Raw genomic sequence first — 72,089 nt, 5'->3', positions numbered from 1 at the left:
TCCTCCTTGGAAAGAAGTTGATTCTGCGGAGCTCTGATACCCAAACTGTCGAGCATGAAGTAGCTTTTTACGGTTTCGTGTAGAAAATCGTCGGATTCGTGAGAGTGGAAGCATGTATGGTAGCTGTACAGGGCAGTGTTTGACGCCGGACCATTCTCCGACGAGCAGGTTCCGTAGATCGTCCATCCAAGGCGTGTCTTGACAGCAACTGGTTCATTTGGCTTCCCTTCACGGCTGTCCAGGGAGTGGACCACTCGTACGTTATTCATCCCGATCAATATCTTGGGTTGAACGTTGCAGTACGATTCTATTGGCAACCCTTCAAGATGAGGGTACTCCTCCGAAAGCTTGCGAACGGAGAGAGATTGCGACGGAAGTTTCAACTCTTTAACCGTGTAGACATCTGTCAGGTTGTTTTGAGGACATCCGTTGTACGTGCCGGAAATGTTGAGAGAGACTCGCATGGCATCGTCTTCGTAACGGCAGGTATCGGCCGTCCAGCGGAGGCAGAGTGGATGGCTTTCGCCACGCAAATTCAACTCCTTCGCCAAACTTTCCTCCATCAGTGTCAAGGAAGATCCACTGTCCAGGAACGCATAGGTTTGTACCTTGATCCCATCATTGTACAGCGTGACCGGAACGTACTGGAATAGTACAGCTCTGCTTTCTCCTCGGTGCGTGTTGCATGATCTGGTTTCTCTGGAACTGCTCGCGCTGACCTGCTGTGAAGTAGAAGTAGTCGGTGCCGAACTGGACGAAGACGACGCTATCGATTTATCTTTCGCGTCGTTGTGCATCATCCGATGGTGTTTGTATTGGCAGCCGTTTTTACCACACGACTTCCCGGACTTGCAGGGACCTCGATGACTCTCCAGGCAGCTACGGCATAATTTGTGTTCCCGCAGTGCAGCCCACCGAGCAGAAAGATCCATTGCAACGAATTGTTTGCACTTCTCCACTGCTAAGCAGTTGCCATTGCAGATGACACATCCACTATCAACGTTGCTTTGGTTGACCTTCGGAACCGTCTCGGTGTGTGCGTTCAGAAATCCATCGTTCTTCCGTTCCCGGCGTGTCTTGTTGTCGAAGGAGCCCGAGAACTGAGGCATCGTCACCGTGCTCGCTGCTTCTGCTAGTTTGTACAGCCACTCGCTGAACTCCAACAAAGTTACCGATCGAAGAGACTGACGATGGGTCGCCCAATTCAGCCGAATCATCGGTGGGAGACGATCTACCAGGTTGTGCAGCAGTGTCAAATTACACAGATGCTCCTCTAACTCACAGGCCTTCACTGTTGCTACCATGTTGCGAACGGCCAGCGCGAAATCGACGAGCGTACCCAGACGTTCTGCTTTGGGAGCGGGAAGAGTGTTTATCTTTTGCAGCAGCGAATGCACGATGATTTCCGGACGCCCAAACAGCATTCGCAACGTCGAAAGAACTTGATTCAGGTTGGCTGGGTGCAACAGCTGGCATTTAACCGCTTCCAATGCCTTCCCACGTAGACACTTCTGTAGACGAGCCATGTTCTCCTCCGCCGATAATCCGCAAAGGTTCGTTGTGTTCTCGTAGGTTGAGAAAAACAAGGGCCATTCATCCGGTTCCCCGCTGAAGATTGGTAGTTCCTTAGAGACTGCATGACGTGCGGCGATTTGGCTTTTATTGAGCAACGCCGTCCCCCCGGTGGCGGAAGGATAGTCGTGTAAGTCGTACGGATAATACTCTTGAGCGGCAGGACGCGGAAGACCAGCATATGGGGCAAATGCCGAAGCATTCGGGCGCTGAGTATGATTCGCTTGAGAGAACGTCGGAATATGCTGATGTTGATCGGTCGGGAGAGAAGCAAACGTCGAAGCGATAGGACGGTGGATAGGTGGAGGTGGATTGAACGCTGGTATGTTCGAATGATGATTGATACGAGGAGGGTAACGAGCAGGGAAATCGGGACGATGGTTGATTTCAGCTGGAATATCAACTGGAACGTACAACTGTTGCTGTTCCCGATGTGGAGCGAAAGTTGGTCCGTCGCGATCTTGGTGGACTGGGGGTGGTGCAAAGGGAGGCATATTTCTACGGTGAGTATTCACAGGCGAAGAATGAAAGACAGGATGGTTTCTTGTGTTGTTCGATTCGAAAGCGTTCCCTTCTAGACTACTTTGTCGTGCAGGAATGGCATTCCCCGTCGACTCGAGCAGAAGCTGAAATCTACGCAACAGAAACTTGCGTTCGATGGCTTGCTCTTCCTCTAGAAGTTGGATCCTGAGTTCGGCAGGCAGTTTGTTCACAAGGTCTGGATCGACAGCAACTTGTCTGGAAACTACTGGCGCATCAGGATCCACTATAGGTGTTCGAGGAGTACGCGGGCGTGGGGTTGGCGGTGGCGGATTTGGCGATTGTGGTGTTCGTGGACGTGGGGTAGGTGGCTGCGGATTTGGCAACGGACTACGTGGGGGTACGATTGGCGTTCGCGGAGTTTGCGGTCGTGGTGTAGGAACCGGTGGGATTGGTGTTTCCGGTGTGGGAAGACGTGGAACTGGTAGTGGTATTGGTGACTGCGGGTGTGGTAATGGCTCACCTGTAGGAGTTCTTGGATGTGGCGATTGTGGAGCAGGAACTCTGGCAACGATGCACTCCTGGCAGCTCCAATCGTGGTTGGCCACATCTTCGTTTACTCCGGCGCAGTCAAAGTGGAACCAACGCTCACAGTCATCGCAGCTGACCATGTCGTTGCTATCTGGCAGACGGCAGAGCGGGCAGGATTGCTGCAAGCTGTCATCCGGCACTGGATCCCGAGTTCGGTCCCTTCGTGGCATCTCCGATTGATCCGGAAAACGAAAATTTTAGAATGTTGCTTCGGCAACAGAAGGAAAACGCAATCCGATTTTTAACTCGTTTATTCTTGGAGGAACGGTTAAAATTTTCCTGCAGACGTAACAAATCGTGATTAACAAATTATTAATGCTCATATAAATAATCTTACGTTTTGTGCTGGTTTCCGGTTCGCTATCCGGATCGTCGTAGCGGGATGCGCCAGAGCTTACAATTTCTGTGTATATGTTTAGTTAAATTAGGAAAATTAAGTTTAACTATAACAAACCAATTAATTTTACCTCGACTACTTTGAAGATTATCGAACTTCCAGAGAGAATTCAGTAAATATAACCTCGTATATAACCTTCAACCCGACCTACATCAAAATTTCGTTAATATTTTAGTGTTATTCATTATTTTCTATCGATTAACTTTCTACCTTACGCTAAGTCACTAGTTGAAGTAATGCACTAGTATTTTAAGTATTTATTTAAGAGAAAACTTTGCACGATGTAATCCTCGATGTAATCTTAATGACGTTTTGGCACGTTTTTATATCTTTTTCTTACATTTCTCCATCCTCACCCGGTGCCGGCGGCCTGACAGCTATGCTTGTCGGTTGGATATCGCAGGCAGCTTCACACTCCTGCGATGCAGCGCCGCTGCACCAGTGAGGTAAATGAGTAGGTGCGGTGTCGCACGAAGGGCGTACGCAACAGCATTTAATTTGGCGCGATCAGAAGACTCGATAATATTAGCTGCTAACACTACAACCGAGTCATCAGTATCCAATGGCACAGAATGCTCCGGATGGAGTAGAAAAGGCATGGAAATTTCGTCTTTGAACGCGGTGGAGGAACTCATTGGTGAAGTAAAGTCCACTGGCTCACTGATAGACGTAACCACTTGTTTAGTATCACAAGCACTTTCTTCAAGGGATGACAGACAAGAATTATCAGTAGAGTTTAACCGTTTCCTTTTAGCAGGACGGGATACGCGATTACGTTTAAGGAAGTCTGAAAGGGAAATCAAATACTGCCTCTCATCGACATCGTATGAACTGTGTCTTGGAACATCTATATACTGTGACAGGCTTATTGTTCTCAAATGTTGTTTCATTTGTAGTGTTGTTGGTCTTTTTTGCTTGATCCTGACGACTGAGAAAACGTTTTCGAGGCAATCTTGAGTTATCCGTGACGTATAAAAAATACTATATCCCTCAGCGAATTAGTGTGCTTGCAAACGATGTATTGCCTAGGTTGTCATTACTGCCGCGGACTGCCATGGTTTCCAATGGCCTTTATCTCCAACGCTAAGCTCACCAAACAATTTACACATCATTGACATATGGTCTAATGCTAAAGTGTAGTTCTTCGAGTCTGCAGGATGGAACGCGTCACAGTCGTCTCGAGAGTTCACTATATCAAACCATTTGGCCAAATCACAAATGTAAGCTGCCGTCGTTTTTAGTTGCATTTTACCAGTTTTCTCAGCAACTATTTCCAAAGCAGCCGCAAGGGTTTTATTGCAAAACTTTGTTGCATTCGATACTTTCATTTTGTCAACATTTGAAAGTGGGCTTCCTTCGAAATCAACATCAGTTGAGGTCAATCGATTGACAAGTTTATAGGAAACAGCTCGATTTGATTCATCGTCTACTTACATTTTCAGATGATCTCGGTCTACTATGTTCGAAGAAAGGCTATGGTTTTCAACATACCACTTAGGTAGCACGGTTTTCTTGTTAGATATCCAACCATGAACTGAACTTTTGAAAACATGCACCGGGTCAGCGATAAATTCAAGCCTACGAGCTGGATCTACTGGGTGTTGGATAGATAGATCATCGCTCAACGTGTTTTTCCGAACATGCACACCGAACTCATTCCACATAGCTTTATTAGCACTGCCACAATCGGAAGTTACAAAATACACACGCAAATTAAGACCCTCTGCTTGTTCAATAATTTTCAACACAACTGACTTAAGACAACCATCTGGTACGGAATTACCGGTGAACTCATATGCGACTATTTGCTTCCACCTTTGACCGATTCCACCGAGCATAAATACAAGGCCCTTGGATGCGAGCATTTACGAAGATGGGAGTGTTGTATTCCCATACCACTTTTTCAAATTAGGACACAGCTCCTTCGCCTCATCAATACTCATTTCATATAGGAATAGGCCACAATCCCTTGCATTGTTATCCATCATAGATAGTTTATCACTCAATAAAATGATCATATCCTCAAGCACACCTGCGTATAGGAAACAAAAAACTTGATAAATATGTTTCGGATCGTAAAATCCTTTTGGCCACATATTCTACACACTTGTAGCTTTCATTTTATGCAAAAAAAAAATCATTTTTTTGAAAAAATCCAAGTAAACCTCCCCTTAAGATTAAGTTTTCATTATCACAAAACTTCAGCCACTGCAAACGTATAAATGTATTTGCTGGAAATCGATAGAAGCTTACTTGATCCGTCCGGCTATTCCTCTGGCAGCCTCCAACCGAGCACAGCATTTTACAACCGAAAAGGTACTAGCTACACTACTTAGGTAGCAATCGCTAGCAGCAGCCGGTTGCAGCAGCAACAACAATAACGCAAACGAAATTAAAGAACGATTATTTGTGTACAGGATTTTGTAACAATGCAACGGATCGAAGTGTGCCTTGGCCGCGATTAAACGTGTTTGTTTTCTATTGTCGGGATTTTTTGCGATAATCTTCTGTCAGCGTTATGGCTGGTGGCGCTACGCCATTTTCGTTTGAATTATTTCCAAATGTATAGTCCAGTTCAGTTTTTACGTATTCAGTAACGGTGTTGTGCCAGTGTTAGTGATTTAGACCGTGAAATCAGCATGGAAAGAAAAGATTCCCATTGGTTAAACCCTGTTTAGCCGTGCCGTTCTTTTCTGGATACTAATTTAGTGAGCTCGTTCCTTAATTTTTGTGGTAATTCTATCGTAAATATTTTTTTTTAAATCATTAAATACGCGTCAATCAAATTTTGCGCTACTGTTTTATAGAAAGTTTCAGTACATTATCAGCATCGATACTATACCGGAGCGGGGCTTATTGTAAGCAAAATCTTCGGAAGCATGCGATCTTGAAATGGGCTAATGGGTATACGGTAAAGCTATCACCTTCGAACTCCAGAGTTCAAACTTTTTGCAGTCATAAAAAAAATGGTTACAGGTAGATTTTATACATAATACCACTGCCAGACCACTGCCAGACAGGAGTGTGATTGTAGATACATACAGTACATACAATAAATGAACGAATGAAAAATTGCATCAGTCAAATGTGTCAAAATTAGTCTGTTTTTTTTTTATAAAATCTTTATTCTGTCTTCCTAACATACAAACATGTCTTACAAGCTAAGCTATTCTAAACTAATTACAGGCATTTATTTCTAAGAAGAATTTGAAGCTAGGCAAGGAGATCATATGTCGTTCTGTTTCCAAAATATATTGACTAAACTGAACAAATTTTCTTAGAATCATAATTTTGTCATCCCTGCTAAACTCTTCTAAGGTTGGAGCTATCAAACTGGAAAAGGTTAAGAAGCGCATTAAACGAGGATCAAATCTGTTTAGTAAATGTCTAATAAAATAGTTCCATGACTGATTGACCGAAAAACGTTTACAAAATATATGCTCAAGATCTTCGAGGAATCCGCATGATAAGCAATTAGGGTTGTCAGCAATACCTATGCGATACAAATGAGCTCTGTGATCAATTTTCCTATTATAAAGTAAATAAAGAATAGATTTTTCATTTGAGTTCAGGTTCTTTAAGTTAATATTATTCCAGACACGTGGCCAATTGTTTTGTTCTTTAGTTTCAATAGTTGGTCTAGGCAATGATCCAATTTTATCAGAATATAGTTTTGTCATAGAAAAAGTTTGTATTAGATCATGTTCGTAAAACAAATTCATGAAAGAAGGATACATATGTGGTAATATAGTAACAGGTTTCCTAATGACTACTGACTACTGATATTAGGCAGAATATAATTTTTCAACAAACACGTGTCGGTCGAATTAGGATTTATCCCAGGCTACTATTGTAAAAAAAACGTAATTGATAGATATTGGGCGAAACGCGTCGGAATGTTTAGAAAAATAGGGCGCACGCTTGATCCGGTTTAAGATACATTGTTGACTGCTTTCGGGAACGTGATTTCATTTTAATAACTTGTTTACTTGTTTAACCATTGAACGTCGCGTGAAAGTGGAACTTAATGAAGGCATCAGTGCTTTTTCGTAACTTTTAGTTTTCGGATTAGAAAAATCATCGGTTGCAGGACAGTGTTACCGATTAATATTGGATAATCCAAAGCTATGTTGATCATTATAACATTAAATTTTGAATAACAAATGATAAGACAAACTTATTCAAATGTCGTAATAATACCTCTGACCAAGGAAAAATGATTTATATAGTTTTCATAAAAGTTGACGATACAAATACTAATGAGGAAAGGAATTCCGCATTTCCTTTTCCCAAGTCCTTTTCCTCTCCTTCCCTTCCCTTCTTCTCTTTTCAGAAAGCGAGTAATGGCGCTCTAACCATATGCCATATAGGGCTAGGACAAGAGTTAGTGCTCAGGTCCCAACCGCTAGAAGAAAATGGTAGCGAGCAAGGGTGCTATAACCTAGGCGAATACAGCATTCCCTCCGTATAGGTTACGTCCGCACACCGCTCTCTGTTGTCCTTCGACTGAGGTCAGCTGGATCGATTGAGGGATGGCAGTGGGTTGGCGGTGCCGTCCACGCTTGTACGGAGGGAGGACTGTACGCTCGGACACAAGGGGTAAATACCTGTGTTCCATCCCAGGAGATCGGACAACCAAGGAGTGTAGGGGAGAAGTATACAACGCACCCCCTGGGCATAACGCACCAGCTGACTTTCATTTGTGTTTTTCATGGCTTTTACGTAACTTTTTTGTAGTCTTATCAAGCAGCACTTCTAGCATAGCATCTGAACTCAAAATCCTGCATGATCAATCCTAGAATTGTATTAAAAATTCCAAGAAAAACTAAAAATAAAATGAAAAAGTGCGTCTTACCCCGGGGGTGCGTTATGTACTGTTCTCCCCTACATTAACTTTCTTAGCTCTGTCACTCCCAACGATTTATATAGCCTATTTTCAAATCCTGCATACGGAGCGGTTGGTACGTTGACAAGAAAAATGATAGATGTATCATTTTCCAGGATTTTTTCAAGTACTGGCTGTGTATGTGTAGACTAGACTAGACTAGACTAGACAGGATTTTGTAACAATGCAACGAAATTATTAACTTTACACGATTTCACCCGGTTTCACGCATAAACCGCGACGAATCACATCTGATTGAAGAAATCTGATCAGTAAAAACGGGTAGAAACTAAAATGTAAGCAAACTTTGGAAGAGTCATGGGGGTTTGAACATTCGTGACGGTCGGCGCCTGAGCCGGTGACATACGGTTATCACGGAGCTGCTGACGTTTGTCATCAACTTTCAGCAACATAATCTAACACAATGGAAATATTTCAAGATATCTCTATGGTTGCTTGAAAAGAAGAGGTGGTTGAGATCGCAGTACTCAGTTGTTAACATAGTATTTTGAAATAAAACGAAAAATTAAAGTCTGGAACGCGCAAAAATTGGTCAACTTCAAATTGGTGTATTTCTGTTAAAAATGCATAAAAAACCTGAAATGCTGCATTTGGAATTTGAGTGTATATACAATGGTTGCTATGATGAATATTCACCGTTTGATCTCCAGTTTTCAAAATGACGTCCTAGCAAGAGGAGCAGCGTGTCAAAATTTTGCTCGCGCAGCAAGAGAATCCGACGTTCTCACACGCCAAGTTGGCAAAATTGCTGGATGTGACCAAATCGACCGTGACAATCGTTTCAAAAGTGTTCAGGAGCGTCTGTCGACCGCCAGAAAGCCTGGAAGCGCCGGCAATCGTAATCCGGACGAGGCAGCGACGACGAAGAAGGTGGCGGTAAAATATAAGCGGAATCCTAACCTCTCCATCCGGGACGTCGCTGGCAAGCTCAATGTCTCCCATACTACTGTGCAGTGGGCCAAGAAACGAGTCGGGTTGTCGACGTTTAATAAGGTGAAGGTGGCGCAGCGGTCCCGAAAGCTGTATACGAATCTGCTCATAAAGTACGACGAAACTTATGTGAAGGCGGATTTCAAGCAGCTTCCGGGACAGGAGTTTTATACCGCATCAGGAAAAGGGAAGGTGGCTGAAATTTTCAAAACCATCAAACAATCGAAGTTCCCGAAAAAATATCTCGTCTGGCAGGCCATATGCACGTGTGGTCTTAAAAGCGGCATTTTCATTACTACGGGAACCATCAATCAAGAGATCTACGTCCTGGAGTGCCTGGAAAAGCGGCTGCTACACCGTTCGAAAAATTTATGATAATTTCTGCGAGATATAGCACACATAAAATTAACGCTACATTTGGCATAATGTTACGCGATATTTCGTGTAAATTTATGCGCAATATCGCATAAGTTTGCAATATTGTATGCAAGTTTGTAAACGATTTCACTGTTTATGCCAAGTATAGCTCAAAATTAAACGAAGGGAGATTATACGCGATAGTTAAAATTCAGAATTTTATCTGTGTACAATTCCTCAAGCAACATAATAGACCTGTGCACTGAGGCAAATAGACCTAAGAATTTCATAAGGCTCGACTTATGAACAACATATATGAATTTCATAACCGTGACTTATGAATGATTTTCGAGTAACATGAGGTAGCTTTTATACGCCTTTAACCATTTCATTTTCCCAAGCGTTGAAAGACGAGTGGTCTACACGCAGGCAAAAGAACGTAAGAATTCCATAATAAACACTTATGAATTTTAGCCATAAGAAATAAGTATGAATTTCATTGATTCGCCTTATGAAAAATTAATGTTGACAAAAAAATAATAAATCGGAGCTGACTGAAACCGAAAAATGGACGGTGAGGTTAGGGGGCCCGTGCGTAGACCACTCGTCTTTCAACGCTTGGGAAAATGAAATGGTTAAAGGCGTATAAAAACTACCTCATGTTACTCGAAAATCATTCATAAGTCACGGTTATGAAATTCATATATGTTGTTCATAAGTCGAGCCTTATGAAATTCTTAGGTCTATTTGCCTCAGTGTACGCACGGGCCCCCTAACCTCACCGTCCATTTTTCGGTTTCAGTCTGCTCCGATGTATTATTTTTTTGTCAACATTATTTTTCATAAGGCGAATCAATGAAATTCATACTTATTTCTTATGGCTAAAATTCATAAGTGTTTCTTATGGAATTCTTACGTTCTTTTGCCTGCGTGTGCTGTTCTGGCCGGACTTGGCGAGCTGCCACTATGGGAAAAAAGCATTAGAGTGGTACGATGCGAACAACGTGGCTGTTGTACCCAAAGACCACAACCCTCCCAACAGCCCAGAACTTCGTCCTATCGAACGGTATTGGGCCTTGCTCAAACGAAATCTCAAAAAAAAACTATTAAATCCATGGAAAACGAGCAGCAGTGTAAATCTTACTGGCGTTCGGCGTTGAATCATGTCGATGAGACCACTGTGCAAAATTTAATGGAAGGGGTTAAGCGGAAGGCACGGAAGTTCGGATTTGGCAAACCAAAAGAATAAACGAACATTTTTTCCTTTAAATAGGGGAATTTACGTATTCTCGGCAACCTAAGCAGCGACCATCTTTCTATAGCCTTTTTCTCTAAGGAACGCACACATATGCAGTATTGGTTTGTTTACAATCTTTTGCTGCCAGCTGCTCTAACAATTTCAGTCGAAAGAATTGTCAAAAACTGTTTTGAAACGCTTTTACAAAGCTCCAATCTTCTCTAGTGAGAGCGAGTATTGTCGGCAACCAGTTTTTCTTCGGCAACCGTTCCATTTGAACTGCATGTAAATCTGCTGTTCTATTATCGGCAACTCGAAATCAGCTACAATTTGTAGTGCGTGTGTTGCATTTCAAGAAAACCTTGCTAGATTGCTTTTTCTCAGTGGTAAAAATATAGTCAAATTGAAGCTGAAAGCATAAAGAATCGTTTGCATGCATTCAGCGAAGTGTTTTCGTAAGAAAATCCAGTGAAAATAGTGTTTCAATTTAGGTTGCCGAAAATAGTCTGTCATGCCAAAGCCGTCATTTCCCCTATATGAATTGAACTATCAAAAGAAAAATAAGAAGATTTTTGTGACATGAAGTTTGACTGAAAGAAACGTTTTTTTTTGTCGAAAGGTTGGGAACCACTGCTCTAGTGTTTCAATTATAGGCTCTAAATTAATCTTTCCTACTTAATTCCCATTTTGGGCACCTTTGCACTGACACAAAAGGGATGGTCAATTAATTATGTCACGCAAATTTGGCCCATTTCCAATTCACATTTTTTGTATGGACCCTAATTTTTTTTTGTATGGCTCGTCACAGTTTTCAAAAACCCGCCCCCCTCCCCCCAAAAAATGTGTGACATAATTAATGGACGACCTAAAATGTGTTAAATATTTCGATTTTTGAAGTCCCACACAGAAAAAACTTCTGAGTTTTAACTGTCGCGTAAAATCTCCATTCGTTTAATTTTGAGCTATACTTGGCATAAACAGCGATATCGTTTACAAGCTTGCATACAATGTTGCCAATTTATGTCATATTGTGCTTAAATTTACACGAAATATCGCGTAAATTTATGCCAAATCTAGCGTTAATTTTATGTGCGCTATATCTCGCAGAAATTTACATGAATTTTTCGAACGGTGCAGTTCTTTAAATTTACCCCACCTAAAGGATGGCTTGGCAGTAGAGGCTTTACTAATAATGGTTTAAGGGGGTAGTACACTTTGAACGTCCAAAAAGTAAGGCATTTTCGTTAATTTTGCTAAGCAATAAAACACTCAGAGAGGGCAAATATGTTATAACCATTTTATTAGTCATCCTTCGAACTACAATTTGTATTTTTTTTTTTTGAACTCGATTGGCGTCTTCCCGTGGCGCGGGCGTCCTCACGCGGAAGTCGGAAAACGGCGTGGGAAAATACTCCTCTCCATATGCTCCTGGTACATATATCGAACAAAAATCCTGATTTGTAATGAAATTCGGGTTAGAAATACGTATTCCGATTTTTTTAAATTAATTTTTTCAAAAGTTGTGGCTTTAGGAAAAAAAAGTCCATTTTTTCACCCTAAAAATGCTTACAAAATCGTGGATTAAAAATCCATTTTTGACAAAATCGAAAATGTGGATGCGTATTTCTAAGTAGAATTTAATTCTGAACAAGAAAACCTAGGCGATACCCAAATTTGATGATAACTGGTTAGAGTTATTTCCCACGCCAGTTTGAAAAACCCCGTTTTGAGATAAACACGCTTAAAGATAAAATTGCTCTCTCAGCGCGCCGGTACATGTTTTAGGAAATCGCTTCGTAAAGCGGTAAGGAATATTCTGTCGGACTTGGAGTCTTTTCTAAATTAAAGTATACATCCCAAGGAACATTTTAAGCCAAAAAAATGCATTTTTTGAAAAATCAAAGTGTACTCCCCCCTTATGATAAAATCAAACGTGCCAAACATTACCGAGCAACGCCGGGAACCTTAGCTAGGAATGTATACAAACGACTATCTGCTATCAAACTTGTTAGTAATTTTTCCTGCACGTGCCTATTTTGTTTAAAATTGAATAGATTATACTGTGTAACAATAATTTCTTTAAAGGCAAGGTAAAATAAAAAAAAAAAACTTCTACTGACTCGCCTTACGCCGATCTGATAAAAAAAAATCTAAATTATTATCCGTACTCATCTTAGCTATAAACCGAGTCAAGCTGGCACAGATGTGTGTGGTCCCAAAGCCTCAAGGTCCGACAAAATCAACCCCACAACCATAAGCAATTATAATCGCAAATAAACATATCCATTTACCTACCACGAAATGTGACTTAAAGCATGTCCTAATGATAATGATTATGCCATATTAGGCAAGAATCGCATCTCACATCTCCTCCATTTACTATACTTCTCACGAAAGGGTCAAGATAATAACAGTTTGCATACGGCGTGTCGGTCGGCGTTGCCGCATGATCACAAAATTGTTATCATCAACGATATCATCATGGCCGGTGATCAAGTTGCTGTTGCTGGAACTGAGTGTGATCATCATGATCATAAGGTGCGTGTGTTGCATACTTATACACTCACACACGCACATACGTTTGGGGCCGGGAAAATTGTTTTAAATTACATAATGAATAGGAAATGAGCCACAATTCGAAGTCAGCAGCAGCAGCCGAGCCGTGTATGTTTACTGGGCTTGAGCTTGGGGTGTGATTGGGGATCAACCTGTTTCTCGCGTTAATCTGGACTTGGGTTGGGCTTGGTGGCAAATGCTTATTTCTCTATAAACACAGTTTGCGGTTTTTGCGGTTTCTCGGGGCTGCAACTCGGGGATGTCAGGTTGTCTTTCTGTATTCTCTGTTTGAAGCAGACGAGAGGCAGATCGTGGTTGATTTCTGATGGATAAATCTGCACTGACGCCACCGCCGCTGGCCTTTTCGGTTAATGCTATAGAATTAAACCGTTAAGTGAAATCGAAAGCTTCCCTGGTCTGTGAAGAGGAGAAGGGTTTGCCTCAGGTGCGCAATCACGGATAGAGTCATAGAGGAAAATGGTCTCGGTGCTTAATAGCATATGATTTGCATTATGTCTATTATTACAGGCTTAAATTGTTCCCTGATGAGATGAAATTCATAGACTGATTATTGTTAATTATTTTTATAAAACTGTTGCTGGAAATCACATCAAGGCGGTTTATTTTTATGAATGAACTCACTCTTCACGATGAGCAAGTTTGATCGGCTTCCTAGCAAATAAAAATTAGAACACCAAATCCTATGACTAAATAGATTTCGAGATTTGCATACATTTCCATTCATAGTCGATGGAGCTAAAATGACATCATGGCTTCTCGGATATAACCAAGCACAGTGCTTTCAAGTACAGTGTTGCTCCCATTTGTGCGCGGAAACAGATCCTGCACAAATTGAGTTCACGTAGTATGTGGAAACTAGCGTAAATCGTTTCAAATTTAAGAACTCGGCGGGTTCAAATGCTACTGTTATATATCTGCATGGATGCGACTTTTCGAGACCGGCACAAAAGGAAACCGCATAATCATTCACCGCACAAAGCGGGGCACTACATCCAGCATCAAGCCTGACCGTAGACACACTCTGTCACCGCTCTTGGGACCTGTTTCAGGCTGAACCGAACCACACTTTGTTTTTCTACGCGACTCTCGTCGTTGTAAGTTGGCTCAATTTGGCCTCTGGTCTTTAGACAAACGGCACCTAGCCTCGGCCCGGGTTCGGAAAGTAATCAGCCACAACAACACGTCTCCGCCCACACACCTACGATCGCCCGAGTGGTGAAACATGGCAAGCGAAGGGATCAACCACGGTGAGAGAAAGAGTAGGCGCAACTAACTCCCCGAACGAACCACCGGCAGCAGCCAGAGACACGCGTCTCGAGCAACAAATTTATGAATGAAATCTCGGCAGCTTGCCCGTGTTGGTTTACAGCAAAGCACAGTGAATGGTGGCCGTAGGTACAAACAACGCAATGGTTAATAGCAATCAAGCGCGACGAAGCGACGAAAAATGCCTACTATGGAAATCTTATGCAAACACTAAGCCGGTCCAAGTGAGTCGCGTTTTCACGTTTCCAGAAGTTGAGCGGTCAGATTTCAGGGATGTACCGTAGTGAATAGTTAGCGTGAATGAAGAAGCATTCGTTTAGTAGGATAATTAATGCGTTTCAATTATCCAATGGTCGTAAGGCAATGAAGTCTAGGATTAATACCCTGAACTACTTTAAGAGTTTTTAAGAACCAGTAATGCTGGTAGATCACCTTTTCGTGTTGCGTTACTGGTATAAGATCTGCCTTCGAACCATAGGCCAGGCAACTTCAAACTAGGGGAACAGGATTTTTCAATAATCAAAGGAACACATTTTACCCAACAAACAATTCAAAGTCACAAATAAGCATATACCTACATTGAATAAATGCTGTATAACAGTGTACAATGCAGAATAAAACAGGATGTCGAATTATATGCTGAAAAAAGCTCATTGAGATCGATAGATGCGCCTTTATTCCACCGTTTGCTCTGTTATGATTAATTTACTTATTAAAAGCTTTATAAACGTTGACTGTCTTGCTTATTCAGAACCAGAAGTTTGATCTAATAACAAACTGAATAAGTGTAATTTGCACATACATTGTCGCTTTAATTCGACTGTTTTCAATTGATTTAATACAATACTTTATTAGGCGGCTTATAAATGTTTTTTCGAGCTCCATTATTAGATTTCATTGCATTGCTTTACAATATTGCTGTATAAAGGTGAATACAGTCAGCATAATAGCTCTTATACAACTATCCGCCCATGCTTTAATTTCATGCTTTGTAAATGATTTACAAATGGCGTATTCATTCACTATTCCACAACACTGCTTCAGGCTAACAACAAAACCAAATTGGTAGCAAAGTGGTTACCGTTTCCGCTTTCCAAGTAGAAGGTCGAGATCTCAATCTCAACATCAACCCTTTTTTATTTATTTTCTACGCCTAATTAATTTAAATCGTAATCATAGATCGTATCACTCACGACAACCAATTCATAGATCTATCGAAAAGAATAGCATCCTTTCCATAGAAATTAGAGAGATGGAGAGGTAACGTTGGTCTCATGTTAAACAACTATGAATGAATTAATCCTTCTCACATCTCCTTGAATTAGCAAGAGTTCTTACTCATTTAGCTGCCCATATGATGTATTCTAGGATAGCTCAGATGGCAAGGCAAGCGACTGGTGATCGGAAGGTCATGGTTCGAATCCCTTCTAAAGACATGTGTGTATGTATGTATGTAATAAATTTTCTATGACCTTATGTGGTTGATACACGTGCTTCGACAGAAATAATGACACAACAATCACTAACGAGAACAACCCTGCTCTGTCCCGTTCTTATTTTCGGATTAATTATCCCGTAGTTGAAAAATCGTTTGATAAATGTATAATAGTGTCAAATGAAACATTATTTCACATGAGCATCAAGCGTCTAAAATACACCTTTATACCATCGCTGTTTAAGGAAGTAATGATGTCTAATAAACACTGAATAATCAAAAAATTTATCGAATAAGCTCTGTTACAACTTTTGTAAGTCTAATAAAAGTTTCTCGACAAACTTTATTTTACACCATATATCTGGGACACCGCGACTTTTCCGGCCGACTGGATGCAGGGCATCTTAGTGAAGGTCCCAAAGAAGGGGGATCTGACTGTGTGCGACAATTGGCGAGGCATGTGTATTGTTCTCAAAGTTCTGTACAAACTTATCCTGAATCGGATACAGGAGAAGATCGACGCGACTCTCCGATGGCAGCAGGCAGGATTCCGTGCCGGAAGATCTTGTGTGGACCATATTGTCACGCTCCGCATCATCCTGGAGCAGGTCAATAAATTCCAAGAGTCCCTTTATTTGGTATTCATTGACTACGAAAAAGCTTGCGACCGTCTCAATCCCGAGAATCTGTGGGGCACCCTGAGACGCAAGGGAGTCCCGGATAAAATCGTCAACCTCATCGAAGCGCAGTATGAGGCTTTCACGTGCAGAGTTCTGCATAACGAAGCCTTGTCCGACCCTATACAGGTAGTCGCTGGTGTGAGACAAGGATGTATACTATCACCGCTACTGTTTCTCATCGTAATCGACGAGATCATGGTAGGTGCAATTGACCTGTACCGAACCGTGGGCTGCTTTGGCAGCCTATCACCATGGAGCATCTCAACGACTTCGATTTGGCTGTTGGATATCAACACGGGCAACCCTTCCAACTTTACAGTAGCAGGGCAAGCAGTGGAGAAGGTCGAAAGTTTCCAATATCTTGGCAGCCAAATAGCGTCGGACGACGGGACTAAGAGCGACATAGGTGCACGAATCAAGAAAGCTAGGGCTGCCTTTGCGAGTTTACGAAACGTATGGAGATCCAACCAGATAAGTCAACGCACCAAAATCCGAATTTTCAACTCGAACGTGAAATCTGTGTTGTTATACGCCAGCGAGACGTGGTGTGTATCAGCGGAGAACACTCAAAAGCTGCAGGTCTTCATCAACCGATGCCTGCGGTATATAATTCGTGCCTGGTGGCCTCACAACTGGATCTCGAATGCCGAGCTCCATCGTCGATGTCATCCGAAGCCGATAGCAACAGAAATTCGAGAGCGAAAGTGGAGGTGAGTCGGCCACACACTTCGACGGGGCGGAAACGAAATCTGCAAGCAAGCGCTGGATTGAAATCCGGCAGGACATTGCAGCAGAGGCAGACCCAGGGCTCATGGCGGCGGAGCCTCAATAAGGAAATTAAGCAAGTCGATAGGAATCTGACCTGGGCCCAGGTCAAGGCAAAAGCGAACAGCCGCCCAGGATGGAAGTCTTTCACGTTGGCCCTTTGCACCGCTGGTGGTGCACAGGACCCTTAAGTATGTAAGTAAGTAAATGCTTCGATGTTGTGGTTGAATTAATTCTCCAGATTTGTGTGAACAAAGCCTAAACAGAAGTTATTATTAAAAATAGTACAAGTATTATTAAGCATGAAGTGGAATAAAATCGTCAAGAAGTCGTTTCTTCAATAGGCAATTGTTTGTTGGGCAGTCCTTGTTATTTTGTATGCCTTTTTAATAGGCCTTTTTAATAGAAACTAAACGATCGATTCAGCCTCTGGTGGTGAATAGAAAAACGTCAAAAAAAAATGTTATGAGCATACATTTTTGCCTTGAGACATAGGAAGCGGAACACTTTTTTACTTTTCCTGATAAATTGATTCATCTGAGATGCTGCAAAACTTAATCTACAGTTGAAAAATTTAACTCTGTAACGTTTTTGAAAAGATCCTGCTGGTGTTGAGGAATATTTTTGTTGAGAAAAATGGAAAATTAGCGAAGTGCCTTAGTGGTTATGATCTTCCGGATTTCTTGTGTGTGAATAGTTAAGGTGCAAATCAGTTGAGATTTGTGGAAAATCGTACTATAAGACAATTACCGCTGGAAATTGGCAAGATTTTAAATGAAAAATGCTGCTATTTGCGTTGGGGAAAATACTTATTCTGATGTAAACAAACGGTTTGGTTGACGTTTCTTCTCGAACTCGCGTAGCGTACTCTACGTTGGTGGTGCATTAAAAAGGCGTATAGTAACAAGACTCGGAGAAGTATTCACAATGACTGTTGAATCACAGACAAACAGACATAACACATTGAATTTTTTTCAAAATAAAACATCGTCGCTAAAACACTGCCGCCATCTGTTGAGTATACTGTGATGGGTAGTACGCTGAACAGATGGCGGTAGTGTGTGAACGTCAAACGCAAGGGTTATTGACTATGCGCACCACAAGTGGCGGTACTACCAACTACAAACATTTAAACCGACCGTTAAATGCGTGTTCAATGAACAAATTATCAGAGTTATGTCTGTTTGTGTGTGATTGAATTGTGAACTTAATTTAAATTAAATATAAAATTAAAAGTAAAAATTTGTATAATATTCCCATAGTTTAAGGTAAAAGTGGTGATTGCTGATATGACTTAATGAACTCGATGGCAAGTTGCGTTTCAAATGGACTTGTGCCTAACCGAGTTTTACAAAATACTAGGGTTAACTACCCCATTTCCGGCCTTTTAAGCACAACCTGCACCAAACGGAATGTTATTATTACTGATGGCTTCCAAATTTATTTACCTTTCCGTATGTACCGTAAGATTTGATTAAGAGAAACCAATCGTTGCGATATTGTCAAAAGTCAAACTCTGCTTCTTGACGCCAAACTCGGCATACGGATTCTAAACTCGGCCTAACGCATTAAAACGCCATTGAAACACCAATGAATTTACTTCGGCCTATCGGATGAAGATAAAAATTGATTCGGTCGGAGCGCTTCTTTTATTTTTGGGAATAATGGGTGCAAACCTTCATATCACGCGTTCTCATTGACTTCGTTCCGTAGCTTCCTAACTAAAGTATCGTACCAAACGCATAATTGACTTGTTAACACTGAAATCATGGTTTTATTTGATGTTTTCTGCTCGATAAGCCCAAAATGGGCGATTAGGCCGAAGTAGTTCTCTACCCTATGTACGCGTCCGGGAAGGAAAAGAAAAGTTGTTTCATAAAGGTTATGGTTGCAGATAATTTCGCTGTTTAAAATGTGTTGTGATTATAAGAGTTCAATGGAGATGATGGTGGGTTTTGCATTAGGAAGAGTGACATGTTCCCTGTTTATGTGTTTTTATGTGGTTGTGTATATTTTTTTCCTTTGCTTTCTTTTAGAAATTTTTCAAAATTTTTGGTTCTGCCATGATGATTGTATTTGGTGAGCTTGTTCCAGTTAAAAACAATCTGTTTATTTCTTGGCGAAGGCAATACTGTTGGTAAGGTGTGCAAGAACATAGTTGTGTCTTGTGGAGGAAAATATATTATGATTTATTCCAAACTACAATTGTAGAAAATCGTAGCTGATAGATCTTGGGCGGACCCAAGGGCCTGACGCGCCACCATATTTTCGTTGCCAGTAAAAAAAATGTTATCACATATCAATCAAAGCGAGCCCAGAGCGTGGGCCTGCGGCTATGCTCGCTATGGCTACTTGTTATTAGTAGAGATTAGGGTGCCACCTCATTGGGCGGAACGCTTCGGAATGATAAGAAAAAATAGGGCGCATGCTTCATCCAGTTTTAAATACATTATTAACTGCTTTCGAGAACGTAATTTCTTTTGAATAGCTTGTTTAACCAGGGCTTAAACAATCATCACGTCGGTCGTAGCTTGTTATGATAGTCTGGCTACAACAGCTCGAGTAACGGTATGACGTGCTATGAGGGGCTTGGTGGCCTTAGAGTGACCTTGGAAAAGGTTCCAGTTGGACTCGGCATACTTCGAACGTGGTCCCCGAAATGTTTCTGGAGAAGGTTCTCCTAGATTGATCAGTACCAGGGTACCCATAGGTTCGCTGGCTGTTCTCCAGCGGACTCTACTGGCCAGGCTGGAACTGAGCATGAAGTGTTTTGCTGACCTTGTGTGAACGTATGGGAGGCGTTATTCATGGTGATTAGGTCGAGGTCAAGGTGCTGGTCAAGGAAAACCATCGGTTTTTGGATACAATGTATAATTTGCAGAAGCCGATTCCGGAGGTTTGGAATCTCCCCCAGGTTTGGAATCTCTCGCAATTGTAGATTCAACAGTATCTGCCCGATAGCGATTTGTTAAGACGATCATCGGTAGTCCTATGAACTTCTTGTAACACTAGTGCGATTGGTGGGTTCTGTCCTAGCAGCATCTCCAGGTCTGTCAGGTTTCGGTTGAAACCATTTATGTTCCACTGAATGATGTGGTTTATGCTATATTCATTGATGGATGGTCTGCTTCCGTTGTTGGGTGGTGGAGTTTTGCGCGATTGGCGTATCGGGACTCTATCAGAAGATGGCGTCCTGGAGGGGCCCGTTCGTTTATAGGTTCGAGAGGTGCGGGTAGTAAACCTGTTCCGCGTATGACGGTGGTGTGGTTTTTACAGTGCTGTTTTTTTTCTTTTGTAGTCGACACTCAGTGAAAGGGCCGATGCGATCACGTTTAAGGGAACTAAGCCATAAATTCAAATCAACTAGCAATTCATGTTATTGTGATTTTTGTACAGTAATGCGGGAACGGTTTTTTTTTTGCCTGCAGTATATATCAACCACAGGTTTGAACCCTGGAAAGTATAGCCAAATCAACCGGTATAACGTACTTTACGGTGACTTATTCACTGTTCGTCACACTCAGCTCTCGGTAGATTCGTCTCGGCAAGCACTTCGTCTAAAACACAAGCTTCCATTGCTATCTGCTCACAGCCTGTGTGGAGAAAAGCGAGACGATCCTCGCGTCTCGTCGTAGCTCTTAATTCATTCACTCTTTGCCCCCCAGTCCCCGTTCGCCGGTACCAGGTACTGCAAATCTGGTGAAAAATTAATGAAACTGCCAGAAACCGAACCGGACCAGTTGCTCGGATGTAGCATAGTGTGTCACCTTAAACTGGTGACAGAGTGTCGCACCTCTCTGCGTTGCGTTGTTTGTTGGTCATGTTTATGAATGAATCTTGACGCTAGTAGCGAGATGTTTTGTTGCTCTTGGATTTTATTCATAAGTGATTTCAGGTTTGGGATTTTTAGATGAAGCACGAAGCACCTTGGCGCCATTAGGAAAAGATGGTTTGATTGGACTTAAACGCAGAGCATTTAAGACGTAGGTAGGTAGTAAGTCACCACCAGTGCAGTACTATAAAGTAAGTGAGGTGTCACTTTGACGATAGTGGTGACATAGAGAATTGGATGCACATGGACTTATATATTTATACTTATGATTGCAATGTTCTGCAAATGGAAAATTTACACGTTCATCCGTTCAAATTAAAGGTTCGTCACTTGAAAAACAAATCCTACAGACATTAATATCGCTGCTATTGCAGCCACCAAAGCTTTCAAATCTATTCTATTGTCAAACGATCTATTATGTCATCACCCGAGAGCGGAAGCGATGACTAATTTGATGTCATTTCCATCTGCCACTAATTTGATTAGTCACAATCTAGCACAAACTGCAAACTGCCTTTTTCCATCTTCATTGCAAATCTCAAAGCGGTAGCCCAACCCCCGTCGTCGAGCAGGCTAAAGTGATTCAAATCCGCTGAAAATGGGACGTATAATTACCATTAGCAACCCAGCTTCTGCTGAAGTTGCGCCTGTTTCAGCTTCTCTATCGCGATACTCTATCGGAATCGTGCGATCTATCAACAACGCAAACCCAGAAGCAGGAAATGGGTGGAGAAACAAAACCGCTAAAACTATCAAATAAAAATAATAAACGATTCACAACTCACCGCGTGTGCGCACCAGCTCCGCCGTTTAATCGGATCCCGGGACGTTGATAAAGGTGAGAAGTCGCACTCCGGTTGATTTCATTTCAACACGAAGGGCCCGGGGAACAGAGGTGAAGAAAGCAACGGTTTTCCGATGACGATCTTCTGATGATACGATACAGGTCCAGAAGGTTCACTTTACTCTCCGTTGAACACAATGACGAAGACTGACGACACGGTGTGTAATTAGCAAGATAAGGGTTGGGCTCTCGGTTAATGAGAGTGTTCACGTCTGGAACCCCGATATTAAGGTAAAGAGACCTCTCAAGTACCCTCATCATCGCCAGGTCCTCGTTGATTAACTCTCTTTAGCCTCTTTCTCCCAGTGCCAGTGCTCCTTCACCGTGGCACGGTATCAATCCGAAGGGCTGTCTGCTGCCCAGTACCTCGTTCTCACTCGTGCGCGTTCATTCATAAGTTTTTGGGGTCGTTAAAAAGTGCAATCAAGTACACACAAACCGTGTGTGTGTGTGCAAACGTGAACAAGTTTGAATGGCTTGTGGCGGCGTACGCGCGAGAGTGTGACAAGACGGCAACGCGAAGAAAAGTCTAAGTACACAAGCATGCTGCTGCTGCGGCTGCACAAAATCAAGCTCGAGAGCTTTATGAATAAGGCATATTGCACACACGACCGTGAGTGGGTGTTGAATTTTGTACTTTAAATATAGAATTGAGTGCGGAACACGTGGGACTGACTTACAATCGTTCATTTCCTGTTTGGAAATTGAGCTAACGTTGTTGGCGAACCTTGGGTTTCCGCGGTGGCTCATCGCTTGGTGGTAGTCGGTGAGGATCGGTATACGATGGTCGTAAATCTTAATCTTTCAGTGGCCATGGTGACAACAGCGACTGCTGATAGCCACACGGGGTAAACCTGGAGCAAATGGTTCACATTGAAAGACGTGAACAATATACAAAACAGTAACAAGTCTCTTGATTTTCTGGGAGCGTAGCGAACTTCAATTGAATCCTCATGAAATGCGTTGAATTTCATCTGTTTCTGGAATTCATGTATGTACTGGGATTGGTTGTGTGAAATCAGAACATCACAACTTCCTGAATGTAAGAAGGTTTTATCATATATAGCAAACAAAATGAACCGCGGAGCTAGCGGAACCAACTACCCGGCGGGGGTAGATTGTAGATAACAGATGTTCATCAATGTTGATAAAAAAAACAATCCCGGCAATGTAGTGGGAGCTGTCTTAGGAATCAAATTGTTCTACAATACGTCTACTATGCAGAAAAAATATGAAGGTGTGATGACCTAGATCTTAAAAACCTCATGGAATTATAAATACGCATACAATCAATGAGCTTCTTCAAATGATGAGCCTAAATTCTAGACTAACATTTGAAAGGGGCGGAAGAGCCAAAATGTAAACAAACCATATTTTGCCACATATAGAGAGAATAGTTCACAAACTACTCGATAAACACGAAACAGTTGATGAAAATATCACTTCAAATCATCAAAAACGTTTCTTCTTACATGGCGTATTTCCAACTTTCAACTCTATGATGAATCTGGTTGTTACGCCTTGCACCAGAACTACGAATTATATCGTTTTAATATGCCAAATGTTTTGATTCTGTAGTATCTAGTCACACTCGATTCATTTGAAATACATCCGATTGATAGTTCACGTGTAAACAACGAACAAAAAGAAGACCAAAAAATCTCCGGGCGTAATTCCACTCTCACAAAATTTGCGAACGAAGAACCAAGGCGGAACAACAAACAAAAAATCCCGAGGGTGTACTTCCACGGCGTATCACCAGTGTTGGCAGTTCAAAGGGTGGAAGGCCTGGGGGGTAACAACATGTATGAAATTATCAGGGCGTATGATGTTTTCTTCTCAATTTCACGCCAAAGAAAACTTTTTTTGAGTTTTTAGTGATGCATGATGATAGATTACACTATTAACTATATGTCAAGCTTATAAAATCAACCAGAAAATGGAAAGTCGTGAAATAGGATTAAGTTTTAGGTCAACAAAATTCAGAAGCGATTTTCTCGATATGGTCATTTTGGAATTACGCCCTTTTCAAATGTTAGTCTAGAAATATTTTATCTGTATGTCATGTATGTGTAGATCAGTAAAACCATAAATACGACTGATCTGAACGTGAGTTTCATGAAAACCAATAAGCAAGCCGGAAGCCGAAATAAGTTATTTATTTATTTTTTTCGTCAATCAACGTAGACTAGTACATATTCGAATACAGTTTTGTTTTCTTAAATTTATTTATTTATTTATTTCGTCAACTTTGGAAAAGAGGCTTAAAGTAAAATTTTATCTTTAATAAAAATTAATCAGTATCAGCTTTCCTATTTTTTTATGAGTTATAAAGCCTTATGGAGTAAAATTTTTATTTTAGTTCATGCAGAGACATTGTAAAGTCAATGGTTTCGCAGTATTGATTGTAAGAGGCCATCATGCGGTTTAATGACCCATATGTTGCGATGATGTTTTATGGCAAATAAATTTCGATTTCGGAGTTGCCGAGTAGGTGCATGGAAATTTCATTTTGATAAAAGTTCTGTGGAGTCAATGCGCTGCGGAACGATATCGTTTACAAATGAAACCATTGCATATTCACGACTTTCTTTTAATATTTGTATGTTTATAAGCATGCAGCGTGCTTCATATCATGGAAGAGGAAATGATGTCCAACCTTATTTACGAAGAGCGTATAATAGAAATTGTTTTTGTACGGATTCTAATCTTTCTTTGTGCGTGATTGAAAAAGGAGACCATACAATGCTGCAATATTCCAGTATTGACCTCACCTAGGCACTACATAGTGTTTTAATTGTGTATGGGTCCTGACAATTATAGCAAAAGCGCTTGATAAAGCCTAGCATGTTATTTGCTCTGTGAATAATTGTGTTGTAATGGTCTATGAAAGTTAGTTTAGAGTCTAAGATAATTCCTAAATCCTTAACTCTTTCACATTTTTCTGCATTTTGATTTCCTAGTGCAATTGAAATATTTGAAGCTGTTCTTTTCCTGCAAAATCATATTAAATTGCATTTGCATTCAATTCTAGTAGACTCTTTTGCACAATATGTAGAATATGTGTATTTCATTTCGGAATATATTGATGTCTTCTTCATTTCTTATTTCCAAAAAAAGCTTCATGTCGTCGGCATAAATAAGCAATTTAAGTTTTTTTAGAATGAAAGAAATGTCGTTTACGTATGGAATAAAAAGAAAAGGTCCCAAATAAGAGCCTTGGGGGACGCCTGAAGTGACTTAAATTGGACTCGATTTCTTTCCGTTGAATTAATTATTTTTTGGCGGTTAGTTAAATATGATTCAAGCCATTTTAGGAGCCCTGACTCAATTCCAATTGTTTGCAATTTAAAAAGTATTATTGGTATGTCTATGCGGTCAAATGCCTTGCTCAAGTCTGTATAGAGAGCTTCTACGTTGTTTCCATTACCCATTGCATTCAATGAATAGCCCATAAATTCAAGCAAATTTGTCGAGGTCGAGCGACCTTTGAAAAAGCCGTGTTGCATGTCAGTAATTTTATTTTTGATTTGGAGAAATAATTTTTCGTTGACAATTGCCTCGAAAGTTTAGGAATGCAAGAGCTAATGGCGATAATTACGTACGTCAGATTTTCGGCCAGATTTAAAGATAGGCACTAGGAATAAGCTTTTCCAAATTTTTGGGAAGGTTCCAGATTCCAGGGACATATTAAAAAGCCAAAACAATAGAGCAGTGAGTTGCATTGCTAGACATTAAATAAATACTGAAAAAATGCAAAATAATCACGGTCGCGAGCTTCTTTAGAAAATGTCGTATAGATTTCTTGAAAAAATTTAACAAATAGGGGAAATGACGGCTTCGGCATGACAGACTATTTTCGGCAACCCAAATTGAAACACTATTTTCACTGGATTTTCTTATGAAAACACTTCGCTGAATGCATGCAAACGATTCTTGATGCTTTCAGCTTCAATTTGACTATATTTTTACCACTGAGAAAAAGCAATCTAGCAAGGTTTTCTTGAAATGCAACACACGCACTACAAATTGTAGGTGATTTCGAGTTGCCGATAATAGAACAGCAGATTTACATGCAGTTCAAATGGAACGGTTGCCGAAGAAAAACTGGTTGCCGACAATTCTCGCTCTCACTAGAGAAGATTGGAGCTTTGTAAAAGCGTTTCAAAACAGTTTTTGACAATTCTTTCGACTGAAATTGTTAGAGCAGCTGGCAGCAAAAGATTGTAAACAAACCAATACTGCATATGTGTGCGTTCCTTAGAGAAAAAGGCTATAGAAAGAAGGTCGCTGCTTAGGTTGCCAAGAATACGTAAATTCCCCTATATTGCAGTTTTTTTCCAAGCTATCACCGACATTTTCGTCGAGATGCATTATTAAAGGAAAATTTTCAGATTTTAATTTGGTTTTTATGTAATGTAAAGAAGTATATGGGAAATGGATGTAAGTTCGGCCTAACCCAAGTAACATTTCAAGTTTTATCGTGGTTTAAAAGTGTTCTACAAGTCTAAATCATAGTCTTCTGAACCCTCATAAAACCCAAATTGCTACTTGGGAAATGCCCCTAATTTGAGCCCATACATAAATTCAGCAATCGACTATGTTAAATGCAAAGATAGTAACTTTTTTGAACCACCCTAACATTCCAATAGTTTTTCGAACCACCCTACCCTGTTTGTATTTGCTTTTGATCCTCATATACCATATACCTTCAGTTAAACACTAACACACACACAAACGGAAGACAATCTATGTAGAACAAACAGAATACGAAATAAAATCAGTACTTTGTAAACGGTCAAAGAGTCCGGGCGTTTTTAGTTTTATTTCCCCGTCCGAGTTCACCGCGAGTTGTATCCTGAAATAATTAGAAAAAGTTAATAAAAAGAACACGAAGGCCGGTTCGCGAATCCGTAGTGAAGTGATTCGGGATCGGAACAAAAATTCCTAGATTTTACATGGTCCTTCGAACCGGATCCATGGTTTGTTCGTGCCGGGATTTCGGATTCGTCCGACTCGCGTGTGAAAAGTGTAAGTTTGTCAAAAATTAGCTTGCACCACTGAAGTGGTGCAGTGATTTTCGCAGCTTTGCTGCCGAATAGTGTGTACAAGTGGTACAGAGCGTGAAAATTGCTGTACAGCAACGAAAGTCGCTCGTTTGAGAAATTGCGCAGTGCAAAAATCTAGACGCGCAACCGAAAGTAGCAGAACGTGCTAGTGACGCCATTTTGTAAACTGGGAAGAAATTTCCATGTGAAGCAGCACACAACTGAAAGCTTTCGATGTGTGAGTGACTGTTGGTGATTTTTGCGCGATGCACTTGAAGTGCTTTTGTTGTGTTGAATGTTTCCACACTATTCGTGACTCGTGAGAAGAACTGAAACACTGACTACGGTGTTGGTGTTATGTGAGAACGAGAATATATCGAGAAGAAAATCGGCATCTGTGAGTGTGTTGCTGATTTGCTGCCGTCGGTTACTGGTACCGGCTACCCAAGAGAGGAGAGCGAGTTTTCTGTTCGCTTGTCGGCGTTCCATTTCCACGCTGGTCCCGAGGATTGTTTGTTAACCCAGCCACCAGGGATCGCCGTAAGCCCCCCAGCATTGAGTGAGTACCTTGCTTCTTTTTCTCTTGCACACGACTCGCGTCGTGGTCACCAATTCGCATATTGGCTCGTGTTCGTCTCGGCTCGTCGACGTCGGTGAGAAAGCACTTTTGTCGTCTCGTTTCCCCGGTTCAGTCGTTTCAACCGTGTGTTGACACGGGAAGGAGACTCGTTCCGTATTCGCGTACCGTGTAGAGCCACGTTAAAATCAAAATGTTTAAGGTTGAGGGTGATAAGGAGGCAGATTTTCTGCGGAGAAATAAAGAGCACTTGTGGGAGTCAATTGAATTGCTGATGACTCTTGCAAGGGAGGCAAAAACAGGACAGCATGCAGAATTGTTAGGAGCATGGTCAGATAGGCTTGAAGAGATAGCTAAGGAGTATCGTCGTACGGTGTGCATTCTTGAAGCCACGTACGGTGATGACAACAAAGAGGATCGTATGAAGTTCGACACGAAATACTACGCGTTGCGTGCATTTTTATCGAAACATCTCAACCAAAATGCACAACCTGTCAATCTTCCAACGCAATCTGTCAGACCCGCCAGTCACATTCGGTTTCCTGAATTAAATCTACCTCGGTTCAGTGGAAAACTTGCTGATTGGTGTGTGTTTCGTGATGCTTTTGATTCTGCCATTGGAAATCGTGTCGAAATTAGCAGTGTCGACAAATTCCAGTACCTTAAGGGGTTAGTCCAGGGTGAAGCTGCAAGGATTATTGATTCAATTTCGATAAGCAAGGACGGATACCGCGATGCTTGGAGAGCACTGAAGCTGCGCTATGAAAACAAACGACAGCTTATTCGGTGTCATATTAAGTTGTTGTACGAGGTACCCAGTATGAAGAAGGAATCGGCTGATGAGCTACTCAACTTGGTGGATAGATTCGAGCAGCACATTTCTGTACTGAAGCGACTGGGAGAAGACACTGATTCCTTGGATTCGTTGTTAATTTACCAGTTGTCAACCCGTTTGGATCCACATACGCAGAAAGAGTGGGAAAGCTATTGTGCCCGGCTGGATAGTGATAATATTGCCAATGTTCTTGGTGGTGTGGCATGTGATGAAGCAGAAGAAAATGATATGCCGACATATATATCGATGGTGAACTACCTTCAGAATTATGCCAGAGTTCTGCAATGTGTTAATCCGTCCCCTGGTTCCAGTCGAGATCGTGATCCAAAGGTGAAGCCAATGAAGTCCTCAGTGCATTTCAGCTCCTCGTCCTCCACCCAAGCCACAGAATCTTTCAGGAGGTGTGAAAAATGCAACCAGACTCACTTCCTGTACCATTGCCCTGATTTCCAGAAGCTATCTGAACAGCACCGGTTCGAGTTCGTGAAGTCGAAGAAGTTATGTTCCAATTGCCTCCGTAGCACAGATCACTTTGCGAAGTCCTGTCAAAGCAAACCGTGCAACCGCTGTCCGAAGAAACACCATACTCTTCTCCATGGGGCACAGTTCATACAACAGCACTCTCCAGGTCCTCAAGCCAGTGGATCTGTTACACTTGTTGCACAACCATCTGCTCCAAATCCTGTTCAACCGACTCCGTCTCCTGTAGTGAATACTCCTGCACTGCCGTTGCAGAACCTGTCCCAACCTCTAAGGTTGTCCCCGGTTGTCGGTTCCCATCCTCCACAATGTTCTACAGCGCCAACAGTTCCTGCAAACCTGCATTATGCCATGATGGCATGTGACAAGGATAATGTACACACTGCTGTTATTCTCCCTACCGCACTGGTGCAAATTGAGGATGCTCAAGGTCGCAAAGTTCTTGCCCGTTGTCTACTCGACTCGGGGTCCCAGAGCCATTTCATCACGAAGGCTCTTTGCGAGAAACTACAACTCCCACGTACACGTGCTTCTGTTCCTGTTCTAGTGTGTGGCATAGGTCAATCAACCACCAAGGCCACGCACTCCGTTACCGCCAAGGTATCGTCAAGAGTTTCTCCGTACGTTGTGGAACCGCAACTTCTAGTTCTACCCTCTCTCGCCATCAAGCTGCCAGGATCAATAATCAGTACACAGAAATGGCAGATTCCTGAAACAGTGCGTCTTGCTGATCCAACTTTCCACGTGTCGAATGAAATTGACCTAATCTTAGGAGCTCAATTCTTCTTCGATACCCTCCGCTACGGTCGTATCCAGCTTGGTGAGCAGTTGCCAGTTTTGCAGAATTCTGTCCTCGGATGGGTCGTGTCAGGTCCCTGCACCATTCGAGACCACGATCATGCTGATCCTCGTTCCTGCCTAATGAGTAGTGCAGTTCGTGTAGAAGAAATGCTTCGAAAGTTTTGGGAGCTGGAAACCGTCCATGATACCAAGGGTTGGTCAGCCACGGATAAGTTTTGTGAGGAGCACTTCCTGGCCAACACCACACGGACGCCGGAAGGTCGATACGTAGTCAGGCTACCAAAACGCGAAGAACTCATCGCTCAGTTGGATGATAACATGTACCAGGCCACTAGACGCTTCTATTCGTTGGAACGTTCTCTCATGTCGGATGCACAGAAAAGGAAGCAGTATCATGATTTCGTCACCCAATACATTGAAATGGGGCACATGCGTGAAGTTACAGAAGAGGAACTAAACGTCAGACCACAGTTTATCCTACCACATCACGGGGTCTTGAAACCTGAGAGTACAACCACCAAACTCCGAACCGTGTTTGACGCATCCTGTAAATCACGTTCGGGATTGGCTCTTAACGACGTTATGATTCCTGGTCCCACAATCCAGGAAATGCTAGTGGAAATAGTGCTACGATTCCGATTGTATCGTTTCGTCGTGACCGCTGACATTGAGAAGATGTTCAGACAGATTCTGGTCCATCTCTTGGATCAATCGTTGCAGCGCATATTGTGGCGTGATGACCCTGAACTCCGTTTGAAAGTGTACCAGTTACTCACCATTACGTACGGTTTGAACAACTCGCCTTTCCTGGCAACTCGCGTTTTGCAACAGCTATCCACAGACGAAGAACAGCGATTCCCACACGCAGCAAGAATTACTCGAAAGGATTTTTATGTGGATAACCTCCTTACCGGTTCCAACGACGTGGAACAGCTGAAGCTGATTGTGAACGAGATGATTGGTCTTCTAGCAGCCGGAGGATTTCCTCTTCGACAATGGTCTTCGAATTGTCAAGACGTGCTGGATGTCATTCCAGAACACCTCCGAGAAACGCGTACGCTGCTAGAACTAGATCGAGATACCTCTGTTACCGCTCTTGGTCTACGCTGGGAACCCACCACCGATCAACTGTCATTCAAACCTCCAAAGTGGAAGGATAGCCAGCCAATCACTAAGAGAACCGTTCTGTCACAGATGAGTAGCCTGTTTGACCCACTCGGGCTGCTAGGCCCAAAAGTTGTTCATGCGAAGATCATAATACAAGCCCTCTGGAAGTGTCAACTAGAATGGGATACACCGCTTCCAGTGAAGTTCGTGGAAGAATGGACGTCATATCAGCGAGATATACGTCACCTAGATGGTCTTCGCATTCCGCGGTTGGTCATGCTCTCACCGCACCAAAGGTTAGAAATCCATGGGTTCAGCGACGCCTCCCTGCAGGCATATGGAGCCTGCGTGTATATCAGGTCGGTCGACGCAAAAGGCCAATGCTATGTCCAATTGCTAACGGCCAAGTCCCGTGTAGCTCCACTCAGTAGTAAGTCAATTCCGAGATTGGAGCTCTCCGCCGCGCTACTCCTAGCGCATCTCCTGGCTCAAGTTCTAAAGAGCACCTCACTCGTGGCTCCAGTTTATCTTTGGACAGATTCGACCGTAACACTGGATTGGATCTCTGCTTCACCGTCGACCTGGAAGACTTTCGTCAGCAACAGAGTAGCAGGAATTCAGGAGTTGACCGCTTCAGCCTCCTGGAATCACATACCCGCCGACGAAAACCCCGCTGACCTGTTGTCGAGAGGAACCAGCCTAGAGAATCTAGTAGAAAATACTCTATGGTGGAATGGACCTATCTGGATCAGATCGTTAAGTGAACCGTGGCCGCCGAATTACGTGTCGCGTAAACAGAATCGTGAAGATCCAGAATTACGGAAAGTTGTGGCGCTGCCTGTCTTTACAGAGCCAGAAGACATCATCGATCGCTATTCAAGCCTAACCCCTCTCGTTCGCGTGTGCGCGTGGTGGCACCGTTTTCGTGAGAACACTCGTCGGGTGAAGAATGAACGCGTAACCGGTCCGTTGTCGGCGTCGGAAATCGATCGTTCGTTACTCGGTCTCATAAGTCGTGTGCAAGAAGACGCGTTCGGTTCTGAAATGAAGCAACTCGCTCGAAACGAAGCCGTAAGCAAGAAATCCAAATTACGTTTCCTGAATCCGAAACTCATCGATGGATTGATCCGAGTTGGCGGCCGGCTTCATCATTCTGCTCTCACCGTTGACAAACGGCACCCTGTGGTACTGCCTGCAAACCATCGTCTCACCAGAATGATCGTCTCGCTCGAGCACCTTAAAACGCTTCACGGTGGCCCGAATCTTCTTCTTTCATCTCTGCGTCGTCGCTTCTGGCCACTGAATGGTCGGAATCTCGCCAGTACCACCGTGCATCACTGTGTTATCTGCACTCGTGCCTCCCCGAAGTCGTTGGAGCAACTAATGGGTAATCTTCCGCCGGTTCGAGTAACCAGAGCATTCCCGTTCGAGAATGTTGGGGTTGACTTTGCCGGCCCAATTATGCTTCGAGCACCCAACAAAAGAGCAGGTCCTGTCAAGGCGTACGTAGCGGTCTACGTGTGCTTGGCTGTCAAGGCGATACACCTTGACCTCGTTCCCGATTTGACATCGGAGGCATTCATCGCTAGCTTGCACCGTTTCACCGGAAGACGTGGCAAGCCCAGCAACATATACTGTGACAATGGTCGGAATTTTGTGGGAGCTCAACGTGAGTTAGCAGATCTCCGCACACTATTCGTTTCTCAACAGCATAAAGACGTCGTAGCTCGTGAGTGCGCTACGAGTAACATCGAATTCCACTTCATTCCTCCCAGATCGCCATCGCTAGGCGGAATCTGGGAAGCGGCGGTGAAGTCAATGAAGTTCCATCTCCGCCGTATCATGGGAAACGCTATGCTGAAAGAAACTGAATTCAGAACCGCCCTCATCCAAGTTGAGGCTGCGTTGAATTCAAGACCAATAACTGCTATGTCAGAGGACCCGCAAGACTTGCAACCCTTAACTCCAGGACACTTCCTGGTGGGAAGGCCGCTCAATGCTATTCCAGAGCCCAGCCTGCAAGATGTTCCAGAGAACCGCCTGTCCCGCTGGCAACGTGTCCAGTGCCTGTCTCAGCAGTTTTGGCAACGCTGGCAGAAGGATTACCTCTGTACCCTCCACAACCGCTACCGCTGGTCAAATACTACGGCCAACCTCGTCCGTGGTGCCATCGTTCTGCTACGAGATGAAAATCTGCCGCCGCAGAAGTGGGCCGTTGGAAGAATTGTCGACGTCCATCCAGGAACCGATGGGCTTGTCCGTGTAGCTTCGGTTAGGACCAGTACCGGAGTTACGAAGAGAGCTGTAAGCAAACTCTGCCTGCTACCGGTGGAGATAGATCCAGAGACAATCCAGCAGCAATCCCCGTCATCATATGACTCCAGCGCCGATGAAGAATAATCCATTCTTGGCGGCCGGAATGTTAAATGCAAAGATAGTAACTTTTTTGAACCACCCTAACATTCCAATAGTTTTTCGAACCACCCTACCCTGTTTGTATTTGCTTTTGATCCTCATATACCATATACCTTCAGTTAAACACTAACACACACACAAACGGAAGACAATCTATGTAGAACAAACAGAATACGAAATAAAATCAGTACTTTGTAAACGGTCAAAGAGTCCGGGCGTTTTTAGTTTTATTTCCCCGTCCGAGTTCACCGCGAGTTGTATCCTGAAATAATTAGAAAAAGTTAATAAAAAGAACACGAAGGCCGGTTCGCGAATCCGTAGTGAAGTGATTCGGGATCGGAACAAAAATTCCTAGATTTTACAGACTAAATTTTCAATAGCGACCAAAAATATTCATAAGTACCGTCCCAATGACGCGTTCATCTAGATAAAAAGCAGGTTTTTATCAATGGGCCCAATCTTAGATCCATAGACCAACATTATAGCCATTATTTATTTATTTATGACTAAACATCAACAGGCGTCATTGGCCCCAATGATGTAACCTAAACTTAACATCAAAAAGTCAATAGTCATCTCGTAAACAAAAGAACATTACTAGATAAACTAAACTAATCTTGAAAAAACGAATTAAACCTCCGGCGAAGCAGCTGGCGAGTCAGGTCTGAGTAAAATAGTGCGGAGACCCTATTGAAGAGTCTCTGTAAACCACCGATTGCGCTGAACATGTTCACATATCATATGTGGAACTTCATGCAAAATAACTGACCAAAAGCACATTACATACATATGTGGAACTCGATCATCAAAAATGGACCCCATTTCAGTGATTTCAAGTGATATAGAAAGACATCGATCTGTCAAATTGGTTATACCAGCTGTAAAATGAGAAAGAAATTCAAGTGGGTAGTCAATTGTATTAAAATAATAATAACCTGGTTTATATTATAAGGCATAAGTTCAGAAGTGCTAAGAATCTGAACTTATGCCTTTGTTTATCGTTAACTATTTAGAACTATTTAGCTGGACTGAACAAATTCATCACGTTGCTCTACACAGCAAAAAATATATTAACGTCGCATTTAAAAAAGGAGACATTATTCACCGATATTTGATGCAATTACGTGCCACCCAACGATGAATTCTGCAATTTCATTGTAAGCTACTATATGCTAACTGTTTACTGCCCAATTTTGAAAGCGATACGTATTGTTTTATGCAGTTATCGCAAAAAAGTGGGGAAACTCCACCCGAATACTTGTCTAATTCTTTGAATTCTAAATTCACGCGCGCATATTTTTTAAATGTTTTATCTGTAAATTTAAGAGATAAATGTATGTACCATTTTTTCCGTATTTTTTTCTATTTCATTAGAATCAATTGCATCAAACTTTGATTTCATATGGATTCGTATGAGGAAAAAAAATCGCGCAAATTAAGAGTTTACTGCAAACCTTTTGAAGTCCAGCGAGAAGCAGAAAATTTTGAAACAAGTGTCTCGATTAATGCAGAAAATATACAAAAATTAAAATAAATCATAAAAATAAAATAAATCAAATTTGAAATAAATTGTCATGGTTTAATTTGCGTAGATTTATGACAAACCATATGTATCTGTATCGAAAATAAAAATAAAAAATAATTTTAAAATGTAAAATTTACGATAGGGTCAATTCTAGGACCATTAGTAAATCTGGCCTACTTACCCTAATTTTATCTCTAGATTTTTAGAAAAAAAAAAATCGATTTTTTTTTTTCATGTTGACGTCAACATCCATCAACAGAATATTTCGTGCTGCAATCATAACATAAATAGTTGACTTACTAAAAGCACAGTGAACAATATCACTGGTTAATAACGCTCTTGATTGGCTTTTGACCGACTTGAAAGTACTAGTCAAAAAATCCTTTGATAAGCCCCCTGTAGAGCTAGTCGAAAAAAGAATGGCCGCATTACCTTGACAATTTACAAACTCTTTACTCCTATGGTAAATTCCCTTCAGGAAACGTCAGTCTGTGCGTGAAACATGGTGGACATTTCCTTACCCTGTCACTCCTATAGAAATCCCATACGATACTCTCAATTTGCGTGAAGAGACGGCGTCTCACTGGTACCATGGTGGAGTGGAGAGATAAGAGATTTTACCATAAGAGTAAAGAGTTGCACAATCGTCATCAGATAACTTCAACTTCAAGCACATAACATATGTGGAACTTACGTGGACATATGTGGACGACATACGAGATGTGCTGCTTGAAAGAGAGTTCTCGCTTCACTTTTCAAATAGACCAATGTAACAAATGTAAACAAATCGAGTTAAGTGATAAAAGCTATTGCTCTTCTATCATTGTATGTGATACAAAAACACCCATCCAAATTTACTTTCATTTATTTAAGAAAATCATCGATCGAAAATTGTCCAATGTACAGTTTGAAATGATGGTTACTTGATTGTTACTTCGGTCATTCGGACTGCCTAACATGATTGGTGCTCATTTTCCAAAGGCGGGGCCAATCTAAAGTTAGGTACTATACTCTGAAATCTGTGAAAGGGAATCTAGTATCATGTATACAAAACGTCCAATGTAACACTCATTGATTATGTCATTGAGAAAAATCGTCCAATGTAACATGTCCTATATACAACTCGACTTGTCAAAACGTCCTATGTGGTTTTTTCTATGTTGTAGCATGAAATTCAAAGTAAAATTGTGATTTTACCGTTTCTTCTGAATTTTCAACGTTATTATACACTGACTACAATAAAAATAGTATTGCAAAATGTATTGTTTTTAAACAGTTAAAATAATAATCTGTCGAACTTCAACTTCGATTTTCTCAAAATGGTGGATACACAGTTCGAAATAGTAGTGTAAATTTCTGTTCAATATGATGCACATAAATGGAGCGTCACATATCATATAAGTTTACATTATATCAGTGCTAACATTTGAAAACGGTGCAAAAGCCATTTGTAAACAAATGGTTTGTGGGCCCTTTACTCGCTACCCGAAGAACGCCCACGCAAACCAACAGCATCGTCAGGAAGGGGAAAATTTCCCCTACCCGATGTTGCTGTTGTGTCGCGTGGGTGTACTTCAAGTAGTTATTATATTATATTATATATTATATCATGTAAAGTTCTGACACATTTCATGCAATGTAGCAAATATTGTATCCAAAAGCCCATCTTTGTAAACAACATTGTTTACAAGTTGTTCGGTTGCGTGAAATGAAATTTAAGTTTACGTAAATGAATGTTCACATCACCATTAAAATTCAGAATTTTTATCTGTGTATGTTACATTGGTCTATTTGAAAAGTGACGCGAGAGTTGTGTATCCAAAATCACACCTAGGTCCTGACGCGCTCAATTTCAGTGCATAACAAACCATACTTGAACATAATAGTCTCTTTTTGGCGCGAAAAAGAGATAACCGAGCATTTATGATTCAAAATACACCAATCACCAAAAGCATTCAACTGACGTTGAAGGAAGCAACAGTCTTCAACTGAGTGAATTAAGCAAAAAAAATAGAAAATTACTGAATGATACAGACATCCCATCCATGCTAAGAGATGTCTTAAATCTCCTCGACGCAGTGTAAGCAAGTCCCCTAAACTTCACATGTCAACTATTATTATTCAACATCATCAACAACAACAACATATTCCGCTGCTTTAAGCCAACCGATCCCATTTCGTTACCCCATATCGCATCCAAAAGATACTGTCGAACGCAAAATTGTCACCATTAACATTTGCTTATGAGCCCCTATCAGTCTGCCGAGGCTCGTATTCCACCGACACTGGCCGGATTCGGAAAGTTGCTGGATTCCAATTGAGCGTAAGATTTAAATTCATCGAACCTGCGCATGTTCACGCCGACACGTCTTCGACGTCTTGCGTTGATCGCAAATATTCAAGCCCCCAGAGGGAGAAATCTTATCTCTGCTCGTTTCATACGACATTTCTCATTGCACATATTTCCTTAACATTAAATAATGACTTCAGAGACTTTGGTCACCTGGGACCATTCTGAAACGACAATCAGCACTCCATCAGTGGGACAAGTCTATACGGTATTAAAGGCTGACCCTCTGGCGATTTGTGGAAGGGGGGGGCTCGCAGAAAGAAGGGAAAAAATTGACTGTTGAATGGATCGGCCGGCCTGCGTCGGCTACCCCCTAAAGTGTGTATGCCCTCGAATCGTTACACAGGTTTTCTTCGTTTTCAACGACATTTATTGGCCACATCTAAGTTATTCTCTTGATGTCTATATAAATTTCCGTACTCCCGAGATATGCTGCTGCTGTTGCTGCTCCTGCCGTTGCTGCTACACCCGAGATCCCAGTTCTTATCTGTTGTTACATTTCCATTCGGTGCTGTCAATAAATTGTGCCCAGAAATTCCCGCCGCATCCTCCACTGGAACGGCAAAGAAAGCTTCCGCGCGATAGACTATGAATTAAAACCAATCGATGCAACCGGACCACAAAGTGCGCCCTCAGGGTAAATCGAATTAATCCAGCCGGCCAAATCGAACTCCTCACGACTGTTGGGCATCGGCGGGTAGCTGGTACCGTAAACCTGCTCGTACAGGTAGAACTCGTACCGGTGTTCATAGTGTCCCGAGGTTGGTGCTAGGAAGTCTGTTGCATTGTGTGGAATATTGGAACATTATGCATACATTGTTGCACAGATTTGCGAAAAAGGTTACAGAGGGTTCAGAAAACGGAACGCTTACCCATTACCGTATCACCATCCATGTAAGTCATGCCTTGCGTGAAAGTGGACGCCTGAAACGAGAGATGGAAACTATTTAAGAGGGAGAGGTGAGGCACAAAAGAAGCAAAAGTGACATCTTGCCAAGAAAAGCAGAAACAAGCTTCCAAAGCGAACAGCTTTTGCTAGCGGACCGAAGGGAGAACTAGTGTAGCTCCGTGTATAGGTATAGTTCATCATGATTGCCAGTATGAGTTAGTCATACCGTGGTTCATAGTACGAACACGAACTACATTTAGGCTAAGAGAATTGGTAAATCAAAGGCACCCGTGGAGAATTAGAAGAAATACGAAAGTGATGATTTCAAAATTCTAGATACAGTTGGAATAAGGGCGTAACAGCTTTTGTAAACAATAACTTCTCTCGAGGATTTCTCGAAAGTCATGACTCTCCTTGACAAATCGACATAACCATCGAGTAGGGGAAGACTTCCCCTACTCGGTGTATATGTTGGCTTGTGTAGGCGTGCCTTGAATTCCTAGAAATCAATGAGAGAAATCATTGTTTACAAAGGCTGTTACGCCTTAATTCTAGCTCTAGCTAGAATTTTCAACGAGTGCAATCTTAAAATGCATGGAGCATTTTTTTTAAATCTGGTTGCTTCTACGGTGGTAGAAAAGCTGAACTATATGTATTTACACACTTAGGCTGTGTTCCATTTGGAAATTTTTCACTTAAATTTGACACTTCGAAAATAAATTATGATGTTCGAAAATCCCTCTGTTGTTGAACGGCTGATTTTCGAGAAAGCATCTGTCAAAGTTGATTCATTGTCTGTCAGAAATAAGTCTGCTGGAATAGCAGGTTTATTTGAAAATTATCGATCTGTCAAATATAAGTGAAAATTCACCAAATGGAACACAGCCTTAGAAACTGCTAATTTGACACGTGATGGAATCCATCTTTGACATAAAATATGAGCCGTAAACTAACATGTCATGTAACATTAAGTGCACCGAAACTGAAAAGTTCGTTGTTCGACGACAAGTACGTTTGATTGAGCTATATTTCGCGTATGATATGACTTAAATTTATGTCCAAATTGACGCTCGACGCATGACGAAATTTACATGATTTTTTCTAAGTGTGAAACTTTAAGTCTGAAATGAAATTAATGAAACTCGTAAGGAACTGTTCAGACAGCTTTCTGGGATTCTTGCACCCCCCACCCCCCCTGCGTAGACAATTGTCCATTCACAATGTTAAAAATGTGTATGGGCCTGGATAATTGCCACTTTATTTCATTTAATCACTTCGAAAAGGACTGAATCACTTCATAAAAGTTTGAAATCATTTCAGAAAGTACTGAATCACTTCAAAAAAGTTTGGGCTCACTCCGGAATGTATTGAATCACTTTAGAAATGTTCGGAATCATTTCTGAACGTACTGAATCGATTCAAAAGAATTCAGAAAGTATTGAATAACTTCAGAAAAGATCGGAAAGAAAAATCACTTTGGAAAATACTGAATACATTCAGGAATGTTTAAAATCACTTTGAAAAAGTTCATGTTTAAAATAACTTTAGAAAGTACTGAATCAGTTAAAAAATTCAGAATCTCTTCATATAAGTTTGGAATCACTCTGGAAAGTACTGGATGATTCCAGAATGTTTTTAAGTACTTCCGCAATTACTGAATCACTTTGAAAAGAGCTGAATCACTCTAGACAAGTTTGAAACCACTTCAGAATGTATTGAATCACCTCAGAAAAGCTCGGAATCTCTTCGGACAATATCACTTCTGAAAATTTCAGATTCACATTAGAATGTACTAAATCATCCCAGAAAGTTTGTAATTATTCCCGCAAGAACGGAATCACTTTGAAAATAATTGAATCAGTTGGGAATGCACTGAACCACTTCAGAAATCACTTCGGAAGTACTGAATCGCTTCAGAAAGTTTATAATCACTTCAGAAATGTTCGGAATCAGTTTGAAATCGCTTCAGAAAATATGTAATCACTGTATAAAAATCAGAATCACTTTGGGGAGCACATAATCATTTCGATATCGAGTTACAGAACCATAGTAAAACTGAATGTCATGGCTACTACGATAGCGAATATGTATGAGATTGTTATTCTATAACTCGATGAACCCTTCAATATAGAGTTGTAGAGAGTGCACTGTAGCTATGTTTTCAAAAACGAGATCTATCTGTACTGACATTAAATTACATTAGGAAAGTTTGGAATCACGTTGGAAAAGTTCAGACTCACTTCAGAAAGTACTGAATAACTTGAGAAAAGCATAGGACCATTTTGGAAAGTACTGAACCATTTCAGAAAAGCTTAGCACGTACAGAATCACTTTGAATAGTCCTGAACTTTACAAATTGAAAACACTAGATCCGTGTATTCAGAACAAAAATATTTAATAACTTCAGAACAGGTTGAGCTCAGTAGGAAAAATGTTGAATCGCTCAAAGATAGACTAACTTCCGATTGTGTTAAATTATCTGGACTGATTTAACACTTTCGGCAGTAATGCCACGAGCAGTAATGGGAACGTCTGAAACAAGAACCTGATATAAATATAAAAACCTGGCACTGAAACAGTAAACGTATTGCTTATTAAGGTTTCCAACGGTAACATCAATTGTAGCAGCACAAACATCATTATTTCGTTAAGATTTGCCACAGAGAAAAGACGTTCAACTTCGGTCAGAAACTTGTGTAAAGATAAGTGGGAACATCGCCGTTACGTGGCGCTAGCTGATTTCCTCTATAAATTGGCCACTTTCGACCAATTTGGCGCTTTATCGATAAATTTTCTGTTGAAAATTGCCAGTTGGCGCTACCACCACTTAGTGTCTAGTGTAAGTTGTGCAACGCCAGCGCCATCAGGTTGTCAAAGAGAGTTTTTAAGTGGGGAAGTCGCCGTAAGTGGCGCTTAAGTCGAACAGAAATCTTTACACTAGTTATTAGAGAAATTTTATTCGACCCTCAACGTCTGTTCTCTGTGGTTTTGCATAGCGACGATTGCGTTATTGACACGCACACATGGCATTCCACTTTTGCTAAAAGTAGCAAAATTGGGTTCACGAGGTTTCCTAGACAAAAGTTTCCTATACGAAAGTAAGGTTCTTGTACGAGAGCCACATGGGGTGTGCCATTTTGCATTAATCTACATATATTTAAGAAAACTAATATTTGTTGACTTTGTACAATTAAAAAATATGCGGAAAACAGATGAAATCAGCGCCAGCGAAAACAGAACCCACAGTTCGCGGGCAGAGCCTACTCACCCGTCCTCTAGAGCATTCTAAGCTTTGTATTAGCCGAATATTAGCTTTATATTACAAAAAGACGAATTAGCGGGCTTGTTGGTTGTTTGGGCGTTTTGATGCGTAGTGATGGAGTGTAAAAAGAAAAGTGAACGTTTTTTTGATTTGTGATCCGGCACGAAAGTTTCGTGGGTTCACGACAATGGCGTGGCCGGTGGGAATATTGATGTTTCCATCTGGTAAATGAGTTTTCAGATATCTTTTCCGGTTTATTTTCGAACTTGATGGACTTGATGCTCAAGTACTTAGACTTGAAATGGATTTTGCTCCTTTGGATAACGGCGGAAGGACGGAAAGCTATTCTGCTCCCGACGTATGGGTGGAGAGTGAAGAGCTTCTATCGGATCCTTATTCGTAGATATCCTGAAAATAAGGAATCCGACAATAAGGTTTTTCTGACTGTAATGAATTCCAAACTATCATGACAGGCCTGGTCGCGAATGTAAGGAATGTTTAAAAGTGGGTCGCAGTCAAAGAAGGTTTGAGGACCGCTGATCTAATCAAATCGCATGTGTTTAATAAAAATGATCGGACGAGACAAATTAAACAGATCAAATAAGAAAAAAAAATAAAAGAAATTCATTCTCTACATGCAAATAATCGTTGCTCAATGTCAACATCAAGAGAACTCTATGACACAAAAAAAAGCCATCACTCTACCAAGATGCAAAACATCAATTTATTCTAAGTTGATTAATTACGAAAATTGTATAAAGAGAGAGAGAGAGAGAGAGAAAGATTATCCTTGACAGATACGCGTATTTCGTCTCCAAGACACTGAAGAAGTCTGCACATTGTAGACGAAATACGCGAATCTGTCAAGGATAAGCAAATAAGGTGGTGGAATTAAATGGAAATTAATAATCTTTCTCTCTCTCTTTATACAGATATTCCACTAAGAAGCCCACATTCATCAGGATACGAAAATTGTGTTTTTTAATAAATTACGGGAACTACACGGGATTCAAATTACGCTTCCGACAAAATCAGGTGTCGTATCTGGTAATTGTTACTTTGAAACGGACTTTCGGTCCAAGATTCATTGAGAACCCTATTCAGATGTACCGTATGCGTGATAATGTTTGCATCATCGTACATATAAGGTTCCCGTTTCACCTGTGCATACAATGCCTTGTTTTTCTTTGCATGCACGTAACCTATAGCTCATACCGTAGTAGGCTGTGTATAAAAGAAAATGATTTACTTAGTTTGACAGTTGCACCATGACGAAGTGGCAGCGTATTCGTGATTTGTCCCACGCGCAAATGTCGCAAAAAGACATTTCAATCACAAACGAAATGACAGACGACTTACTGGCGAAGAAATCAATTAAAATAATGTGGTTCGCTGTAATAGAATTTTCTAAGAAGCTTGTGCCATCATCCACCAGATGGGATAGTATTTTTGTTTTGGTTTTGCACGAAGTTGATTTTGTGTGCAATGATTCTTTGACAGTGTGCAAAGAGTGTATATCATTTTGTCATTTTTTTATGCATTCCAGTTTTGAGTAGAGTGAAAGAGATAGAACCAAAACATTCTAGTACATTTGGTGAAAATGCTAGTTCAATCCAGTAGTAGTGTTGCCATGTGGTACAATCCACTGGTAGTGGTGTTGCCATGTGGTACACTGAAAAATTGCAATAGCAGGTTAGTCACCAAAGTTTTCGAGCCGCTCCGTCTGTCACTTCGTTTGTGATTTCAATCGCCGTGGGAGTGTCCCGGTGGACCGTCAAAAGGGTTTTAGACCGAAAAAAAAGAACAACTATCCGCGAAGGTGGCCACAGGTCGTCCAAGGTCAGCTCGGGTTCCGAGGATTATCGCTGCTATCAAAAGGAAGATTCGGGTGAATCCAGTGCGTTCAATAAGAAAAATGGCAAAGGAACACGGGATCAGTGACTTTACGGCACGGAAGATCGTAAAGGAAGATTGCGGGGCGAAGTCAAGGGCACGAAAAAAAAACTCACATGATTACCAACCGCATCCGGGAGCTACGAGTCGAACGATGCAAGAAAATCTTGAACTTCCGAAAGCGAAAAAAATCCGGTAATCTTGTTCACCGACGAGAGCATGTTTACCGTCGATCCCGTATCAAATTCCAGAACCGACCGGATTATTAGTTCTCTTCCGGTAAAAGACGTGGCCGACGAGCACAAGAACGTGTACCTGACCAAGCATCCTGCTAGCGTTATGGTGTTTGGATTGGTTGCTTCCGATGGCAAAAAAATGACCCAGTGTTCTTTCCAGAAGGCGACAAGGTCAACATGGAGGTCTACATCGGGATTTTAAGTAAGTATGTTCTTCCGTAGATCAAAGAACAGTACGATCCGAAGCCAAATGTTACATTTCAACGAGATGGGGCTCCGTGCCACACCTCGAACCACACTCAGAAGTGGGTGCAGAAACATCTTCCGTTCTGGGCGAAGGATATGTGGCCGACATCCAGCCCCGTTCTTAATCCTCTGGATTACTCAATATGGCACGTCATGAAGGCCAAGGCCTGTTCTAAACGCCACCCGAGTCAGACAAACATTGATCCGTACCTGGAGAGAAATGGAACCAGACTACATTATTAGAACCTGCCGTGCATTCCGGAAGCGTGTGGAGGCCGTAATTGACCACTTTGTCAAGCAGTTTTGGCGTGACTTTCTACCAGCCATTTCACAAAACTGGACCAACTAATTTCTATTTTTTATCAAACGCACAAATTTTGGCTACTTTTCTCGAGGTTCTAGAAGAAAAAATCTCAAAATAATGTTTAATTTCAAAGTTCGAGTGGTAGTAAACGACAATTTATCTGCTCGAATGAAGTGGTTAATTGCAGCAAGTGGAAACTCGATCGATAATTAACATAGTTTAAGACTCTGAGAAACATCCCCCCTTTGAATAGATAAAAAACCCGAAAACAAAATTTTTTAGATTTTTTTTAATTTTGACATTGCTCAATGGTGCAAACATTATCATGCATACGGTATATATTTCATTTTCGGCGCCTTCGAAGCAGGCAACATGTATTACAGTGCTAGAATGGTGATGGGTGTGAAAATGACAATCTCGAAATGTTTTTTTTTTTCCATTGGTCACGGTAAACGGGTACCATACACTAACGATATCATGGATGGTACGACCATACCACATAAAGTTGGGATGATAACCCTAATTGGCGGTTAGGCACTTCTTATGGTTATTGTTTATACGGGAGTGCTACGGATCAGACTGAGGGCGATCTCCTGGAGGTATCCTTCGTCTCACGGTTGCGTACCGTTTAGGTGAATCGCTGTGATATCCTTATTCTCAGAACCACTTCGAAACTTTCAGTGCACAAATATCAGCTTCTACGACACGTGTAACATTCAAATTGTTACTCCACGTTTGCTGGACTGCAGCATACATAAAGTAGCAATTTGAGGTGAAATGGGGCACCGATTTCCGAGATTTGTGTAAATGAAAATTCGAAGAGGAAGTGTATGTATAGCCTACGTGGTGGCCATTTGTGGACTCTACAAGGAATCACTTTATGGTTACAATCAGGAAGCGTAGTCGTCGAATTAACCACTTCATTCGAGCAGTTAAAATGACGTTTACTACCACTCGAACTTTGAAATAAAACATTATTTTGAGGTTTTTTGTTCTAGAACCACGAGAAAAGTAACTAACATGTGTGCGTTTGATAGAAAAATAGAAATTAGTTGGTCCAGTTTTGTGAAATCGCTGGTAGAAAGTAACGCTAAAACTGCTTGACAGCCTTGCAAGCGCCACCCATCACCACGTGGCTGTCAGAGGTCGCGAGTGGTATGTTAGGGGAAAGTGCACCACAGCCAGTGGAATCGCTTAGGATCACGTCCCGAGAAAGTAATTTTCAATACCAGTCTAGTTCAATTCCCAAGTTCCTCTCCGTGGTCGTCGGTGGAAATTCCTGTGATTCGACCACTCTACTCTCGGCAAGGTGGAAAACCGAACAGGATTTTCGGGCTAATGTTTCGCAGCGTGGCAAATCATCGCCAATCTACGTCATCGCTCGTCGGTTACGCTCCTGGCGATTAAACGGTTTGACGGAAAGTCTGTCCTTTGAAACTCAGACCCAAAGCCCGCTGTAGTGGTACACGAGTGTCGCATATCTCCGTCAACGCATCGGTCCTCATCGTTCATCGAATTACGATCCCGACAACTCAACGGCCGGCAGAAGGTCCGTCCCAGGTAACCCACTTAACCGAAGCAAGCTGTACACACTTAGTTTTTTCTACCGAGCTCGGCTGTGCAAATCTCGGCAAAAAAAGTTCAGATAAGCATTATCCGAGACTCAGCAATCAAATGTCACTTTTGCTGAGATCTCAGTGAAACTTTTTTTGCCGAGATTTGCACAGCCGAGCTCGGGAAAATAAAACTAAGTGTGTAAGTACCGGACTGTTTTTATATGAGCACCAACATTTTGTTTTTTTTTTTTTTGGTTTTGATTATTAGGGCAGAACAGATTGTTAAAGAAGAGAAAGAAGAAAGAAGGGTTAGATTAGGTCGACTCACGTACGGAGAGAAATTATACAAACATAAAGTGACGTCACAAGGAAGGAAGTTGGAGAGCATGAGAAGTCAGGTCGTTCCCGTAGGCCAGCGAAGATCGCTCCAGGAGACCAACTGATTCTCTCTGACACCTTAGACAGGAGAAAAGTTATAAGGAGACGAGGTAGGAATTAACCTCGAAAACCTTTAAACTGGAAATCAAAATCAATTAGTATTTTTAATTTTTCAAATTTGCTTGCGCAACTGCCTACTAATATTTTTTTATCGGTTGTCAATAAATAAGGTTTTTGATTAATAAAATTTATTCTAGTAATTATTTCAAATGAATTAGGGAAATCAATTTTAGCGGATTGGAAGGAATAGATGTAGGACTATTACATTTTGGGACTTGGGCATGTATTTGGTTGTTGGGAGATAAATAGTAGGAAGATTCTGCTGGGTTGGGACAAATTGCTGATGAGTAAATACATCCGGAATTCTTGGCAGACGCTAAAGCCGTGTTTTTGAGGATCCCAGCAACATCCTCCTTACAAATCTTCAGGCAGCAGTAAAATCTCACGATGCGATCAACGGCTGCCAAATGGGACTTCATTGAAAACCAAACATGTTTAACCGTTAATAGTTTGGTATGGTATTTTCAAACGAATATTTCTTGATTTTAACCAGTGTGTATCTAATAAAAGAATTCCTTCAACTCATTCATGCTCAGCAAATGCACAAATACAATATTTTTACATTTCAACCAGACTATTTCCCACTCCCTGTAAATATACAACATACAAAATAAGTGTCTTACTTTACGCTAAACATAACCGATATTATTAATGCAATGTCATCTCCAAATATCGCTCCACCAAATACATGATAATCAAATTACACACAAGGAAATTAAAAGCCCTCATCATCATGGTAATCAGAATTAGAAAAAATTATGTTGAATCATTCTGGAAGCGTCTATCGCGCACTTATGGCACACGCTCAATGATGATGATCACAACAAAAGCAGATAATACCAGCCGCACTTACCGGAACGTTCGCCACGATCCAATGCAGATACAGCCGATCCTCGGTGCTTGCTCCGTCCATATCCACCATGATCAACGTGTAGAGTTTTTCCGGATCGGTGAAATCAAAGAACAACACCGGCGGCACTTCGAACACTTCCACGGCTATTGATTCGCCACAGTTCTCCTTCGACAGCACCCATCCCGATTGCTCGGACATGGCCATCAGCGGCCTGAAGGCACAGCCTTCCAGTAGATTAACGGGAATAGTCGTTGTACAGTAGCCTCGAACGGTGGGAACAAGCACCATCAGTGCTGGAAGGAAACAATAAAATCTTTCCATGTTAGATCTTTACTAGCAGAACGACAGAAAACTGACTAAATCAGTCAACTTTCCGCGGAAAGCTTTTATCGATTCACGTCAGTTGATTCACGTGCATGTAATAAATGCATAATAGCTGCACACAATGATGATGACAATTTTCCGTCATTTCCAGTCAATCTCAGGTTGCTATTTCTCGACCTCTTCGTAGTCGCATATGAGAGTCGATATGTTTTTATTTGGCATCGCACAGGTCACTTTCTTCTAGAGTTGAAATGAAATAAATTTTGCCATTTTTTTTGCATTTAAATCGAATCAACCTAATGCACCAACCTTTGTCCAAAAAGTGATGATTCCTCTCGAACATTTGTCCAAACTTGCGATTGATTCGTGCCCAAGCGGATCGAACGTCCATGTTGCAGGAAAGTATACAGACAGCGCGATCTACCTTGGCCAGGTCTCTTCCCCGGACGGCAATCGGAGGCTGGTAGTTCAGCCAATGTTGAACCCCGTGGGAAACCAACCCACAAAATGTATTGTCCGCTTCGACTTCAGCTCCTGGATCGAACGATTTATGTCAACCGGAGAAACATCCCCTCGGTGCAGCATACAGCAGGACATGTACTTTCCGGTTCGGAGGTCACACTTGACCAGTTGATTGGCCGGTTCGAAACATTCAGAAGTGATTTGCGAAGTGGTCAACTGTTCGTGTTTGGCATTCCGGAACGAAATCCAAGGAGAATAGATTAGATTTGATTAGATTTCTTTATTAACCCTCCATTACTCGCGCTGTTGTACTTTGTACAACACACATGAGTTTTCCATTGCCACACATGAGTTACCAATCGATATGAAACCAACGAGTATTCCTCAAAAAACTTGTTTTGATCTAAACAAGCTAAACTTTGATTACAGTACACACCTAAAAAATGCAGATAAAGGGGTAAATGTAAATGGAAAGCGCATAAACTGTGATCATACTATGTGGGATTTGACTTAATTGATTACATTTGATTCACAAAGTTTTTTAGGTGTTCAAAGCCTATTGCTTGGTGCTCAGTAGTTCAGAATTTGCTGACTACGGGACGCTAGTATACACGTGAAATTCTCATATAAAATATCTCGAGTTCCCAACCAGATAGAAAGTTACTGTCTTGAACAAAGTTGTTCAGGAGGTTAAAGCCTAGAGTTTGTGAGAAAATTCTGAACTACTTTTCACCAGCCAACAACTTTGCCGAAGACAGTAACATTCTATTTGGTCAGGATCTCGTGATATTTTATATGTGCAAATTTCACTTGTATACTAGCGCCGCTTAGGAAATTCTCAACTATTGTACACAAAGCAATAGGCTTTGACCTCCTCAACAACTTTGTCGAAGACAGTAACTTTTTATATGGCCAGGATCTCGAAACAAACCACATGCGAGAATTTCACGTGTATTCTAGCGCTACGTAGTGAGAACATTTTGAACTAACGTCCACTAGCGAAATCTATCTGATCAGAATCTCGAGATATTTTACATGCGAGAATTTCGTGTGAATACTAACGCCACGTAGTGTGAAAATTCTGAACTATTGTGCAGCAATAGGCATTGACCTCATGAACAACTTTTTCGAAGACAGTAATTTTCTAACTGTTCATAATCTCGAGCTATAGCATACGCGAGAATTGTACACGTTTACTAGCGCCGCTAAGTGAGAAAATTCTGAACTACTGTCCACCAGCCAAAAACACTTAACCCCCTGAACAAGTTTGCCGAAGACAGTAACTTTCTATCTGCTCAGGATCTCCAGCTATCGTATATGCGAAAATTGCACGTATATACTAGCGCCACGTAATGGAATTTCCTGAACTACTCCACCAACGAAAAACTATGCCGAAGACAGTAACTTTTTATCTGGTAAGGATCTAGAGATATTTTATATATACATGTATACTAGCGCCGCAAAGTGAGAAAACTCTGAACTACTCTCCACAAATGAAAAGGCCTTGACCTCCTGAACTACTTTGCCGAAGACAGTAACTTTCTATTTGGTCAGGATCTCGAGATATTTTATATAAGAATTTCACGTGTATACTAGCGCTGCGTATTGAGAAAATTTTGAACTATTGTGCACCAAAAAATAGGCTTTGATCTCATCAACAACTTTGTCGACGACAGTAACTTTCTATCTGGTCATGATCTAGAGATATGTCACATGCGATAATTTCACATGTAGTGAGAAAATTCTGAATTACTCTTCACCAACAAAAAGTTTATGATCTCTAGAACAACTTTGCCGAAGACAGTAACTTTCTATCTGGTCAGGATCTCGAGATTTTCCATGTTGTAACCAATTAAGTCAAATCCCACGTAGTACGGACACCGTTTACGCGGTTTCCATTCACATATTCTCTATTATCCGCATTTTTTGGGGGTGAACTGTGATAAAAGTTTAGCTTGTTTAGTTAAAAACAAGTTTTTTTAAGGAATACCCGTTGATTTCATATCGATTGGTAGCTCGGCTGCAAAATGGCAATAGAAAACTCATACTGGTGTACAAAGTACAACGCGCGAGTACTCGTGTTACAAAAGTTGGTGCGAGTAACGGAGGGTTAAAGAAACTTTCAGCCGCACGGAGAATAGGTTACGAGGAGGTATTATCGGGTATGGAACCAGTTTCTTTTGGAATTCTTTAGCTCGCCTGATTGTCAAGCTTCCCTTTTAGTTAATTGGATGGCTTATGCGCCACTCTAAGAGGAGACCATCCAACAAGTGCGTTGCCCGGCTATGAGACCTTCCTTAGGGAGGTAAAATTTACCCACAAAGGGTACGGAAGCTGACTGACCGACTTAAATACACACTTAGAAATAACTTATTTTACATGTGATGGAATCCATCTTTGACAAAAAAAAGATGAGACGCAAACAAACATGTCGTGTAATATTAAAAACTCCGAGACTGAAAAGTTCGTTGCTCGACGAAAAGTAAGTTTTATTAAGCTATATTTCGCGTCTGTTATGACTCAAATTTATGTCAAAATTGACACTCGTATATGTCACTCTCAGAGCACCAGACAAAAGGAATTAAATTCTTATACTAGACATTTGAAGAAAAACATAAACGGACTGCATATAGCAGAGATCACGGGTTGCCAACACGTCTCTGATAGGAACATAGGGTTGTCTTCCTTGGGCCTCGAGGGTATTCAAAAGTCGCTCTCTGGCGGCGTCATTATCCGTACATTGCCAAACTGCGTGTTCGATGTCATCGTAACCGTTTCCACACCGACAGATGTTGCTGTCCACGAGGTTTATTCTATTGAGATGAGCATATACCGTTCCCTCTCAGAGCACCTAAATTTACATTATTTTTTCTAAGTGTGTACGTTCACTGTACTACACGTGACACGTGTGGATGCCACTAATTCTGAAAACACGTACACGTGGCTCTAGGCCTAGGAGCTGCATGAAAGGTGACACACAAGGAAGAAATATTAGTTTGTTTACTAAAATGAACTATGCCCATTTTGTTATGGCAAGTTTTGCTATAAGAAATGCTCCTCGTGTTTATTAGCGAAATTCACATCAAAGGTTGATTAATTGCGTAGGAAATCAGTTTGGCACGGCATTTGTGACCAGCATACACCTTCCGGTCGTATGAAACAGGTCCAAATAAGTCCCAATCCGCCCGTAATTTTGTTTGCCAAAACACATTGCTTATGGCATAAAACGAACTTTTCAAGAGCATTACCGGAAAATAACTCACCAGCCCTAAAAACCTAGAAAAATTAGGTGCTCTGAGACTGACATATACGAACGTCAATTTTGACATAAATTTGAGTCATAACAGACCCGAAATATACCTCAATCAAGCGTACTTTCGAACTTTTCAGTCTCGGAGTACTTAATTTTACATGAAATGTTTGTTTACGTCTCATCCTTTATGTCAAAGATGAATTCCGTCACGTGTAAGATTAGGTAAGTGTGTAGCGGACCGTGAATTCCAGCTCACCTGTAATTACCCGCCTTGGTCCGGGTGGCGCCTTGTCTTGGAAGCATCGAGTGTTCATCTCTACCATCGTCACCATCATTATCACCATCACCATCTGCAGCCGCATACAAGCAGCAGCAAACGGATTACAGTGAGTAGCGACTATCTAGCTGCACCCAAGGCGGGTAATTAAAGGTGAGTTGGCACTCATGACCACACTAGGGTTGGTGTGGTTTGTTTTTTCCGTCGATCTTGTTTTCCGTGCTGAGCACCAATGCTACCGACGTGCCAGGAAGGCAGCTCCCACACCTGGACCCTACCTATCGACCCATCAACTCATGAACCGGGGACCAACGGCTTTACTTCCCATCCGAAGGAAGGCGTGAGATGTTATGCCTCAGAACATCCCGGCGGCGCCGACTGGGATTGAACCCAGGCCTGCTGGGGTGAGAGGTAATCACGCTTACATCTACACCACCGGCGCCGTTAAGTTCACTATTTTGCCATAAGCAGTGCCAAAACAAAAATGTTTACGGGCGGATTTGGACAGATTTGGACCTTTTTGATACGACCAGATGGTGTATGCTGGTCAAAAATTTGAATTTCGCGAATAAACACGAGGAGTGTTGACTAGCAAAACTTGCCATATACAATCATTTTAGTAAACAAACTAACACGTCTTCCTTCTGTGGCACCTTTGATTATCCGCCTTGGGCTGAAGCGGCGCTTAGTATTATACAATACCTTTTTCAAGTCAATTGCCTCTCTATTGAAGCTTAATTTCGGCGTGGCGCGTGACTCAGTCTCTCTTCCCTGATAGAGGGTATGGTCTAGTGATTTTTTTTTTATAGGATTTTTTTTATTTGCTCCTGCTCCGGGCAAAAAAAATACATACCTAACTACACGTATAATCAGAAACGTTTTGAGGCATAGTAAAAACTGTTCAACTCCTATTACAGTTGCTATAACGACAAGATAAATCATTCAATGATCATCTTATTATGTGTGCTCGTCAATCTGTAAATTCAAGTAATGCTGTATGTTGACGATATGAGGCATCATTTAAATAATATATACCGTGCCGTTCGCTACTGAAACTCCTCACCCGATCTGCACCACACACGAACCCGCCGCTTTCGGTTAAACAGCTCGAATTTTCATTCATCCGTCCAGAGAACCGTTTTCCAGAACTCTAAAGGGGCTTATCAGCATGCTTCTTAGCAAACTTAAACTGTTTGACTTTGTTTGCCTTCCTGATAAATGGGCGCTTCCGGGAAACTTTTCTATTCAACCCCTGTGCTTCCTGGATCTCGCGGGTTCTTCTTGACTTCGCGCATGATCTTGGTGTCCGTTCTTGCATCCGTTTTGCGCTTCCTGTCTCGTCCACTGATCTAAACGTTTTTAGTTTCAGAAAAAATTTCCCTTGCTCATACGGATTTACCGTTTTGCACATGACGAACCACCAAGTTTCGGATACACAAGGGAATTTCTTCCGAAATCATTGCGTTCTCCATGTTTTTCAACTGAATCAAATGTGATCACGTGTATAAATGCACCAGGTCGAGTTTCAAAAAATGTCAATCGAGGGTTTTCCGATGGAAACTTATCGAAATCATATCGATCTTTGAAGTAGGCACCTTTTTTGCGACTGATTTATTTTTATCAATACCAATTTTTTTTTCTTTAAGTACCTTAAAACGGGGTATCTTTGATAATGAGGATAGCTTTGACAGTATAATATAAAGAATAAATTTACTCGCTGTGATTTTTGCAAATAAGAAACATTGGTTCCATATTGTAGCTTGGGATGTTTCCGTTGATATTGTATATAGTTTTTAAATAGTATGCACACTAAGATTTTTTTACAGTTTATTGTAATTTTTTACCGAATATGGAACAGCAGAACGTTCGGTAATCGGTTCGGTAATTTTTTGTTGTTTTACCGTACATTCAGTAAATTTAGCTTTCCGCTTGAACTGTCAAAAAAGGGATTCCATCCAGAATGAGCTGAAAAAACCTGAAATCGTGCTCGACCATCATCGATCTGGATGATACTTGGCACATATTTTCAGTATGATATACCAAGTATTTTCCGTAGGAGAGGAGACCCTTTTGACTCAAGGGTAATTTTTGAAAAGGGCCTATGTGTTTTTGCACACATACTTTAAAAAAAAATGTAGTTCGAAAACAGTTGGTTGTAGAAAAAAATTTACTAAGAAGGAGTTGTAGGAAACTAATAAGGCTTTATAAAAAAAATATACACGGAATTTTTTTTCGTTTTTTTACAAAAAAAAAATAAAAATAAACCTCAAAATTCAAATAACAAAAAAAATAATTTTTGATTTTTTTTTATATTTTTTTAATAAAAACTTGAATAGAAAGCAGAAGTTTTGAAAACAACTCCAGGATGGACAAACTTTTAATAAAAAAGTTTTTCTAAGAGCAACTTTTAAGGCATTTTTGAAACTTTCATTATTTACGGCAAAATGTTCAGTTTGATGTCAGTATATGAATATAAAAATCATTTCAAACGATAGTGCTCATATCAATAAACTTCCTAAATATAAGCGTTTTCGAGATATTTCAAATTTACTTTCATAAAAATCATTTTTTTTGTAGAAAATATGCCATTTTCATAAGTTAATCGTGATTCTCCATCAGCCTTGATAAGTTTAGCAAGATACACATATATTTACCTTCAATTTGTCTTTTGACGATTGAACAATCAGACAACCCGTTTAGAATTTACAGGGGAAATGAAAACACTATTATTTTAAATATAGAAACCAACACAAGTTAAGTTGCACTTATTTTCATTATCAGGCGTAGTTTCATCCTATTTAAGTTGTTAATATTGATGCACCTATCCATCTCATTATTTTAGGGACATTATAATGTCTTCCATGGTATTTTTCATGAAAAAAAAGAGCTTCTCTGTTAGAGTAGCTTCAATACCAAAACAATATTTATACCTTAATATCCAAATGGTACCTACGTTTGTATTTAAGCATGACCATCCTTTTGAAAACAGACATCACTAAAAATATCTTTTTGAGTGAACAAGTATAATTTGAATATGGAATTCAAGAAGGTCAAGTGTTGCAAGCCCTTTTCATTATAAACGGTGTTCGTCAATGCTTCGTAAATTATCCGAAAATTTGATTGAAAAACATAAGTTCCTAGAGTGGAAATTTAATTTGGATACATCTCTATCAATCTGTGATACGTGTCGCTTGAATTTAAATAGAATCGAACCATTTGCTGAAAATCTGGAACTAGAAGTGCAACCGTCAGTCATGGACATCGCGGAGTCGCAGCCATCTACATCTCAACATAGCCTCGAAGAAATGCCATCAACTACGTCAATAACAACAGCATCATCTCAAGATAGTGGAGAGCAACAATTTCCCAGGATGCATAATATTGAGCTGGCATAGCTGGTATCAACGTATCGCCAATATCGACAAAAAAATTCCAGAATGTTAACTATCCCCGGAGAAAGTATATGGACATTACCAATGGCATTAAGAAACGCATCTTTGGTTTTCAAGCGGAAGAAGATGACCTGGAGCAACTTAAATTGAAAACTGCGGAACACAATGAGATGATCGGAAAACTGAAGGAGAGATTTGCTGATCCAGGTTCATCGAGCGACGATCAAATAAGGATTCTGACGATTTTGCCGAAATCTTGGTCATCGCAAACGGTAATGGACGAATTTGAAACAAATAAATACATTGTATTGCAAGCTCGATGCTTGGCAAACGGGAAAGGAGTATTGGCCACCCCCAACGAAAGGTTAGGACACGGTTTGGATCCCGAAATTAAAAACGAGGTATTGCAGTTCTTCGAAAGCGACCAGATAAGCAGAGCCACGCCAGGACTAAACGATTACGTTTCAGTGAAGAAGGAAGGTAAGAAGATTCATATTCAAAAGCGACTTTTAGTTTGTACATTGCGAGAAGCTTTTATTAAATTTCAAGAAGTTAGTAAAAATAGCATTGGATTTAGTTCATTTGCAGCACTTAAACCAAAGCATTGCAAATTACTTGGTAGTTCAGGTTCTCACAATATGTGTGTTTGTACCATCCATGAAAATATTAATTTAATGCTTCATTGTCTTAGAAAATATTCATTCGAAAAAGATTTCAACCATTATTTTGAAGAAATATTATGCAGCTCATCATTGTTACCTCCGCGAATGCGAACGTTGCCCAGGTCTCTCAGATTTTGAAAGAAGTTTTTCAGAAAAATTCAAGGAACAGGGTATGTCTGAAATATGTTTTGAACAATGGGTTTCAACTGATCGATGTAGTTTAGAGAAACTTGTAAAACCAGTAGATGGATTTGTTCCTTATTTTTGCGAAAAGTTGGAAAAACTGGTATCCCATGATTATATTAAAACTCAGCAGTTTAGTTTCTTGAGAAATACAAAAAATACTCTTAAAAATGGAGAAGTTGTCATAATTTGTGATTTTTCCGAAAATTATTCATTTGTTCTTCAAGATGCTGCCCAAAGTAGTTACTGGAATAATCAACAAGCTGCTATTCTTCCTTTTTACATTTATTAATTCTACAGAATCAGGTAGAATTAAAAATTCATAACATATAAAAACATACCAATCAAAAGTTCATCAAATAAAAATATATTCAACGAAAAGGTTTATGTAAAAATTATTATTATTAAAGACGATCGAAAGTAATAAATGTAAGATGCATAAAAACGCATGGGTATTTCATTTATTTATCTTATTTATCTTATAAGTTTAAAACCAATCTTCCAATAGTCTATTGGTGCAAGGGTAAGTTGAAGGTAAGTACATGCTTATCTTGCAAAATTTATCATATTTGATGGACAATCACGTATAACTTACGAAAAGGGCATATTTTCTACAAAAAATTGATTATGATGAAAGTAAATTTGATATATCTTGAAAACGGTTACATTTAGGAAGTTTATCGATATGAGCACCATCGTTTGAAATGATTTTTATATTCATATACTGACATCAAACTGAACATTTTGCCGTAAATAATGAAAGTTTCAAAAATGCCTTAAAAGTTGCTCTTAGAAAAACTTTTTTATTAAAAGTTTGTCCATCCTGGAGTTGTTTTCAAAACTTCTGCTTTCTATTCAAGTTTTTATTAAAAAAATATAAAAAAAAAATCAAAAATTATTTTTTTTGTTATTTGAATTTTGAGGTTTATTTTTAATTTTTTTTTTGTAAAAAAACGAAAAAAAAAATTCCGTGCATATTTTTTTTATAAAGCCTTATTAGTTTCCTACAACTCCTTGTTCGTAAATTTTTTTCTACAACCAACTGTTTTTGAACTACATTTTTTTTTAAAGTATGTGTACAAAAACACATAGGCCCTTTTCAAAAACTACCCTTGAGTCAAAAGGGTCTCCTCTCCTGCGGAAAATACTTGGTCTATCATACTGAAAATATGTGCCAAGTATCATTCAGATCGAAGATAGTCAAGTTTGGTGACTGACCGATTTGGCGTGGAATTGGTCAAAATTTACCGAATTCCGCATTGTAAATTTTGCTGAATAATTGGTAATGTTTACAATACCGTTCCGTAACGTAATGTTAACGTTACCGAACGTTTTTTAACAGTTTTTGTGTTTTTGATAATAAAATATATCGAATGATCATTTTACTCAGAAAAATAATTTATTTTCAATTGAATTCCACTGAGAACCCGGGCAAAGTTATCGACGGTAAACTTGGTCTGATGAAAACATGCGCACAATTTAGTTTTTTCTTTCAGCTGAGGAGGACATTATGTTGCTTATGCAGTTAGCATCAATAACTGGAAGCGGTTCGCCTAAATGAGAATTAGAAGTGAAATTATGTACCATTCAGTGTAGATTATACAGAAAATGTTAAAAAAAAGTTAAGTACTTACTATTCACACCGGAGAACCAGACAACGCTCAACCTAAATGGCCGCATTGTTGGATGATGACAGCTCGGTTGACAGTAAAGAATTTGCAAACGTTTTACAGTTTTGCAGGATGCCTTCAATTTACAGTTTCGATCAGCAATTTTTACTTACAGTTTTCGGTAAACTTCTGTAAATTACAGAAATTTATTATTTTTCATTACGGAAAGATGGTAAAACAACACATTCTACAAAACTTTTGGTAAAACATAAATTTTAAAGAACGAATTCAGCAAAAAAAAGTACCGAACAAAATTTAAGAAATTTGGTGTGTGTGTGTGTGTGTGTGTGTGTGTGTGTGTTATATATGTTAAAAAAAAATTAATAAACCATTTCCGTGTTTTTCACCTTTTTGAAAAAGTGTTTGAGTGCTTATGAAATGTATTTCCGATACAGTCATCACAAATCAATGTTGTATTCTTATTGCTTATGAAGTTTCCTGATTATATACTCATTCAAAGTTTCATATTTAAAGAACTAAATTGTTTGCGTTTCACTCATGTTTTTTTTTTTTTTTTTTTTTTTCCCGGATCATGAGTTGATGGGTCGATAGGTAGGGTCCAGGTGTGGGAGCTGCCTTCCTGGCGTCGGTAGCATTGGTGCTCAGCACGGAAAACAAGATCGACGGAAAACAAACCAAAGGAACTCATGTTTTTTTCTACATTCATTGAACATTATCAAAGTAACCCCAAATCAAAATACTGAAGTTTGGTCACAAAACTAAAAGAATAGTGCAAATACTTTAATTTTCGTTCAACATATTACAAACGAATTAACTCTTGGATCCTCAGTACTTGTTTTGAAAATACAAAATTTGAAAAACAGTCATTGCTGTAAAAAATATTTAGAATATACCTTAAAAAACTATCAATGCTACCCCGTGTTACGGTAAAACTCTTTTTTGTCAGTATTCCATATGTCATTCCGTATCGAGCGCTGAGCCGGTTAACACGGTCCCGGTCTCGTCACAAGACATTCAGTGATTTTTTTTTTTCCACCCATGGGGTTTTTTTTCGTATCACAGTGCAGTGTCCAGGTGATAAGCGCGCGTGTATAGAAAGCACCGGAATTCGGCGAGCCCGTTTATTTCGTGTGTTCACCTCTAAACTGGTGAAAGGTCATCATCACAGATCATCACCATCATCGATCTCACCATCTGCAGCCACACACAAGCAGCAGCAAAGGAGTATGTACCGCCTGTATCAGCTGATGCGATTATTGACTTAAGTATAATATAATAGTTTTCTTTCGATTGCTTCGCTATTGTATAGCAAAATTCTGCTTCGAGTCTGACACGTCAACGTGTGCTCGTTTTGTATTCGACCGAATAGGGAGAATCGTGACAACCTTGATCAAGTAGTTAGAAGTTTTATTATTATTATTATTATTATTATTAGTATTATTATTATTATTATTATTATTATTATTATTATTATTATTATTATTATTATTATAAATCCGTCGGTGATTGGCACTAGATTGCGGAACAGAGACCGACGTTAAATAAAGGAAAGAAAAAAAAATTATTATTATTATTATTATTTGTATATTGTTGATTTGATTGTACACCGGGCAACAATATTTCATTATTTTTTGTTTGTTTTTTTTTTTTCTTGGCATTATTTTTTTAATTTTAAGTGGTTGCACACCGCTTTTGCGCAACACTTATGGCGTCTTCGGATGTCTACGTTGCGCGAACCAGGTACTACCAACCGTCTTCGAAAGGACCATGGGTTGTCTTTTTTCGGCCCAAAAATAAACCTTTGAAAACTCTCGACATTACGAGAGATTTGCTGCGTAAATATCCGGGAATCTTGGTACATAAGGAAAGATTCAACAAACTGCGTGTAGAAGCACCGAATTATGATGTGGCAAATAAAATTGCTGACCACGAGCTTATTAGTGTTGAGTATAACATCTACATCCCTTCTCGAGATGTGGAGATAGAAGGCGAGGTCTCCAACCCGAGTCTGACTGTCGAGGTCTTGAAACGTGCCTCGGGTAGTTTTAAAAATTCGACATTCGCTACAGCGCTAGTGCAGATACTGGATGTAAGGCAACTGCAGTCAGTATCCTTGCTAGACGGTAAAAAAGTTTATCGACATTCAGACTCGTTTCGGGTGACTTTCGCAGGCTCAGTGCTCCCAAACTATGTTAAAATTGATGGTGCTTTTTTTCCGGTGCGGTTGTTTGTACAGAGGGTATATTGTACCAACTGCAAAAGGCTGGGACACTCGGCCAGCCATTGCGGCAACAAAACTCGTTGTGGCAAATGTGGTGAAAACCACAAAGAGGATTCTTGCCACAAAGAATCAGTAAAATGCGCATATTGTGGCGAGAATCCTCACTCCTTGCAGGAGTGCCCAATGTACAAACAACACTCCAATAAAGAGCAGCGTTCAATCTCTGGACGCTCCAAGCAGTCATATGCACAAATGGTAAAGGCTGCATCAGTCGTCCAAAATGAAAACCAATTTTCGATTTTGTCAGCTGATGAATCGAACTCTGACTCATCCGATGAAGGTGATTCTACGGTGGTACACGCACCTTCAAAAATGGACGGATCCTCAAAAAGAAAATGTTCTTCCCCGAAAGAAGTGCCGTAAGAAAACTAAAGTCACCTCCAGAAGATTGCCAAATTCTCAGGGTAATGGGGATGAAAAAACGAAACCGAAAGCTCCTGCTGATCCAATCCCTGAATGCAGCAAGAATTTTCCGCCATTGCTCAAAAAAGATAATAAAAATAAAAAAGCTGCTCCTCAAACTTCTCAAAAGAAATCTAAGTCCAAACGAGGTTTGCTAGCTTTTTCGGACATTGTGGAATTCATATTAAATATGTTCAACATACAAGACCCTCTTAAAAGCTTAGTTGCTGCCTTGCTTCCAACATTAGAATCATATCTTAACCAATTGACTGTTTCATGGCCCCTCCTTGCATCAATCATATCTTTCGATGGATAATTCGTCGAACGAGGTTGAAGATATGATCACTGTGCTACAGTGGAACTGCCGTAGTCTAGTGCCTAAGCTAGACTCGTTCAAATTTTTACTTCACAATTCTGATTGTGATATATTTGCTCTCTGTGAAACATGGCTTTCTTCCGATAAAGAACTCAACTTCCAAGATTTTAACATTATTATTTACGATTTATGCGACGATTTCAACTTGACTGTTTTGAACACTGGTGAAGCGACACGTATAGCAAAACCTCCGACTCGAGAAAGCCGACTCGACCTATCTTTGTGTTGAAGATCGCTATCATTGGATTGTCTGTGGAAATTTATCAATGATCCCCATGGTAGCGATCATTTGCCAATCATCATTTCAATTAAGTGTGCCCCTCACTCTGCAGAACCATCTTGAGTTCCATTTGATCTTACAAGGAACATCGACTGGCAGAAATATGCAACGGCGGTGACAATCGGTGTCGAAGCAATAGATACACTTCCACCATTGGAAGAATATCGATTCCTCGCCGATTTGATATACAAAAGCTCACTGGAAGCACAAAAAAGAAAAGTTCCAAGTGCACCCTTCAAAAGGAAACCAGCCACACCTGGATGGGACGAAGAATGCACAAAATTGTATGTAGAAAAATCTAATGCTTTCAATGCATTTCGTAGACACAAAACCTCCACATACTTCGAGGAATATTCAAAGCTTGAGACAAAGCTGAAACAATTAATCAAAGCAACAAAATAACGCGGTTTTTGGCGCAATTTCGTCGAGGGACTCTCACGAGAAACCTCAATGAACACCTTGTGGAGGGTGGCACGCAACATGCGTAACCGCTCATCCTCTAATGAGAGTGAAGAATATTCCAACCGATGGATTTTCGATTTCGCTAAAAACAGGTCGATTTCGAATGGAAACAGGTCAAAGTAATAGCCATTCGAAAACCTGGTAAACCAGCGTCTGACCATAACTCATACCGTCCGATTACAATGCTTTCGTGCATTAGGAAATTGTTGGAGAAAATGATCCTTCGGAGACTCGATCAGTGGGTCGAAACAAATAACTTGCTATCAAATACACAGTTTGGATTCCGCAAGAGCAAAGGAACAAACGATTGTCTAGCGCTGCTTTCCACAGATATTCAACTGGCCTTTGCACACAAGGAGCAATTGGCTTCAGTATTCTTGGACATTAAGGGGGCTTTTGATTCAGTTTCCATTGAAATTCTGTCAGACAATCTGCACAGATGTGGACTTTCTGGAATTTTAAATAATTTCTTGTACAATTTGCTGTCAGAAAAGCAAATGAACTTTTCCCTTGGACAACTGACAACTCCCAGAATTAACTACATGGGCCTGCCCCAAGGCTCATGTCTCAGCCCTCTTCTTTATATTTTTTATGTCAAAGATATCGACAACTGTTTGGCAGAACAATGCACGCTAAGACAACTTGCAGATGACGGTGTGGTTTCCGTAAGAGGTCCACATGCCGTGAACTTGCAAGGACCATTGCAAAGTTCCTTAGATAACTTGTCTTCTTGGGCTAGGAATCTAGGGATCGAATTCTCGCCGCAGAAAACTGAACTGGTAGTGTTTACTCGAAAGCGGTACCCAGCCCAAAGGCAGCTTAATCTTTTAGGCAGAAACATTACTCAATCATTGTCTTTCAAGTACCTTGGGGTCTGGTTTGATTCAAAGTGCACTTGGAATAGGAACTCCGAAATCGAAATTTATTTGCCATAAAACATCATCGCACAAATAATGCAAAATATGGGCCATTAAACCGCATGATGGCCTCTTACAATAAACACTGCGAAACCATTGACTTTACAATGTCTCGGCATAAACTAAAGCAATATTTTTATTCCATAAGAAATAACAACTCATAAAAGAAAAGACAAGAAAGCTGACACTACTTTTTTTTTATATAAATATATATTTAAGAAAACAAAACTGTATTAGTTGTACTAGTCTACGTTGGTTGACGAAATAAATAAATAAATAAATACCCATATTACGTATTTGAAGCAAAAATGTCAACAGAGGATCAACTTTCTCCGTTCAATTTGCGGCACATGGTAGGGTGCTCATCCGGGAGACCTCATAACGCTTTATAAAACAACTATTCTCTCTGTTCTAGAGTACGACTCTTTCTGCTTTCTCTCGGCAAGAAAATGTCACCTAATAAAATTGGAACGAATTCAATATCGTTGTCTGCGTATTGCTCTAGGCTGTATGCACTCAACGCATAACATGAGTCTCGAGGTTCTAGCAGGAGTAACACCCCTCCAGAACCGTTTCTGGGAGCTCTCTCTCAGAATACTAATCAAATGCGGAGTGACGAACACACTTATAATTGCAAATTTTGAAAAAATTCTTGGGCTGAACACACAATCTCGATTTATGAGAATCTACCACCACTACATATCGTCAGATATGTGTCTTCCTTGTTACACTCCAGACCGTGCTCACTTCACCAATCGCAGTTCCTCAATTGAATATGATCTGACCATGAAACAAGCAACTCATGGGATTCCCGATCAACTTCGACCTATTATTATCCCGCGTATTTTTACTGAAAAGTACCAACACGTCAATTCTGTGAACAGATATTTTACAGACGGGTCTCGTCTCTGTGGATCCACTGGCTTCGGTGTCTTCAATGAAAATTCCAGTGCCTTCCGCAAACTCCAGGAACCTTGTTCCGTTTTTGTTGCTGAGCTGGCAGCAATCAACTTCGCATTGGGGATGATTTCCAACATGCCTGCAGACCATTACTTCATCTTCTCGGATAGTCTCAGTTCGATTGAGGCTATTCGGTCGATGAAACCAAGTAGGCACTCATCTTATTTCCTTTCAAAGGTAAGGGAGCAGATAAGTGTGCTGGTCGAAAGATCATATATGATTACCTTTGTATGGGTCCCCTCACATTGCTCAATCCCAGGCAATGAGAAGGCGGACTCTCTCGCAAAGAGATGACCCTGGAGGGATCGATTTTGCTTACTGAGCAGAAAATCATGGATTTAACCCCAAGCTCTTCCACAGCACAATAAGTCGCCACCATCATTTGTATATTTGATATTGAACATTAACCTCGGAAACTATTTGCATATTAAGCGAAAACGCAGTCCTGTATTGTCGCGAAGCGTTATAGTTCTGAGATGCTCGATGACCCTGGAGGGATCGTTTTTGCTTACTGAGCAGAAAATCATGGGTTTAATCCCAAGCTCTCCGTCATGACTCTTAAAATCGATGATCACTAAACAAAATGAATATGTTCTTTCGATAGCCGGCTATCAAGAGATTAAATAAACAACAAATAAACAATACATCCTTTTGGTTGCATCGCCAACTTGAGGTGAATCCTAACCGAATACCCTACCCAACCCTCCAACTCCGTAGCACTTATGAGGGTGTCGCTAAGTCGGTGGCCTCTCGTTAAGTAAGTACTATATCAACATTTCCTTCCCTATCCCTAGTTATGGTAAAGATGGGCGTGGCCGGGAATAGCGACAGTCATGCTTCTGTTGCTCTTGTTTAGATTGGAACCAATGTTTACTCCCCAACATTATTCCTGAAAGTAGTCTAACTGAGGATTTCAGAAGAGACGTGAGTGTCGCTAGTATCCAATCTACGAAGTATACCATAACAACGCTAACGCTAACTATTCCGTCTTCAGAACTTAACGTTCTCCCCTAAACAGTCAAAAATCGCGCGGTGGCGGAGTCCTGATTGCAGTATCAACGAGACTAGCCAGCTTCGTAAGTACGTCACCCATTTCCAGTCAACTGGAACAGCTGTGGATTGTCGTAGAACTTCCACAAAGCAAGCTTAGTGTAGGCGCAATCCACCTGCCCCCAACCGCAAAAACGACTGCAAGCTGGTTTGCTTTGGTGCTTTACAGACAGTGACCATTAATTGATCAATTGCGTTCGCATATGCCGGTTGCTTGCTGTGCTCTTTTGGACGTTTACGGGTTCACACAAGGGAATACTTTTCCGAACCGAAATGGACGTTTGCTAGATCTTGTCCTGGCAAATGATTAAGTGGGAACTTCTGTTTCCCTGCCGGTCGAGCCAATGACTGATCTAGATGCCGATTATCCCGCTCTCCTCATGTCATTTAGTTTACCTTCGCCGATTGATTTTACTCCGTCATCTGACTGCTACTCTTTGGACTTTCGCCGAGCTGCTTATGCTGCATTGAACAATGCAATTTATCGAAACAGCCGCTAGCGTGAATGATGCTGTGGATTTTTTCAGTGCACCGCTGGAAGATGCTATTTTCCGCATTGTCCTAGCACAACAACCCCCGCAAAAGCCTCCATGGTCTAGCCTACGCTTACGCGTGCTAAAACGTCAACGCTCTGCCGCCCTCTGAAAGTATTGGAAGCGAACCTTCGCACGAATCCGAAAAGTTTTTGGTCGTTTGTCAACTCCAAACTTCCATGTTTCTCGGGAATGACTCGGCTAATAGCGAAAGAGAAAAAGGCGACATGTTTGCTCGTCATTTCAAGCAAGTGTCCCACGATTTCTCCGCTTCGCCGATACAAGTACTGGATGCTACTGTTGGGATGCCACGTGATGTGTTTAGTTACGATATTCCGCGCATTTCAGAAGACATGGTGATAGCCGCAACACGCAAACTGAAGCTCTCGTTCGCCGCCGGACCTGACGGCATTCCGTCATCAGTTCTAAAACGTTGTGTTGCCAATCTGTGCCTTCTACTTGAGAAGGCTATTCAATCTGTCGGCACAGCAATGTGAGTTCCTCTGCCGCTGGAAACTTTCTTATCTTTTCCCAGTCTACAAAAAAGGAGATAAACGGAATGTCGTAAATTACCGTGGAATCACCTCCCTGTGTGCCTGCTGAAAACTGTTCGAGATTATAATAAATGATGCAATGTTCGCGTACTGCAACAATTATATCCATACAGAACAACACGGCTTTTACCCGAAGCGATCCGTGTCGACGAACCTGGTGCAGTTTACTTCTAACTGTTTGCGATGCATGGATTCAGGATGGCAAGTCGATGCTGCGTATATGGATCTAAAAGTACTTTTCTGTCTAACGAAGCTGCAACTCTGGCATGCACCGTTTCGGAAGCCATAGAACCTCTGATCTTTCTTGATGCAGATCAGCCTGCTTTAGACTCCTGATGAACCTCCCAGCGCCAATCGTTTTTGAGGATTGTTCCGTAAATAATCGTACATTGGATTTCCGTCGAGCCGACTATGTTGCGATTAGCGCTGCTATTTCCGGTATCGATTGGCGACCATTAGAATTAGCTGGATGTGTTGACGATGCCGTTGAATATTTCAGTCAAATGAGTTGGGATATCATGGCTGAATTTGTACCTATTGCCCGCCCCGCACCAAAGCCACCGTGGTATAACGGTCACTTGCGTCGACTGAAACGGTATAGGGCTAAATCGCTACGAAGATACTGCCAAAATCGTTCGTACATTACGAAGCAGGAGTTCAACCGCACAAGTAACGACTATAGGAAATGCAACAGATTCCTGTATCGACGATATGTCTTCCGCACGCAATCATCTCTTCGCAGAAATCCAAAGCGTTTCTGGACGTTTGTAAACTTTAAAAAGAACGAATTCGGTTTGCCATTGTCAGCACATCTCGGTGAGCAAACCGCTGAATCTGAAACGGAGAAATGCCGCCTGTTTGCTCAACATTTCATCAGTTCGTTCAATGAATCTTCGGCCTCACCATATCAAGTCACGATTGCTATAAGCGATTCTCCAACAGATGCATTTGAGCTCCGTCCGTTTCACATCAGTGAACATATTGTCAATCTAGCTCTTCAAAGGTTGAAACTCTCGTTTGCTGCCGTGCCAGACGGCATTCCTGCGTTCGTTCCGAAGCTGTATTCGGAGTCGTTGCTCACTCCCTTGGCGAAGCTATTTAATCTGTCACTACAGGAGAGTAAATTTACTGAGGCGTGGAAATTTTCGTATATGTTCCCCGTCCACAAGAAAGGTGATAAAAGGAATGTTCAGAATTACAGAGGAATCACAGCACAATGTTGCTGCTCCAAAGTATTCGAGATCATCATCAATGAGGCGCTCTTCAGCTCTTGTAAAAACTTGACGAGTAGACCTCAACATTCTTTTGAACAAGCTTGAGAAACTCGGAGTGGCTGGATCCTTCATCTCGTGATTCATACCTTACCTTACGAATCGTTTGCTTTGCGTTAAGATTGGAGCTTCTCGTTCTGAAGTGTTCACGAACGTATCCGGCGTTCTCCAGGGAAGTAATCTGGGACCCCTTCTGTTTTCGGTTTTCGTCAACGAGCTTTCGTGTCTACTGCCACCTGGATGCCGGCTATTCTACGCTGACGATGTCAAAATGTATGCGGTTATCAATTGCCTCGCTGATTGTGAGGAGTTGCAGCTGATTGTGGATCGTATGAAGAGTTGATGCTCCCGTAATTTCTTGACGCTCAGCATCAACAAGTGCAATGTGATATCATTTCACCGCAAACAAAACCCGATAATATTTGATTATTCCATTTCCGAGCAACCATTAGAGAGAATTAGCCAGGTCAAAGATTTGGGAGTAACACTCGACTGTGAATTGACCTTTAAACCGCACTACAATGAAATCCTGATTAAAGCTAACAGGCAGCTTGGCTTTATGATCAAAATATCTGAAGACTTTCGCGATCCGCTTTGCCTGCGGGCGCTGTATTGTTCGTTAGTACGTTCAATCTTAGAATATAGTGCTGTCGTCTGGTGCCCATACCAAGCATGCTGGATAGATAGATTGCAGAGTGTACAGAGAAAGTGTGTTCGCTACGCGCTTCGTCATCTGCCCTGGCGTGACACGGCTAACTTGCCGTCTTACGTGGATCGCTAACGCTCAAGCTGTGTTTGCTGCCAAGATCATTACCAGCGAGATTGATTCCCCCGAATTACTTCGGCAGCTTTTCTTTTATGCACCTGAGAGAGTGGTTAGACAGCGTAGATTTGTACATCTCGCAGCTCGTAATCGGCAATATGGGTTGAATGAACCTATCCGAGCCGTCGCTTATGCGTTTAATGACGTCTATGCGTTGTTCGACTTTAATGAGCCGTTAACTGTTTGTATTAGAATGTGGCCTGTTTTTGCTTTAATTATACTTTTTTTAATTCATTAAGACAACCATATGTCAGATGAATCATTGGAACAATAAATAAAGAAATAAATAAATAAATAAATACATAAATAAATAAATAAATAAAAGCTGCATTTGGCACGATGGACTATAACATCTTGCTTGCCAAGCTGGAGATACTTGACGTCTAGTCAACGGCTATGTACGGGTTAAGATTGCCGCGTCGGAATCGGATGTTTTCTCAAACAACTCGGGAGTTCGCAAGTAAGTAAGTAACCTAGGGCCGCTGCTGTTTTCGATCTTTTTAAACGAAGTTGCCTTTCTGATACCATCAGTATGCCACGTTTTCTATGCAGACGATACGAAATCTACAAAATTATTAAAAGTCTCCCGGACTGTTGGGATCTTCAGAATATGATAGGTATTTTTAATGACTGGTGCTCAAGAAATTTGATGAGTCTAAGCATCGCAAAATGCAACATTATCGTGTAGAGCACATAAAGGATCTCGGCGTTACCTTGGACTTCTGCAGACTCACTTTCAGAATCCACTACAATGACATCATCTCCGGAGCTAATCGACAATTGGGCTTTATTTACAAAATTGCCACGAGTTCCGTGACCCGCTATGCCTTAGGTCAATCTACTGCTCGCTTGTGCGATCCTTATTTGAGTCAAGCTTAGTTGTTTGGTGCCCTTTCCATGCTAGCTGGATCACTAGAATTGAATCCGTTCAACGCAAGTTTGTGGGATATGCTCTTCGTTTCCTCAACTGGCGTGCCCCAACGAACTTGCCACCGTACGAGGAGCGTTGTCGTCTCCTGGGAATCGAACCATTAGAGGTGAGTCGGATGGTCGCTCAAGCTATGATCACCGGAAAGCTGCTTACGGGTGACATTGACTGTCCAACACTGCTGTCTCAGCTAAATATGTATGCCCCTGAGAGGCCTCTTCGCTAACGCAACTTTCTGTTTTTGGAAACACGGCGCCGAAATTATACACAATACGAGGCAATTCAACAACTTCTTCGAAGAATCGTTAAAGACGCACTTCGCGTTAAATCGTATTCGGAGCTGGCAACACCCCCTCAGATTTTAATGAAACTTTCTGGATGTGTGGACCTTGACTAAATAAGCCATTTTGTATATACTTAGTTTTCCAAAATGTATCTAGACTAACCTTTGAGAAGGGCCAAACTTTTTTAGTCGATTTTTTTCAAAAAATATTATGGAAAAATGACAACTCCTACAAAAATGTGTTGTATGGATGACTTTTAGGACCTAGTTCTTTATGGATGATTTTTGCTAAGAATGCTAAGTTGCTATAGAAGTATCGAATTTAGTCAAGGTCTACACATCCAGAAAATTTCATTGAAATCTGAGAGGGTGTTGCCAGCTTCGATTCGATTTGGCGCGAAATGCGTCAATAAGCGATTTCGTCATTCATCTCACCCACATTTCGCTCTTCACTCTTCGCGAAGAGGTGATCAGAAAATCCCTCATTGTGATTGTTTGTCTATGATTATTGACTTTGGATCAAGATGATGGATTCGTTCGAAAGAATAGGTCTTGAGATTCAATGAAAAAAAACACCTTTTTATCATGTTTTATATTTTTCTTCCAAAATTCTATACCACAGCAATTATACTTTGATCTTTTATCAAATCAATTACTTTAACCCATAAAAATTCCATTAATGTTTTCAGATGTAAAATTACTTTTTATTTTGGCAACACTGTCATCAATTTATTCTTGATTTCATGTTTTCTTGATTCAAAAAACATTTGAAACAGTAGGCGATAAAAAATGGGTTCTTTTACTTAGTAGAGCGGTCAAAAAGAAAATTCAGTGCCAACATTTCAAAGGGGCGTAATTGCTTTTGTAAACAATGACTTTAGCCATCAATTTCTCGCGAATGAAATCTTACCTCTCCAAAATTACAATGCTAGCTGGTAGAGGAAACATTCCTTTACCTGCTGGTGTCATTATTTTTCATGAGTGAGCTTTTATTCGCGAGAAATCGACGGCTAAAGCCATTTTTTACAAATGCAATTACGCCCCTTTGAAATGTTGGCACTGAATTGAAAGGAATATTGTTTCTCATAATTTTTGACATCTTCAAAATGCTGAATCTCCAGAAATATGCTTATTACTTTTTGTTGATGAGTGTTTCTTATGTAAAAAAAAAGAGATTGCATGCAAGTTGTTTTAACCAAGTTTGGGTAGAATTTTGGAAGTGTGTATATGCTGCAGAGGCAAGATTCGTTTGCCTTACAACCGGGCAGTAACCGCTGAGCGGCACAACCAACATACGATCCTCAATCGCTGCTGGCAAGATCTACCCAACAAACAATTTTAGCTGCAGACTAGCTTATACAGGCAAAAATTAGCTGTATAAGTCAATTTTCGGCTGTATAAGCTAATCTGCAGCTAAAATTGTTAGTTGGGTAAGCATAGTGAAGTGGACGACAGACGCACGGAGGTCAAAGCCGAGATTACACCGGGAACTCGTCGTTTGTGACCTGGCAACACACCAACCGGTAAGCCCATGAAGCACTTAACACACAGCGCAACTGACTTGGTTTTCTTCCCGCAGAATCCTCTCAACGCAGCGAGACACGAGCGAGCCGATCGGACAGAGATAGCGACGTTGGTCGCTAGGAACATAGCCTTCCTGAGGGAAGTAAGTAACGCGGCTAATTACCATGGGAACCTCGAGATTTACGGCCTGTTGCCTCAGGGCTTTTTTGTTTACAGTTCCGATTACTGCTGTCCGAATCACACGGGGCGAACGTGAGTGAGTCGTACGGGCCGACGGGTGGCATAAACCGATCAGTTCGAGAACCACGCAGTTTGCACCCAGTGTGGGGGTGCAAGCAAAACGGAACGGCTGCCCATACCGACCGCCAAACCAAGATCCGAGGAGCTCTGAAGGAAGCAGCGCACCAGTTCGCGCGCCGGAGCCATCAGCCATCGATTCCGAGCTTACAGGCACCTAGATCATACCACGGTGTTGGGGCAGGGGCCAAGAAGAATCTGCTAGTCGGACATTCCTAGACAACAACGAGGAAAGGAGGATCGGAGCCATGTCAGGCTGCCGCTTGAATCAACCGTGTGGTGCGGTGACTGAGTTGCAGGCAGCGCAGCTGGAGGCGTAGGGAGGACACGATGCAGTACCGTGAGTACGAATACGAAAATGAAGAAGATTATAAAGAAAAGTTGTAGGAAGCTCGGTAGGGCATAAGCTATAGGAGCGCAGGACTGCTTAGTCAAGAAATGTAGTACTGGAGATAGAATAAAATTTGCATGTGGAACTTATTTGACAGTTGTGGTGCGTTTTGCTGTGTTGGCCGGTCCGACCAAGGCCTTCTCTTCCTAGCCGAGGTCGTGTTAGCAACACTCGATAGTGCTGTCATATTGGAAATCTAAATATACTCATTCTGAGAAATATGCGGTTTTAGTTTTGAAATGCAATTATAAAATATTTGGCAACACTGTAAGAAACCAATAGTTCCATATTTAGATTCCTTGTCCAAATTTCTCATAACAACATAAAAACACTCGAAAATGTTATGCATAGCTTTATTTGTTTCGAAAATATTAATAAAAGAGACTAGTGCTTTCTTGAAAATCACGAAAAATAGAAAATGCTCCTTGAGGGGTGCTTCGATCAGCACAAAAATTTGGATTCATAAAAGTTAGTCCAAAATAAACAAAATAAATTGGAAGAGGTCAATAACACTTATGTTCTTTTCTCTGTCACTTGGCACGGTGTGACCCATCCTCCGGTTGGGTGTTTGTATCTTAAAATTTGGTCCATCGATAAAAATCTCCTGTTTTTCAATTTTTCGTAGAACAATGCGCCATTTGGACAATACAATACATTCCTGCGAAATGTATATAGGGTAGAGCGCTACTTCGTCGTAATCGCCCATATCCGTTCTATCGATCAGAAAAGATCAATAATATCAACGATTTCACCGTGCACAAATCAATAATAGGATTATTCTGATGCGTTAGTTCATTAGGTACAACATAAACCCTATTTGAGCGCATTGTACAACGCTCGTTGTTCTCAAAACAAAAGAACTGCTCCTAGCAAATCCCCTTTTTTCTACGTTTATCCGTAGGACGAAGAAAATCTAATAGCGTTTCAATGCGTTAGGATGGAATTGAAACTCGTAGGACAAATTAAGAATCAAGAAGCAGTATTAGATTTTAAACAATATCTCAACAATGCACTGAAAACGTATTTTCGTTATTTCTCTGAAAACCGTTTCGTAAAAATGAATATCGTACATACAACACATCTTTCATAAATGGTACGAAACATTCGTTTTTCCTATCATCTGGCGCAATGTCAATATTACGCCTTATTCGTATAATATACAAATACATCTTCGTACAATCAAACCAACAACTTCGCTTATTGTCTCCTAAAGTGCTGGTTGTGTGTTGGAGATGGGATATTTTTTTTAGAAATATTGTCGGTTTGACCAATACATGCAAGCTACCACAATAAATCAAATTACTCGTCGCGGTGGTTTTATGTTAGAGAAAAAAAATACATGCAAGCAGCATAAAAAGCAAGAGAAATCGAAGTACCGCTCCATGAGTGCTTCTTATTTGTCTTTAGCTTTACCATTTCTCATAGCACAGATAGAGCGATGGATAAAGCACAGATCTAACGATCGCAAGGTACATGAGTTGAGTCTGGTCTGAAGCCTATTGTTATTTTTTGTCATATTTATTCCTTTCAATGATGAAGTTATTTTTACCCAGCCTCACTAACACACTCCACATTTTTCGGTTTCCACAACCAACACTGGACCACTGGTTGGGTGTAGCAATAGCGAGTGTGACAGTTCTAACGAAACTAGCTTCATACAATGTACAAATCCATTTCGTTGCAGAAAACAACGAATAAATTCGTAGAACAAACGAGCAATGTCGTTGTATGAACGAAATTTTATTTTCAGTGTGTGTAACTCTTTATCAAATCCAACGGTACGTATTGAAAGGTGAATAAATTTTAAAGTCATCATTGACAGACATATT

General features: G+C 40.9%; 1 protein-coding gene across 1 annotated transcript; it reads right to left on the bottom strand.

Annotated features, from left to right (window-relative positions):
- Positions 1-37,574: 37,574 nt before the first annotated feature.
- LOC135701422 (uncharacterized) lies at positions 37,575-47,072 on the bottom strand. Its single transcript, XM_065222214.1, has 3 exons — positions 46,745-47,072; positions 37,880-37,931; positions 37,575-37,784 (listed from the first exon to the last, which is right to left on the bottom strand). The coding sequence occupies exons 1-3, from the start codon at positions 47,063-47,065 to the stop codon at positions 37,594-37,596; spliced, it is 564 nt and encodes a 187-aa protein (XP_065078286.1). The 5' UTR covers positions 47,066-47,072; the 3' UTR covers positions 37,575-37,593.
- Positions 47,073-72,089: the final 25,017 nt, after the last annotated feature.

This window comes from Ochlerotatus camptorhynchus, unplaced genomic scaffold (assembly GCF_037179485.1).
Source record: "Ochlerotatus camptorhynchus isolate MF236.1 unplaced genomic scaffold, CSIRO-AGI_Acam_v1.1 ptg000161l, whole genome shotgun sequence".
In the NCBI taxonomy this organism is placed as follows: domain Eukaryota; kingdom Metazoa; phylum Arthropoda; class Insecta; order Diptera; family Culicidae; genus Ochlerotatus; species Ochlerotatus camptorhynchus.
Note: the sequence above shows the minus strand (reverse complement) of the source record. Positions and strands in the feature narration are given on the sequence as shown.

What these genes read in the sequence shown, in the direction of transcription:
- LOC135701422 (XM_065222214.1), bottom strand. Translation starts at nt 47,065, where the DNA reads ATGGAAAGATTTTATTGTTTCCTTCCAGCACTGATGGTGCTTGTTCCC. An exon ending in GGATCGTGGCGAACGTTCCG is followed by an intron (nt 37,932 to 46,744) that starts GTAAGTGCGGCT and finishes CTCTCGTTTCAG; the next exon opens with GCGTCCACTTTCACGCAAGG. An exon ending in GGATGGTGATACGGTAATGG is followed by an intron (nt 37,785 to 37,879) that starts GTAAGCGTTCCG and finishes ACAATGCAACAG; the next exon opens with ACTTCCTAGCACCAACCTCG.